This window comes from Schistocerca piceifrons, chromosome 3 (genome assembly GCF_021461385.2).
Source record: "Schistocerca piceifrons isolate TAMUIC-IGC-003096 chromosome 3, iqSchPice1.1, whole genome shotgun sequence".
Classification (NCBI taxonomy): Eukaryota; Metazoa; Arthropoda; class Insecta; order Orthoptera; family Acrididae; genus Schistocerca; species Schistocerca piceifrons.
In genome coordinates, this window is record NC_060140.1 from 189,798,316 (window position 1) to 189,870,404 (window position 72,089).

A 72,089-nucleotide genomic window follows, 5' to 3' on the forward strand; every position below is an offset into this window, starting at 1 on the left:
TACCACATTAATGCAAAAATGCTCAAAATGATGTCTCTCAACCTCGATGAATCTGGCAATACGTGCAACGACATTCCTCTCAACAGCAAGTAGTTCGCCTTCCGTAATGTTCGCACATGCAATGACAATGCGCTGACGCATGTTGTCAGGCATTGTCGGTGGATCACGATAGCAAATATCCAACTTTCCCCACAGAAAGAAATCCGGGGACGTCAGATCCGGTGAACGTGCGGGCCCTGGTATGGTCCTTCGACGACCAATCCACCTGTCATGAAATATGCTATTCAATACCGCTTCAACCGCACCCGAGCTATGTGTCGGACATCCATCATGTTGGAAGTACATCCCCGTTCTGACATGCAGTGAAACATCTTGTAGTAACATCGGTAGGAAATCAGCATACATTGCACCATTTAGATTGCCATCGATAAAATGGGGACCAATAATCCTTCCTCCCATAATGTCGCACCATACATTAACCCGCCAAGGTCGGTGATGTTCCACTTGTCGCTGCCATCGTGGACTTTCCGTTGCTCAACAGTGCATATTATGCCGGTTTTCGTTACTGCTGTTGGTGAATGACGCTTCGTCGCTAAATAGAACGCGTGCAAAAATTCCGTCATCGTCCCGTAATTTCTCTTGTGCCCAGTGGCAGAACTGTACGTGACGTTCAAAGTCGTCACCATGCAATTCCTGGTGCAGAGAAATATAGTACGGGTGCAATCGATGTTGATGCAGGGTTCTCAACACCGACGTTCTTGAGATTCGCGCAATTTGTCTGCTACTGATGTGCGGATCAGCCGCGACAGCAGCTAAAATACCTACTTGGGCATCATCGTTTGTTGCAGGTCGTGGATGACGTTTCACACGTAGCTGAACACTTCCAGTTTCCTTAAATAACGCAACTATCCGGCGAACGGTTCGGACACTTGGATGATGTCGTCCAGGATACGGAGCAGCATACATAGCACACGCCCGTTGGCCATTTTGATCACAATAGCCATACATCAACAAGACATCGACCTTTTCTGCAATTGGTAAACGGTCCATTTTAACACGGGTAATATATCACGAAGAAAATACCGTTCGCACTGGCGAAATGTTACGTGATACCACGTACTTACACGTTTGTGACTATTACAGCGCCATGTATCACAAAGCGAAAAAAGTGGTCCAACTAAAACATTCGTATTTCTTTACGTACTAGACGAAAATGTAATAAAAATGGGGGTTCCTATTTAAAAAACGCAGTTTATATCCGTTTGACCTATGGCTGCGCCATCTAGCGGGCCAACCATAGCGCCATCTGGTTTCCCCCTTCAAGCTAGGAGAGTTTCGTTATTTGTAGTTTTTTCGTTTGATGCTTATTTTGTGAGATATTTGGCCTGGTCGCTATCAATGGACCATCCTGTATACGATTAAATTTTAAGGTGATTCGTGGTTATTAAATTCAGTATAAGGAGCTATCAGCTCTGGTAGCAAAAATGTCTTTAACACTGCTGGCCATCTAATCGAACTGGGTTTGGATAACAGATGCGAGTACATCATCGCGTATTGCTTCAGCTCTGTGCCAGATTTAATCAGTCGTATTGGTTTGCTACTGGTGGCGTGCTACTATATAATCAGTCTACGACTATGTTCAGTTGGTGGTAGGTGTCGCGACTAGCTCAGCCCTGTGCCAGCGAGGTGAGCATATCGCAGCTGTTATGCGCAAGGCCACTGAGGCTGACGGAGAGCTGAGACGGCATGGTCGTGCTGGGGCTTTTGATCAGAAGCAAATTGTCGCATATCGCTCCTGTGACGCGAAGCAAATCTGTCGTGTTTCGCGCCGCAACATGGGCCAACGAGGCGGCCAGAAGACAGCTGACGCAGTGAAGGGGCCTATGGTCCTACAACTGAGCGAGTCTGCCTATCGGCAGAAGGCTGACGATGACAGTACACCTGTCCCTCCTTTGTATAATGACTTTTCTGGAGACTAGAAATTTACTCTGCTGGAATCAGCATGGGTTTCGAAAAAAAAAAAAGTGGAATGAAAATTAGGAGGAAATAAGGAAATAAAAGTTATGCTGAATGGAGAAATACTAGAACAAGTAAAAATTTTAAGTATCTTGGAAGCAGGATAGACACCGACTGGAAGTGCACAACAGAAATTACAACAAGGATAGCAATGGCAAAAGAGGCGTTTTATAAGTAAAGGAGAATTTTCAGCAGCGGTCTGGACAGAGAACTCAGGATGAGACTCATAAAATGTCTTGTATGGAGTGTTCTTCTATATGGCGCTGAAACATGGACTATGAGGAAGAAAGACAGAGAAAGGCTGGAGGCTTTTGAGATCTGGACATGGCGGAGGATGGAAAGAATAAGTTGGATTGACACAGTAAAAGATGAAGAGGTACTGAGAAGAGTGGGAGAGAAAAGACAGTTACTAAATGTAATAAAGAGAAGAAAAAGAAATTGGATTGGGCATATATTAAGGAAGAATGATGGACTGATAAAAACAGTTTTAGAAGTTTATGTAGAAGGGGAAAGGAAGCTAGGAAGGAAGAGATTCCAGATACTGGGTGACATGATGGACGGTACGACATACAGCAGCCTTAAGAAGGAAGCAATGGATCGCAGTAAATGCAGAGGCAAAAAACCTGCTAATATAGCAAATAACTGATGATGATTCGAAAAAGACAATCGTGTGAAACCCAGCTCTCGCTATTCGTCCACGAGACTCAGAGGGCCGTAGACACGGGTTCCCAGGTAGATGTCGTGTTTCTTGACTTCCGCAAGGCGTTCGATACAGTTCCCCACAGTCGCTTAATGAACAAAGTAAGAGCATATGGACTATCAGACCAATTGTATGATTGGATTGAAGAGTTCCTAGATAACAGAACGCAGCATGTCATTCTCAATGGCGAGAAGTCTTCCAAAGTAAGAGTCATTTCACGTGTACCCCAGGGGAGTGTCGTAGGACCGTTGCTATTCACAGTATACATAAAAGACCTTGTGGATAACATCGGAAGTTCACTGGGCCTTTTTGCGGATAATGCTGTGGTATATCGAGAGGTTGTAACAATGGAAAACTGTACTGAAATGCAGGAGAATCTGCAACGAATTGACGCATGGTGCAGGGAATGGCAATTGAATCTCAATGTAGACAAGTGTAATGTGCTGCGAATACATAGAAAGAAAGATCCCTTGTCATTTAGCTCCAATATAGCAGGTCAGCAACCGGAAGCAGTTAATTCCATAAATTATCTGGGGGTAGGCATTAGGAGTGATTTAAAATGGAATGACCATATAAAATTAATCGTAGGTGAAGCAGATGCCAGACTGAGATTCATTGCAAGAATCCTAAGGAAATACAGTCCGAAAACAAAGGAACTAGGTTACAGTACACTTGTTCGCCCACTGCTTGAATACTGCTCACCGGTGTGGGATCCGTATCAGATAGGGTTGATAGAAGAGATAGAGAAGATCCAACGGAGATCAAAGCGCTTCGTTACAGGATCATTTAGTAATCGCGAAAGCGTTACGGAGATGACAGATAAACTCCAGTGGAAGACTCTGCAAGAGAGACGCTCAGTAGCTCGGTACGGGCTTTTGTTGAAGTTTCTAGAACATACCTTCACAGAGGAGTCAAGCAGTATATTGCTTCCTCCTACTTATATCTCACGAAGAGACGATGAGGATAAAATCAGAGAGATTAGAGCCCACACAGAGGTATAACGACAATCTTTCTTTCCACGAACAATACGAGACTTGAATAGAAGGGAGAACCGATACAGGTACTCAAGGTATTTATGTAGATGTGCAGGCAGTGCAGAGGAACAGGATGGATTGAGATGGTCAGTTGCTACAATGGCGGAGACAGCTTCGAGTCTGTTTATTGACGCCACCATCGGGCTGCGAGCAACGACTATGGCTGACTACAGGACACTCTAGAGCGCTGTGGTTGCACACATCGTCGATATGCCCGCGAAGAAGAAGACACCACCACAATAGCATGACAAGACAATAAAGATGCTCCTCAGTAGTGTGCCTTGGATCTGCGACGAGTCGGCGGTCAAAGAAGGTCTGTTGCGTCCTGGTTTCGGCTGTGCGGTAGTCAAGCTGCATTACCCATTACCCGACGAAGAGTAAGAAGCCGCCACCGTTTGCCGTAGTCTTACAACCACATGTGGCAAACAGGCGGCGGCTGGCCAGCCTTCACTGCCCGCTGCCGAGCCACGTACAGCAGGACAACGTTCAGACACCCCCTACGTAAACGTTCCTTATATAAATAACGTAGATGGCGTTACTCCTGTCTCCTTTGTACAATTACACTGAAATGTTAATCATTTCTATACCAAAGCACATAGTACACTTCATGATGCTTTTTTGACATTTGTTGAACGCCGTTCTCGTCGTCTTATAATTTTAGTGACACTCTTTTCTATGATCGAAGGCAACGACTTTATCTACAGCGCTTCCCTTTCCTTTCGTTTCTGCCCCCTCCACCTTGAATTTAAATAAAATCGTTCTTCACGAGTCTTCAACTCGCATTTCATATGTAAATCTGATTACAATGACGAAGAAGTGGATGGTGGGAGAGGGAATTGGCACAATGTCCGTGTACAATCCTCAGTTGCAGAGGAAAGGATGTGTGTCCTACAATACACAACTCTAATTCATCAAATTGAAGTGTAAATTTTGCATTTGCAGATACTACTATGACACTGAAATTTGTCACTTTCTTTTTCTATTTTACTTTAAGAAGAGACTATTGAGTCAGATAAATACAAAGTGCCAAATATTGTCATTCAAGGGAATACCTGTGAATACTTCGGGAGAAACATATTTCGAAGAAATATATTGTTTCTTGAAAGTAAGCCTACTTATGTCAACAATGGAGAAACTGAACTATTCACGATGCTCGTCAAGAGATTCTCTTCCCCATACACCAGTTTTTAGTGGTAGATGTTTTCTTTCTATTTTTCTATTCCAGAGGGATAGGCCCTGGTGGTGGGTGTTAGGTTTCACCCTTTTGCTGCTCTTCATCCATAACAAAACAAACCCGACACTACAGGTCGGCCTGCCGGTGTGGCCGAGCGGTTCTAGGCGCTTCAGTCTAGAACCGCGCGACCGCTACGGTCGCAGGTTCGAATCCTGCCTCGGGCATGGGTGTGTGCGATGTCCTTGGGTTGGTTAGGTTTAAATAGTTCAAAGTTCTAGGGGACTGATGGCCTCAGATGTTGAGTCCCATAGTGCTCAGAGCCATTTGAACCATTTGAACTTCAGGCCGGAGGAAGGCAATGGCAAAGCGTCTCCATAAGGGCCTTGCCATGAGCGGCAGTGCAGGATTCCTGCACCCACTCCCCTGCGCTCATTCCATAAGTCTGAGAGTACTCTGACATTTCATACATATGAGGTGATTACCTGCACAGTTTTTTTACAATTTAGGAAACAATTGAAATTGCCTAGGTACGCACTGAGGGTTCCGTACAAATTAATAATGTATACAGACAGTTCATCCCTTTGGGGAATCTAGAATCTCGACCATTTTTGTCTGTTGTCGACACTGATACCGGCAGAATACCGGTCGCAACCATTCCTAAATTCTCGAGATTTAATTTACAGTTTGATGTCAGATAAAAAATGTCAAAGGCAATTTTTTTTCGTGCAATATAACTACAAATTTACAATTTCAGGTTTTTTTCCCTTTACTCCTACTCTGAAACCTTGCTTCTTGCCAAATTTCGTACTGCCAGGTCAGCGTTAAGTATCCTATAGGTTTCGTTGAGTGAGTTTCCGAGTGCCAAAATATAACATAAATCGCCGTAACTTTGGACTGCACTGACTTACAAGCTTAAGTTTTTTATAACGGCAACGGACCATAGGCCTTAGTATGTGTTACAAAATTTCAACATGATACATCTACCCTTTCATTAGAGAAAATGGGCTTAACAGGCTGACGAAAAGACAGTCAGGCAACAAATGATAAAGAAAGATGTTTTTTTAGTGTAATATGGTAACAAATTCTCAGCTTTCGCATTTTTTCCTGTACCTGTACTGTATAACCTTGTTATCTGCTAAATTTCATAATTCTAGACCCTACAGGTTTTGGTGAGAGAGTTTTCGAGTATCAAAATAGGTGACATAAACGGCCGTATCTTTTGATTGCAATGACTTAGAAGCTTCAGTTTTTTAACAACGCCAAGGGGCCGCGTCTTAGTATGTAAGAGAAATTTCATCTTGATGTGTCTACCAGCGCCTGAGGAAAAGGGTTTTTAACAGTCGGACAGACAAACAGACGAACAAACAGACTAACAACAAAGGGGTCGTATAAGGGTTCCTTTTTACCGATTAGGGTACGGAAACCCAAACACGCGGAGTCGTTCTTTTCCTATTTGTGAAATATATTTCTTGAATTTATTAAAGCCAGTCCACCGCTCTTGCCCGCATTACCAACCTAACTGTAAAAAAACTCGAGGCTATGAAACTATATTATTTCCTGCTTCTGCCCTGAAACTGCGAAGTCTCAATGCCTTCAGACTACTCCCTCTAGCGGCACAGAAGAGAAAAAGCTAATACCTGGAGAGCTGTTTATCTGAGCGCTGGCCCGACACAAAAATCTGGCGTGGTACCTGTCCGGTGTCGCCGGTATAGCGGTGGCGGGGGCAACTCGTGTACTGTGTGCTGCCCGCGGCTGTATTTGCGCAGCGAAACGAAGCGGGCACGCGGTTTAACGGTCAGCCAGGCGTTAACTTTGCGTTGCGCCTCGCGGCGGGCGCACAGCACTCTGCCTCAGCGGGGAATCCCCGATTGTGGCGTAAAAAAATCTCCGTACAGCAACACGCCGATAACCAGCTCCCGACAGAGCCCGCATGTTTTGAATCTCCATTTTACTCGACAACCCGTTATTGCTTCTTCAACAAGATATTTCTCTGCTTCAGACGGCCACACGTACCCCCCAAAAAGATTTTTATTTTTATTTTTTAAATCGGTATACGTGAGAATGGGACTTACGAACCTAGGGTTCCGTACAAACTTAACTGTGCCTTTAGAGAGCTTATCAACCCGGGAATCGAGAATTTCGGGGTGAGATATCAAAATATGTGACGTAAGTGGCAGTATCTTTTGATTGCACTGACATGGATTCTTAAAATTTTTTCTGCTGCCAAGTAACCATAGACCTTATCGCGTCACATAAATTTCAATTCGACACGTCCAGCCGTTCCCGAGAGAAAACTAGTGTTAACAGACGGACAGACACAAAGCCGTACAACAAATGATAAAAAAGAATTTTTTCGTGTGATATAATTACAAATTAACAATTTTCGGGTTTTTCCGCCTTACTTGTACTGTGAAACCTTGCTTCTAGCCAAATTTCATGATTCTAGGTCAACGGGAGGTACTAAACAGGTTTTGATGAACGTGTCTTCGAGCAACAAAATAAGTGACATTCATGGTCGTACCTTCCGCTTGCAGTGATCTGGAAGCTTAAACTTAAACACTGCCAAGGTACAATACACCTTAGTATGTGACACAAATATTAATTTGGCACGTCAACCCATTCCTGAGAAAAACGCATCTTAACCGACGGACATACAGACAGTCGAATTAAAAAACGGTAATGTGTTTTTCACGTGATATAATTCCAAATTAGTGTATTTCGGATTTTCTTCTTTACTTGCACAAACATAAATCAGAAAATGGATGGTGCTTGACTGGCAAAGCATTGATTGGGTGGAAGCTATATAGATTCTCCCCTGAATTAATCCCTTTTACAATGCAATCTGACTTTGTTTACATGAATCCACTGTGAGACCCAATTCAGTTCAAATGGAATCGACCCAGTACACCACAAGCTATGGTTCAAGGAGAACAGGGAGCTGTGAATATCATTTAACTGTCCTACGAGTACGCAGCAATACTTTACCCTACCATCTTGATTCAGGCGCCAGTAGGAAACGGCACGCTGTGGGCGAGGAGGGCATGATGCAGCAGCTGTAATGTTCTGATGCTTCCACGAAAACTTGCAAACTACGTGAGCTGGCGTTCTTATCATTGGAACGCGGGAAAATTCCCTATCAGAGCCCGGATTTTAGTGTTAGGTGCACCCGTTCGCTGGTCAGGCAAAACCAATTTGACTCAGAGGCACTACAGTGCGCGCCGGAATTGTGAAACGACAGACAGCCGACTCAGGACGAATAAGTTCATCCTCGCAACACGTGATACATCCGAGATTACATGCAGTTCCACTGTCAGTACAGTTAGAAACTGCCACTGGCTCTGTCCACCAGAAGCTGCACACCACTAGTCTCACTCACTAGGGAAGGACCTGGACTTCTCCACAAGGAAAAGAATCCAACCCCTTTATATCAAGCTTCGTTATGGGACAACTAAAGAAAACAGCCCTCGGTCACTATTTTTGATGAATTAACCGGGTTTCAACACTGCTAGGAGTGTCTCCCTCAGAATTTAAATCAAAGAATGGTCTATAACATGGTCATATTCTTTGATTTAAATTCTGAGGAAGACACTCCTAGCAGTGTTGAAACCCGGTTAATTCCTTAAAAATAGTGACCGAGGGCTGTTTTCTTTCAATTGCAACTGTTCACGGTCTCTGAACGAGCAGCTATGTACAATATTTTGCTCGTTATGGGAGCTGAATTAGCAAAATCGAAACCGCCCCCACATTGTACGAACCAGTCGAAGTATCCTAGGCCGGTCGCTATGGCCAAGCGCTTCTAGGCGTTTCAGTCTGGAACCGCGCTGCTGCAACGGTCGCAGGCTCGAATCCTGCCTCGGGCGTGGATGTGTGTGATGTCCTTAGGTTAGTTAGGTTTAAGTAGTTCTAAGTCTAGGGGACTGACGGCCTCAGATGTTAAGTCCCACAGTGCTTAGAGCCATTTGAACCATTTTGAACTATCCTATACTCCTTGAATCTCCACTCTTGACCGTTCTGTTGGCCTGGTAGCCAATCCAGGCACAGCACCAGTGTTCTCACGCTGGTGGAGCAATCGTCTGCTTTCCGTATCTTAAGAGGAGCCAATCAGCAAGTCAAAATCCCTCTTACCTGAATAACGCAGATTTTAGACTAGGGGGTGTCTTCTCATGGTAAACATGGTCATGTTTCGGCAAATACGTCTGCCTAGACGGGATCACTGTCCATCTTTTACGGAGAGATATAATCTTTCCAGGCCGACCATTTTCAATTTCTGAAAGAAGGCTGTTGAGCTGCCCAGACCGTCATGCCCATTAAATGTATGCTTTTGCCGCTCGCGAAAAGAACCTGGTGTCTGGGAAGATACAGTCTTGCCTCCACTAAACACGTGCACCAGTCGCTCTGTCTATATCGTCCCAGCTTCTAACACGAGAATACTCAAAGTTTTATGACTGTCTCACCGTTCGCACAAAAGCTCGGACTACAGCAGTCTCTCATACATGGATTCCTTCACCCACTTTCTGCCAACTGGCCACCTTCGTGATGCACTGTCACCTGGCCCAGGTAAAATGTTTTGCGAACCCCTGCCCTCCTGCTCTGTCCTTAAGTGGTGTGAGGTGGACTGCCACGGCCAGAGGTCCCTCTGCAGGTACAATGCACAGAGCGCTGCTTCCAAGAATCACTCACACAACCACATCGCTGAACTCAGCGCTTATGAGGCGCAATCCGACTCTCTCTGTTCTCCGTCGCCTCCACTACGGCTCCTGAGGTGAAAGATCTCTACTGACAACACATGCAGTCATAAGAACATTCTGCCCACAATTTCCTAATGTAAAAAAGCCATACATCACGCATAACAAATGTAGTACTGGAGAACACCAAGATCATGACCTAAAGCCGGCCGAAGTGGCCGTGCGGTTAAAGGCGCTGCAGTCTGGAACCTCAAGACTGCTACAGTCGCAGGTTCGAATCCTGCCTCGGGCATGGATGTTTGTGATGTCCTTAGGTTAGTTAGGATTAACTAGTTCTAAGCTCTAGGGGACTAACGACCTCAGAAGTTGAGTCCCATAGTCCTCAGAGCCATTTGAACCATAGCATGACCTAAAAATATGAATATTAATGTGACTCACAGTCAACATCGTTCCTGTGAAACACAACTAGCTCTTTATTCACATGAAGTGTTGAGTGCAATTGACAAGGGATTTCAAATCGATTCCGTATTTCTGGATTTCCGGAAAGCTTTCGACACTGTACCAAACAAGCGGCTCGTAGTGAAATTGCGTACTTATGGAATATCGTCTCAGTTATGTGACTGGATTTGTGAATTCCTGTCAGAGTTCGTAGTAATTGACGGAAAGTCATCGAGGAAAAACAAAAGTGATTTCAGGCGTTCCCCAAGATAGAGTAATACGCCCTTTGTTGTTCCTTATCTATATAAACGATTTGGGAGACAATCTGAGCAGCCGTCTTGCGTTGTTTGCAGATGACGCTGTCGTTTATCGACTAATAATCAGAAGTTCGAAAGAAATTGCAAAACGATTTAGAAAATACATGTGTATGGTGCGAAAATTGGCAGTCGACCCTAAATAACACAAAGTGTGAGGGCATCGACATGAGTGCTAAAAGAAATTCATTAAACTTCGGTTATACGATAAATCAGTGTAATCTAAAAGCCGCAAAGTCAACTAAATACCTAGGCATTGCAATTACGAACAACTGAAACTGGAAGGAACACACAGAAAATGTTGTGGGGAAGGCTAACCAAATACTGCGTTTTATTGGCAGGACACTTAGAAACTGTAACAGACCTACCGTCCTCTTTTAGAATACTACTGTGCGGTGTGGGATCCGTACCTGATAGGACTAATAATAATAATGTCGTGTGACTAGGGCCTCCCGTCGGGCAGACCGTTCGCCTGGTGTAAGTCTTTTGATTTGACGCCACTTCGGCGACTTGTGCGTCGATGGGGATGAAATGATGATGATTAGGACAACACAACACCCAGTCCCTGAGGGGAGAATATCTTCCGGGAATCGAACGAGGGCCCTTAGGATTGACATACTGTCACGCTGACCACTCAGCTACCGGTGGCGGACACCAGATAGGACTCACGGAGTACATCCAAAAAGTTCAAAGAAGGACAGCAAGTTTTGTATTATGGCGAAATATGAGATAGAGTGCCACATAAATAGTACAGGATTTGGCCTGGACATCATTAAAAGAAAGGCGTTTTTCGTTGCGATGGAATCTTCTCACGATATTCCAACTTTCTCCTCCTAATCCGAAAATATTTTGTTGACACCGACCTACATAGGGAGAAACGTTCACCAGGATAAAATAAAGGAAATCAGAGCTCGTACGGAAAGATATAGGTGTCCGTTCTTTCCGCGCGCCATACGAGATTGGAATAATACAGAATTGTGAAGGTGGTTTAATGAATCCTCTTCCAGGCACTTAAATGTGATTTGCAGAGTATCCATGTAAATGTAGATGTAGATGACTAACAGTGTTGTCAAAGTGAGAGAGTGGCATGCCACTCTTAAACTTCTCCGTCATAATTATATTTAATGTGTTAAAAATAGATTGTGTATACTTTTAATCTATTTCAACCTTAACAAGTAATGTCAAGCGGTTCATAAAATAATGAAACTATGTAATTTTTAAGGGCCAAAAATAGGTGGTTCAACAAGAATTGTATAGGATTTTGCAACAACATTAGTGAAGAAATAGCGTGTTTATTTTCATATGGAAGGTGCACTTCTAGATAAGCTTTTGGCTTGTTTCGTCTTCAGTTCCTTGTTCAATAAACCACTGTTTCAGGAGATTTAACGTTGAGCCGTGGTAAAAATTGCTGTTTTGAAGAGCGCGCCGCAGTCGTTGTGTGAAGCAGTCGCCCTCCGTTTCTGGCGGTGGCGCCGCTGTGGCAATCGCAGCTTTGATGTGTCCCTCTGGTGCGAAAGGGGAAAGGTTGCCTGTTCACGTGCATTTAAGGGGTGCTATGAGCTCGCCAGTCGATCAGTCTGAGTCAGTCTCTCGTCCACAGCTTGCGAGTCTGTCAATCGTCCGCATTTGTTAGGCAGTTAGTGTCTGTCTGTCGTCCGGAGTGCTAGTATGTCTGTCGTTCGGATCAACCTTTAAAGACGGTAGAATGAGAGTCTTTCCACTCCGCCAGTAAGAGAAGTCAGCGAGTGGTCGTCCGGTCGGGGCTTAGTTGCTGCATCTGAGTCTGCGCGTTAGGCCGCCAGTCTGCTCGAGTCTGCTCGAGCAATGGTCATTGGCGGTTGGATCGATCGGTTGGTCGGTCGCTCGGTCGCGCACTGAGACACAAGATGACTTGTCCGTCTTGAGCGTCGGCAGATGTGAGGTTGCCACGTGAGTCCAGTGGGCCGCGCCCTATAGAAAGGGTAGTGGCTTCGCGGTCGACACGTGAGCAACAGGAGTCAACCCACGACATCAGTCTGCTCGGTGCGAGCTGCGACGTTGTGGTGTAACTGGTTCTCCGAGCGCTTCTGGGCCCCTTCAGTTACCATCTTGTAGAGCTTAGCTCGGTCCTTTCCTGGTGCAGGGATCTCGTTTTGCTAGTGGGCGTGTTTCCTCTGCATAGTTGGGTCCGAGCCAGTATTTCCTCCGTCGTGTGTCTGGAAGTAAGTGGGAGACGCACCAGCAGGGCAGTCGCGACGGAGCAGCAGTCGCGCACGGAGCAGCGGGCAGTCGGTCTGTTGGTGCAGACCAGGAAAGACGGGAGATCGGCGCGCCTTCCTGCGTCCGTTGAAGCGGCTGGCAACAGACGGTTCGGGAGAGCGATTTGGGCGTGCTGCGCCAGGTCTTCTCCAGAAAGCGCAGTTTGTTAGAAGTGATTGGTGATACGATGTGTGATTTACTCTTGTTAAATTCTACTTGTTTTCTCGGTCAGTCTCTCGTCCCCAGCTTGCTCGTCTCTCTCTCGTCCGTATTTGTTAGGCAGTTAGTGTCTGTCTGTCGTTCGGAGCTGCCTCCGTCATGTTTGTCAGATTTGGTGTGTTAACGGATTTATTGCTTGGAGTGTAACGGCCTAATTCCTGAAATATGTTTTGATCTTGCCTATCATCTTGAGAAGCGGTATGTGTACTGTAGAGCATGTTAACTTGTTTGGCCAACCTTGTATAATTTTATATAAGATTGCATTTCATGAGCTTTTATTTAAATGGTCATTTTAGTATATAAAGTTGCCATCCTTTCATCGTAAGACTTTTCTTAGAAGGGAAAATCAAGTTACACCTTCGGTGGCAAAGTTAATATTTTAATTTTAGTGTTTTATATCATTTCCATCGCGCCTAAGGGGTGCATAGGTTGTGTGCTTGTGTGAATTGTTAAAACTTTTAGTTTAAAGTAACCAGGTGTGTTGCAGATTTGCACCAGTGTAGTCTTACAGAGGTTGTTGTGAGTGGTCGTAACTACGGCCGTGTCAAAAGGGAGTGGCAAGGTTCTCAGCCCGAAAGCTCATACAGTCAAAAATTTTCTTTCTGTCTCTGAATAAATTGTAACTTGATGTTTAGAGGGTGCTTTCAGATTATAAATTTTAAATATGTTACTTTTAAAAATGCTTTAGGCACCATTAAAGTGAATAAATTACCATTTGTTAAAAAATAATTTGCTTATAATTTCATCAGTTACTCCCTGGCAACTACTTTCACGCTCACATAGTGTGATTAAATATGTTATTGTTCTTGATGAATCGCTAGTAAATAAAATAAATTGTTAAGAATATTGAACTTCCTGGCAGATTAAAACTGTGTGCCCGACCGAGACTCGAACTCGGGTCCCGAGTTCGAGTCTCGGTCGGGCACACAGTTTTAATCTGCCAGGAAGTTTCATATCAGCGCACACTCCGCTGCAGAGTGAAAATCTCATTCTGTTAAGAATATTCTTTGAAAATTAAATCCACGGTTCAAACGTGAAAAGAAAATCACTTGTGATGGTTCAGTACCACCGTTTCCTTATTAAAAAGACACTGGATTACAAGATTACTCTGAAACTACAAAAAAAAAAAGAAACACGAGTCATTTTGGCCTAACTTGTTAACCATCTCTCTTTCCGTAAAACGCCATCAGTGGCTAATTTTGGCTACAAAAGTTAAATTGATCACATAAAAAAGTCTGCCAGCTCTCTCGCAAAAGGAAGGGAATCCTGCAACGCAGTGTATCTTTAATAATGAACAGCTGGGACTGAAACTTACCAAACGATTTTCTTTCTATAACTCAGTTATATCTGACGTATGAAAAATTACAGAAAATAATGTGTGATCTATCCATTTCTATTCCTGTACAGAGTGAGGGATATCTTCTTACTATAAATAGTTTTTGATTGGTTCAATTGGTTCAAATGGCTCTGGGCACTATGGGATTTAACTTCTGAGGTCATCAGTCCCCTAGAACTTAGAACTACTTAAACCTAACTAACCTAAGGACATCACACACATCCATGCCCGAGGCACAATTCGAACATGCGACCGTAACGGTCGCGCGGTTCCAGACTGAAGCGCCTAGAACCGCTCGGCCACCACGGCCGGCACTTTTTAATTCATCAATGATATTGACTTTCACGAATGGTTCGCAGTGCTCTGTAATTCATCAGTGTATTCACAGCTTCAGAGTTATGAAAGAGTTTTATTGGGTTGGTTCTGCTCCGCAGCTAAAATTCAGTAATATTCTATTAGCAATAACAAATTTTAGTGTTCTCGTATCTGTGGATACGAGGATACAAAAACGTGGTAGTCATTACTTTATGCACCTCGTGAGACTACTCGTTAAGGTTAAATTAGGTTATAAACATAAACAATCTACCTTTAAGGCAATAAAAGATAGTTATTGTGAAGAAGATCACCAATTCACTCAGAACGGGGGTGGAACAGAAATATGGTACACTGTTTGCCGCAAATTATTTTCATATTTCCCAGATGAAATACAGGGAAAAAATAACATTGTTAAATTTCCATTCCAGTCCTTCACTATTAAAAATGCGTTGAGTTACGGGATTCCACTAAATCTGCAGCAGAATTTGCAATTCATTTTTGTCTGAACTGTTAGCCATTTATCGTTCCAAGAAGCTTCCTCAGTTATTAGTAACATCTGCATTTCTCTTATTGATAAGTTTTATTTTGATTTTTTGCCAAAACACAGTATAAACGGCACAAACTCATCTTGCAACAGCTACTGCGATATATCTTGAAACAGAGGCTCTTTTATACAAGTAATAGGCGAACAAAGAGGTAAGTACCTTGCAGGAAACCTCATTCTCTATATTTGCTGCAGTATAAGACAAGAAATTTGACGTTTATTTTTATACTAGCAAATTCTCTTTTCACCAACTGTCGAAGACTAAAAAAATACACTAACAGGTTGAAAAAATAAAATGAAAACCGTAGCTTCTGCGATATCGCCGTGGATAAGGGTGTTCTGTACGTTAACCGTATAACAAAAGAATCTCCTCTTTTGTGTAGTACCACTTGCGAAAATTTCATATCAATATGTCGAATGGTTTAGGAGATATGTTGTATGTCATGAATATTTCATTCTTGCACACGTGAGGTTAGATGTGTATGTACTAGATAAATTCCATTTAATCGAGATTGGAGACATTGAAACTTCCCCTTTGGAAAATTATGAATTACTGTGCTGGTAAACCTCTTACATTATTTGTTTTTCAAACAGCTGAGCAAAACTGAACATACTCCAACATTTCTCTCTTTACTTATTCTGATCATCACTAAACTGACACACAATATTTGTAGCGCAACGCAATATGAGTTTCAATAATCCCCACAAAAGAATGGCCTTGACTAATAATAACCTATACCTTTCATGAATTACGTACCTCACAAAACTCTTCGTTACTCGAACTACTGCTAAAACAGCAAGCGCCAATACTGCCAGCTAAATAAAAGATTCTAACTACTGAAGGCACTAACTACTGATAGGCATAGTTTGCAAATGAAAGATTTTGATAGAGATCAAACAATGCATTTACGTTAATAGTGATCAAAAGTCATCATACATATACCTATCAATTCACGACATCCGTCTTACCTCCAACTGCAAAACGCTACATGCTGTTCACATCCAATTGCCCAACACTACAATAACGAATATTCCAACAATGCCAACTAGCCACAGACTGCACACAGCACAGTCAGTGATTTTCATACAGAGCGCTACGTGGCGTTACCAACATAAAAACCTAAACAGCCTATTTACAACAGATAGAGAACTCCTCCCAAGTCTAAAGAAACAATCAATATATTCTCTAAATTTCATTCGAAGCAACATATGGTGTAGTATGCATCAAACAAAAAATCATACGATCACATACTTTTTATTGTAAATTGTTTCGAACTTCGCGCAGCGTTTTACTTCAATGAGAAGATTACAATAAGTATGATTATTATCGAAATTTTGGCACTTCACCATGAAGAAGACAAACGAAGTTATAAGTAATACGATAATCATTCTTTTTTACCAATTAGTTTCTCTAAATGGTTTGAGAAAGATTTGATGGAGTGCCCCGCGACAGATTCTGTCAGCATAGCGCGTCGTAACCCCTTCCGTCCATTGCGGGCAAAGGATGTTCCATTCATCGGGCTCGCTGGCAGACGCGTCACCTGGCTGCCATTGTGTGCTGCCTCATTAGATAACAATGGGATATTTTCCACGCTGGGTCAAGCCACCTCGCGCTGGACCCCCCTCTGCTCAGGTAGATCGCTTTTTTTCTTTGCGCAACCTAAGAAAGTACCTATCAGTTAGATATTTATGTTTCAAGTGAATGTTATGCGTAAACATGGGTAAATACGAGTAAGAGGACGTGACACAATGACAGAAAGGGGCAATAATATTTGGCCATACAGTGTGTGAAGATGCTGCATTTGTTGGTGTTTCGGGACGGATTGTTCAACGTGTCTACAAGCAGTGGTGTAACATATATGGCCGAGAAACACGACGACAGATTTGTGGTGGCAAAAGGATACTGACTGAGAAGAACTGGAGACCCGTTTCACTGCTTGTGAATCAAAACCGCTTCCAAACCAGACAGGAACTGCTGGAGGCAGTGAATGAAGGCGCACAACAACCCATTAGTTAGGAACATTGCGACAGGAACTGCGCAAGAGGCTTAATTTTTAAGATGACAACCCCAAATTTAATCGGGCTGCAAGAATATGTGACTGATTTTCTGAAGACTCCTCCACTCTATTCCACCTCGATTGGCCTGCAAAATCATCTGACTTGAACCCCTAAGAAATCTGATAGACATATCGGAACAGCGGGGAAAACAACGACATCAGCATTCCCGTAATTTGCTGGAAATGCGTGATCAGATCCTTAGCGACTTTATGATGATGATGATGATGGTGATGATGTTTGGATTGTGGGTTGCTCAACTGGCGGTTATCAGCGCCCGTACAAATTCCAACCTTTTCTCAGTCCAGTCTTGCCACTTGCACGAATGATGATGAAATGATGACGACAACAACAACACCCAGTCATCTCGAGGCAGGTGAAAATCCCTGACCACGCCAGGAATAGAACCCGAGACCCCGTGGGCTTAGCGACGTAATGTCAATGAAATGTGCCTGCACAACCATCTGGACTCACTTCTTGATCAAATCCATGAGCTACCAAGTCCAGGAGTAGAATTACACAGTGTTAATAAATGCTTGTAATGATTTCTCTAGTAGTGACTGTAATATTTTGTCCAGTGGCTTTACATCATTAATGGGGTCTGAATAAACCCAAGATTTAAAGTTGTAACATGCTTCCTTTGTGCTTCTGATGTGTAACTTTTGTGTGAAATCATCTTCTGTAACGATTGTGAAAATTGCTGAATGTGGTTCAAATGGCTCTAAGCACTATGGGACTTAACATATGAGGTCATTAGTCCCCTAGAACTTAGGACTACTTAAACCTAAATAACCTGAAGACATCACACACATAAATGCCTAGGCAGGATTCGAACCTGCGACCTTAGCGGTCGCGCGGATCCAGACTCAAGCGCCTAGTACCGCTGGGCCACACCGGCCGGCAGCTGAATGTGGAATGTGCATTTGCAACACTCTGAATGTAGAATGGAACTGAACTTACCATATCCAATGCTCTAAATATAATATGGAAAATACCCAGGTAACTCTGAGGACGAGTAGAAACTTAGTAGCTGTAGCCTGTTCATACTGACCCTTATTAATGGGCCCTATTCTTTTGCTGTAAAAAGAGAACTTCATATACTGAAACTAATGCTGCATACTTAGTATATGTTTGGTTATTCTGTGAAACTTTATTACGTTAAACTGAAAACTGTGATTTTTAAGCTTTTTCCTTATTTTACGCTAAAGCGCCGAAGAAACTGGTATAGGCAGGCGTATTCAAATACAGAGATATGTAAACAGGCAGAATACGGCGTTGTGGTCGGCAACTCCTATCTAAGACGACAAGTGTCTGTCGCATTTGTTAGATCGGTTACTGCTGCTACAACCGCTGGTTATCAAGATTTAAATGAATTTTAACGTGTTGTAATAGTCGGCGCACGAGCGGACAGAGCATCTCCGAGGTAACGATGAAGTGGGGATTTTCCCGTACGATCATTTCACGAGTGTACCGTGAATATCAGGAATCTGGTAAAACATCAAGTCTCCGACATTGCTACGACCAGACAAAGATCCTGCAGGAACGGAACCTACGACAACTGAAGAGAGTCCTGCTGGATTCAAGGTGTCACTTCCCTCCAGCACTTCTTCAGACACCAGTCGATTCCATGACGTCGTGTTGCTGCGCTCGCAGGGGCCCTGCGCGATATTGGGTAGGTGTACCAGTTTCTTTGGCTCTTCGGTCCAATAACTATCTGATTTGAACATGAGAAACAACTATCTTGGTGAACACGTCACTCAGCATCTTGCCCTTCAACAATCAAGACTTTGTGAAGTTAGCTGTAGTGTATTAAATACACGTGCAAATGGCTCTGAGCACTATGGGACTTAACATCTGTGGTCATCAGTCCCCTAGAACTTAGAACTACTTAAGCCTAACTAACCTAAGGACATCACACATATCCATGCCCGAGGCAGGATTCGAACCTGCGACCGTAGCGGTCACGCGGTTCCAGACTGAAGCGCCTAGAACCTCTCGGCCACACCGGCAGGCTAAATATACGTGCAGTTGATGATACAACTTCGTAATTATACAGAAATGTGTAAATCGTCATTGCTGCAGAACATAGCAAAGATTGTTCGACATGACCATAAAACAGTAGCATTACCTGCGCAATTGGAGATTTTTCTCTGCTCTGCAAACAGTACTTGTAATAAAAATATCACTGTGCTGCACATACAACGCATCTGGGCAATGCGCTTCTAAGTAAATCTTTATTAAATATATCACGATTTGTGCAATTTGTGCTCAGTAAGTTTTCAGTCATTAAAAGAAAATACGGAAGTTTGGGATCAAGTAAATGCTTCAATTTAATTTCTGTATTTTAATTGAAAAAACATGGGCGGCTAAAAAGTTAAAATTTGGAACTAAGAACATGTCTTCGTTAATCATTGTTGACTCTAAAAATCACCTGAATACAGGCATCGGAACGTAAAAATGTTTCGTGTGCTTCTTAAATAACGTTAAGAAGAAAACATAAAAATCTCTTGACACAATCCATTTAACTTCTGAGATAAAAAAATACGTGGCAATTGTGAGATGCCCACAATTAGCCAACGTACTGAACCACCCCGACCAATCCGCTGCCTTTAGAAGCCTGTGTGAGGTTTCTCGGACATGTCGGAGAAAATGGGCTGATGTACCAGCATGCACTACCTAAATCTCCAGCCGTTGTTAGAATGGTACGTCCTCTAGCAGGGCAGGCAAGTCGTTTGATAGGAAAGTGACGACACCTTGCACCAGTCAACCCGTTTGGTAATATGTAACGTCCTATTAGCCGTCGCCAGTGATTTCTGTCCATACACTAATTTAAAATCGACACTGATATCGTACTTCTACTGCGTGCGGATTTACGCCACACATGTTGGCTATGAACAATGATAATCGTACCTCACGTGAAACGAGCGTCATCTATGAGCAGTATGTTTGCAGCGGAAAATGGATCTTCACCACATGTTTAACACAGCCATTGGCAGAATAGCACTATGCCAGGCTGATCTTATGGTCGAAGGACTTGGCCACGCTGTACATGATACGGGTATAGCAACTGTTCATGCAGGATCGCCCAGACTACAGGATGACTAATTCCGATAGATGCTGAAATGCTACTTGGACTAGTTCGGCGACCGTCTTCCGCTCGTTACGATACTCGCTCTTTCACACCCGAAGTGCGAATGGTGCGAGATCTTCCGCGATCCGCCATTGTTGGAGCTATGGAGACAACATTTGCTGGTCGCTGGAAAAGACGGCTGAATAATGATGCAGATGGTACCCAGCATTCTGGCTACTTTTCAGCACACAGCACGTGGGCTCAGCTTTTGCTTGCACTTGCCAGACGAGAACAGATTATGTCTGCTATTGCCCGTGTGGAATAATAGGCTTCCATTACGCTGACAAGAGCAAAGATAAAACTCAAACGCAAAATCTTTTCCCAAACTTATCAAAACACAAACTGATTCCATTAGATATGATCTGTGCGATGCACTCACCCTGAACTGAGTATGGTTTACAGTAACAACAGTAACAGATGTTTACTCTTGTGATCAGACGAAACCACTTTCGTCCGGCCATAACTGTGGATTCTTTGATTGCTGTGAGAGAAGGCTCATCAAACTAGAACACGTTATTACATAACTGAATACTAGGTTTACTTAACTTCGATCACTTGTTTGCCACAGGAGTACTGCGTAACTATGGAGTCGTCGCTCGACACACAAATTAACAAACTGTTCTCATGAGGTATAATGTTCGAGATTTACAACAGTACATGTTCATCTGAACTTTAAGTACTCGTTGGTCCTACGCTATGATGTTACTCCTTCAGAGGGGGTCACGAAATGCTCTGAGCTCTTGGGCAATATAGTGACCTCAGTGTGAGGGCTCTCCTATTCTGAGAAGCAGGTTCAAATGGCTCTGAGCACTATGGGACTTAACATTGATGGTCATCAGTCCCCTAGAACTTAGAACTACTTAAACCTAACTAACCTAAGGACAGCACACAAAACCCAGCCATCACGAGGCAGAGAAAATCCCTGACCCCGCTTGGAATCGAACCCGGGAACCCGGGCGTGGGAAGCGAGAACGCTACCGCACGACCACGAGATGCGGGCTCTGAGAAGCAGGACTGGTTTTCTGGTGTACACCCCTTTCGTCATTGCGGATTTGCAACGAGTCCTCGCTAATGTCTGTGTTGTTGATTCGCGTTGACGACTTCGGTGTCGCACCACTATCTCTGGACGATGCCACACTTACTGCACGCTGTATCCATTGAAAGAAACAGAGGAATGTGTCCTTGTTTGTGTACTGCGTTATGTAGCTCGTTCGTAGTAGCAAGATGTTTGCAGTACTGGAGAAGTGTTAGTAGTCTTACGATATGGATTTTAGAGCCCATGTTTGGTGGACATTTTGTTGGACGTTTCTTTTCGTATTTTGGTCTATACGGCCACGTCTCAAAACGTGGACGTCATTTTATATTCATGGCGAAAAGTTTTCTATACACTAGTCACAATGACGCCTGCTGCCGAACTTCCCTCTGGACTTCTGTTCAGCTATCAGGGCATAAAATATCATAATTTTATTTCCACTCAGGTGGGAAAGTCCTCATTAACTGATTCATAGCCTATGAGGGCCATTTCAAAACTTCTCCACTCTGTAAGTCAGAACAGAAGAAAATTATTTATTTTACAAAATATATCTACAGGCCTTCAATGTAATCTCCATTTTTGCTTATGACACCTTCCCAACGTTTCGGCGACTTCTGTATTCCAGTAGGGCACCTTCACTGCTGGGCTCTGTGATTACCTAGGCCAAATCACTGGAAGCTTCATCAGTTGAACCAAAACGTTTTCTGTGCAATTGTTCCTTCAACTTGTGAAGCAAATCAAAGTCTGGTGGGCTCATATCAAGAAAACGGAACGATTTGTGGAGAAAAAAGTCATGGATCCTTCACCAAGACAATGCCCCAGCTCACAGTGCGTTGTCAGTGAAGACGTTTTTGGCAAAACACAACATTCCCATCTTAGATCATCCACCCTATTCACCTGATTTGGCCCCCTGTGACTTTTTTCTTTTCCCTAAAGTCAAGTCAGCTTTGAAAGGAACTAGATTTGAGACTGTTGAAGCAGTAAAAGGAAAAGCGACGGAAGTAATGTATGGACTTACCGAAAATGATCTGCAGCATTGCTATGAACAGTGGAAAACTCGTATGGAGCGGTGTAGAGACCGAGGAGGAGAGTACATTGAAGGAGATAACATGAAATTGTAAATAATTGTAATAAATGTTTTTTCCAGCATCAGTCCGGTTTTTTTCTAGCCGCACCTCGTATTTATAGCTATGAATCCCTTCATATCCTACGGAAAGATCATCTTCAGTTTCATCTTTGATTGTTGGCCCGGAATTTTTTCGGGCGTGGAGAGTCGGGACTTTTCCACTGTGACGACCGAGACTTCAGTTCTCGCTCAAAATCTCGTATTCAACTTTTAACAAGCGCAACAGTCCTTTTCAGGAACTGTTATCCTGCTCGATAATGTTGAAACAATTCCTCTGCGATTCTTTTGCCACCTGCGTTCTGCGCTTCACTCGTATCATGCGGAACCCTACTGGCAGCAACTTTTTTCATCTTTAACTTTCCAGTTATGATTCTGTAAACTGAAGTCATAGACATTCTGGCCTCATATGCTATTTCCTCACATGTTTTTCCTCGATCCTCTCACGAAATGTCGTTAGCAATAATCTGGGAGATGTAATCTGTTGCAGCTGATAGCCTATCTATTTCTGGGTTGTCCTCAGTGCTTACTCGATCTTCACGCAAACGAGCAGACCACTCTGATACTATGTTACGATCCACTACACTATTCCCACACACCTCTCTCAAAGCGTAGTGAAGTTTCCGTTGGATTCTTCTCAAGTAGAGATTCGATCGTTTTCAGCTTCCTTTTTGAAAGTGGACTACTCTATACACCGCCACGCGAACCAGCAAACAGGGTCTAATAACCCTTTAGGAATAAATGGAGATATTGAAAAAATTCCATTCCACCCATACTTCACTTTCATTTGTATTAATAACATCATTATTAATTATATTATGCCTAATTAATCCTTACCTTCTAGGAGACCCAGATAATTTTGTACCTGCCAATCCATTAGTAACACCAGTTCATATTCAACCAGTATGATATTTCCTGTTTGCATACGCAATTCTACGATCAATTCCTAATAAATTACGAGGTGTTATTGCACTATCCTTGCGTGATGCGTGACGTGTAGCTCACAACTGTAGCTCACACTGTAACGGTCGCCTATGCCTAGTTTGTAGGACTTTTGAAATGACTCTCGTATTCTCATACCTATATCAATTGCAGAACTATCGATATCAACTTCACTTTCTCTGATCGAAATATAGTGATTTTTGCTGCCTGTGCCGTAGTATCCACCGATACATCAGACTGCAAAATGAGAATACTACTCTCTGGTTAACTAAAATGTGTACAACTTAGGATTTATCTGTTATGAAACAGGGGTCTCATGCAGAATGTCGTAAATCCACACTCAAGAAAGGAAATAACATCACATCGGTTAAGGAATGTTGCACCGCCGCGGTACCGTCATAAAAGAGCCCGAGAAGAAAAGAAGTTTTCGTTCTGTGTGTCTCGGTCACGTGTGTCGACCGCTGGTTACCTGAAACAGTAAATAACTGTAACATCAAAGAGAAACTTGATGCACTACTTCTTTGCGAAGAATATAATGGAACTCGAAGATAACAGTTGAGTCGTACGCAAAAGGATATTGTGACAGACAGTGTCCAACAAGAATAACAGTTCAGCGAATGTGCAAATACACAGAGGTGACAAAAGATATGGGTTAGCGGTATGCACATGTACAAATGGCGGCAGTATCGCATACACAAGGTATAAAAGAGCAGTGCATTCGCGGAGCTGTCATTTGCACTCAGTCTTTGAACTCGCAATGGTAGTTGGAGCTAGACGCATATAACATTCCCTTTCGGAAATTGTTAGGGAATTGAACATTCTGAGATCCACAGGGTCAGGCGTTGTTAGTGCGTGAAATAACGCAGAAATCAATGTGGGACGTACAACGAACACATCCGTTTGGACTTCATGTTTCCAAACAACGATGCACCACATCACTGGGCCACAATTATTCACGATTGGTTTGAAGAAAATCCGGGACAGTTCGAGCGAACGATTTGAGAGAACTTAACAGATTCCAGGGTAAAATTGCGTGTAAAATTAGATGCAGTCTCTAGTTCTAGCGTCCAGAGGAATCTCATTGTTCTCAACTTCAGATCTCTTGTCGAGAAAGGGCATAGTTTCTAAAACTCGTAAAGAGGCAAGACAAGACACATCAGGCATTACTATCAGTACTGTCTAATATAGTCGTAAGCAGCTGTGTGTTTGTGTGTGTCTGGATAGTAGCTGACACTAAATCACTTTTATACATCAGCTCCAGGAACTTAGAATGTGAGAGCATTTGCATTTCCTGTTCATTGTGGACTGTTAATAAGAACAGGCACTATAGAGCAATTAAGAAAAAAGAACACGACGACACTTAGCTCCATTATCAAGAGATCTGTTTAAGTAAAATAATGAAGGTCAGACTACCCTTTATGATGAAATAATTGCAATCAAGACATTTCAGGTATGATGTGGTTTCTGGATGGGATCTCCATTAATATAACTGAGGAGGGTGAGGTTAGCACACTAGGCTTCAGTAGGATGTTGGTTGGGATTCCCTTTTGGTTGAGCAACTTTGGAATGAATCATGATAACTGGAAAATCTAGAACAGGGACATCTAACTGGCACTGGGATCAGGTGAATGACACGTCATTAATGCTTATGATAAGCAGCATGTTTAGAGTCTAAGGTAACAGCTACCTCTTCGCTGCCACAAAATCACGAAATCTGGGTGCTAGTATTTCTTGGAAGGGGGCTACTCTACCTGCTGCGCCACCAGCTCCTCCGGGTCCGCCAAAGCCGCCGGCACCCGCCCCAGCGCCAGTGGACGCCTCTCCCTCGTAACGGATCTCGGGCTGGTAGCCTCCCTGGTCCGCCTGGTAGTCGACGATCTGCTTGCGGCCATCAGGCAGCAGCACGTTGTAGGATCCCTGGGCCACGTCACCATCGCGAGACTCGCTGTGTCCAAACTCCGTGCCAGTCTCCGCGTCGCTCACCTCGTAGCTGAACTCGTACTTGGCAGGCTCCTGGGAAAGCACACAGAGCCCATAATCCACCATCTGTCTCGCCACATGCTTAAAAAATTTACCACTTCCTCGTTACGCTGCTCCAAGACTAAGACACATTTTAACCACTGCTGCAGACAAGATAAAGGTGTCGAGCTGAGCAACCGTACTGGAGACATGGACTGTCACAGTAAAATACTGCTAGTGTGATGGTGAGACGAAGAAGCATATCCGAAATGCATCACACTTTACCTCCTTCATATGACCACAAACCCATTCATTCCTTCCAGAGAAGTGTGTAGAGATAACAGTTACGACCAATGCAAGTCAAATCTACACCGTTATAAGCTGACCTGTAAGCTACAATTGCGAGAAAGCATATCGCCCGGCATGAATTCCATCGAACATTCACGGGACATAATTGAGAGGTCAGTTCGTGCACTTAATCGTGCACCAACAATACTTCCTCAATTATGGACGGCTACAGAGGCAGCATGGCTTAATATTTCTGCAGGCGACTTCCAACGACTTGCTGAAGCCATCCCACGTCGAGTTGCTGCACTATTCAGGGCAAAAGGAGGTCCGACACGATATTAGACGGAATGCCATGACTTTCGTCATCTCAGCGTATTGTTATTGGAAGGACACTAGAGAGGTATACAGAGGGTAAGAAGCAAACCTGCTATCAACACAGTGAACTAAATTGATATATTGGCAGCTAATGCTTGTAATTCAGCTCCAGAGAAATTTGGCGTGTCTGCGTAATAAATCAGCCCAGCACTGTTCGCATTTTGCACATAACCAGCATCAATCCCTACCTTTTGACATCTCACCAGAAGATTAAGCAGCGGGATTCTAGGAGACGCATGGAATTCTGCCACTCGAATCTGAGGCGACAGTGAACTCTCTTTATCGATGGAGCTACCATTACAAAGGCCGCAGAGCTGAAGGTTGGAAATGTGCATTACTGAGCAGCTGAGATTCCGCACTGGCTGAAGTAGGTTGAAAATAAGGGGCATAATGAACGTTTTGCGTGGTATTTATGGATCCTACGTTATTGGCTCTCACTTCATTGAACTAACTTTAACGGATAAAAGATATCCACAGTTTCTTACCTAGGCACTACCGACTCTTCTAGGGGAAGTACCACTTGAAATAGGTGCCTGGTTCACTGCTCGTCTACATCCAGGAAACAGCTCACGCAGATCTTTCCTGATCGCGTGACAGAGCGTTTAGCCGGCCGGAGTGGCCGTGCGGTTCTAGGCGCTACAGTCTGGAGCCGAGCGACCGCTACGGTTGCAGGTTCGAATCCTGCCTCGGGCATGGCTGTGTGTGATGTCCTTTAATTAGTTCTAAGTTCTAGGCGACTGGTGACCTCAGAAGTTAAGTCGCATAGTGCTCAGAGCCATTTGAACCATTTTGACAGAGCGTGAAGGTGTTATCGGTTGTCTGTATGTTGACGTTGTTTGACGTCAGTAGTCTCTCTTCTTTCAGGGAAAAACTCAAAAATGAAGTCTGCCCACAAGTTCCGACGACCGCAGAGGATTTTTGATGCAAAAAGTGCAGTAGTGTCGAAGGAATCTCTTTAGTTTGTCTAAAAGACTTTGCACAGTCGCTGCTTACGTGTATTGCAGTAGTGGTGCTCGATTTGAACATTTGATGACATAAATTGAATTTTAAGGAAGTGTTTACACATTCTCTCGTGATTTCTATTTTTGTTGCTGTTGTTGGTGTAATTTTTCAACGTAGGAGCGTATCTTGACATTAAACTAACGACACACGGGTATTAGTTAGCAACATTAATGCCTCAGTTCCACGTGCTACAAATACATTCTATTTTTAACGTGAACAACTGTTGCAAACGAGAACAGAACTATTATCAGAGTTAACTGGGGACTCATTCTTAGATGTCACTTCCTTTACCTTTCAGCTGGTGTGTCAGTCCTACCCATGTAGCCAAGTGTAATTAGTATCAATTTTAAATTACAAAGAAATTGGTGAAGGAATGCGTATTCAAATAAAGGTGTATGTAAACCTTCGGAACACGGCGCGCTGCTGTCGGCAACGTCTACATAAGACAACAAGTGTCTGGTGCAGTTGTTAGACCGGTTGCTGCTGTTACAATCGCAGGTTATCAAGATTGAAGTGAGTATGAACGTGGTGTTATAGTCGGCGCACTAGCGGACAGAGCTTCTCCGAGGTAACGATGAAGTGGGGATTTTCTCGTATGACCTTTTCACGAGTGTACCGTGAATATCAGGAATCCGTTTAAGCATTAAATCTCCGACATCGTTACGGCCAGAAAAAGATCCTGCAAGAACGGAACCAACGACGACTGAAGAGAATCGTTCATCGTGACAGAAATGCAACTCTTCCGCAAATCGTTGCAGATTTCAATGCTGGGCCATCAACAAGTGTCATCGTGAGAACCATTCAACGAGACATCTTCGATATGGGCTACCAGAGCCGAAGGCCCACTCGTGTACACTTGATGACTGCAGATACAAAGCTTTACGCCTCGCCTAGTCCCGCCAACACCAACATTGGACTGTTGATGACTGGAAACATGCTGCCTGGTCGGACGAGTCTCGTTTCAAATTGTATCGAGTGGATGGAAGTGTACAGTTATGGAGAAAACCTCATGTATCCATGGACCCTTCATGTCAACATGTGAATGTTCAAGCTCTGACAGGTGACACGCATGTAAGCGTCTTGTCTGATCACTTGCAACCATTCACATCCATTGTGCATTCCAATGGACTTGGGCAATTCTATCAGGACAATGCGACACTCTAAATGTCCAGAATTCCTACAGAATGGCTCCAGGAACACTCTTCTGACTTTAAACATTTCCGCTGGCAATCAAACTCCCCATACCTGAACAATATTGAGCATATCTGGGATGCCTTGCAACTTGCTGTACGGAAGAGATCTCCACACCCGCGTACTCTTACAGATTTATGGACAATCTTGTAGGATTCATGGCGTCAGTTCCGTCCAGCACTACTTCAGACATTAGTCGAGTCCATGCCACGTCGTGTTGCGGCACTTCTCCGTGCTCGCGGGGGCCCTACGTGATATTATGCAGATGTACCAGTTTCTTTGGCACTTCGGTGTATATTTTTATCCACTATTCTGCTTTTGTTAGTAGACCTAGTCAGCCGCATTAAGCTGGAGGGTTGTATGAGCTTGAGATAAGAGTACTGTATAACAATTCGAATACTGTATAAAAACTTGAATTTCCACATGAGACAGCAACCAGTTTCGTGTTCAAAATAGAAAAATCCTAAGTATTGTGATGTATACAAATATGATAATCAAATTTTGAAGAGTGCAAGGCCGTTGAATTCGTCTCTTTTAGAGTTACGATAAGGCCACCAAAAATTACTACAGTTTCAGCTGAAAAAGCGATTACATCTCTGTAAATAGTAAAGCTATTGAAAAGAGACTGTTCGTGATGTTGTTAAGACGTTTGATATTCATTTGATGAAAACAGAATTAAAATATTTTAATCGATTCGGGAATTATCTGAACTGACTGGGCAGGTACGGAGATTTGTTGTATGGTACAGATATGTTAGAAACGAGCCACAATAAACCTGTTGCGGCATAGATTAAATGAAGGTTACCAAGTATCTGCAGTGGAAAAAGCACCCTCTTCAACTGGTCAAAAAGTGTAAATGCTAGTAAAGCTCACCAAATATGCACTCCCTGATCAAAAATATCCGGACACGTATTAGTGGATATTAATATGAGATGTTGTCCACCCCCCCCCCCCCCCCCCTTGCCTCTGTGATGGCTTGAATTCTGCTAGGGGCACTTTCAGTGAGGTTCTGACTGGCTGTAGAGATTTGGCAGCCAACACTTCCTCAAGAACCAGTTGATCTGGAACGAAGTCGGCGTTCTAATTTACAGCATAAATGTTTCGTTGGGCTCAGGTTGGAACTCTGGGAAAGACAGTCCATTTCAGGCATTTTATTGTCCACAAATCACTGCCTGATGTTTGCTACTGTATGACACGGTGCATTGTCATTCTGATTCAGTCATCGTCTCCGAACTGCTCCTCATAGACACTGTTCTAGCTGGACTGCTGGTAGCGCTCTGGAAATGGGTAGTGATTCCTTCCTGATTTCATACGGTTACAACCACTCTGCGCTGTGGTCGATGGCCCTGTCCATCATTAGGTGGTGTATGCCTGACTTTGATGCATCTGTGGTTGTCCCTTCGCATTTCCACTTCACAGTCGCATCACCAACAGTCGACTGCAACAGCTTTAGAAGAATTGAAATGTTCCTGATGGGTTTACAAGATCCAGTGACTAATCCATGTTCAATGTCAGTGAGCTCTCCTAATCGATCCAGTTTGCTCTTCCTGCTTCACTACTCACAGCCTCCTTTTACGCTGGCGTAGGGAGCCTGTATAGGGAAAGAGTGGCCAACCGGACGATACGGCGGCCATTTTTCTGCCAAACTGCGGGCGGGACTTTTGAATGGCCAGTAGTGGAGTAGTGGAGTACACACTCACCGAATCAAAAGCACAAGGCAATATGGCGAAATCATTCGTTAAATGCCTTTCCTTACGGCTATAATATACTCATAGTAGCCTACTACGCACAGCACAGGAAAATTTGATACAGTGGCTGCAAAAATTATTTGTTTCTTGCATTTATCTCCTTCAAAGTTCGTTTACTAGTCATATTGCAATGGAAGTAACGTAAATAAAAAAATATAGTGTATAGCATTTGTTTTGTGTCGGAAGTGTATAACGCTAAAGATTTAACGTACCTGTATTACGCCAGATGAATGAAAGTCGTAAGCAGTTGTTTACTTGTGGCATGCAAAAAATGTGAGACGTATTAGTACTTCTTGTCACGTCTTCAAACTTTTTGCATGTCACAAATAAACAACTGCTTACAACTTTCTTTCATATATTGAATACCTCTCGTAGATAACAAACGAAAAAGTTTACAAGAATCAGGTAATGTTAAATGTAGGCTACTGTAATAACGACTAAATATAACAATAAAACTACCGTATCCCTTCTAACTCACAGTAAGTGGGCCTATTAAAAGCTGTCTTCAAGAGTACCTACAATTATTTACTACGAATAATGTTTCAGCAACCACGACAACTGCGGAAAACGTGCTTACAACTTTCCTGCGTCAACAGTCAGGCAATAATACTGAAACCAAAATAATGCCTAGTGTACTGATTCGGAACGAAATAAAATTTGACGCTATAAAGTTGAATGAGCATGGCACAACAATTACAGGAAGTTTCCGTTTCCAGCAAGGACTGTCAGATATTAGCTTCAGAAAAGCTTGTGATGCTACCAGATTGCGCGAACTGTTAAAGAAATAAGAGCTTAAAAATGCAGTAAATTGTAATAGGCCTACCTGTTTTTCGTGACTAAAAATATTTAAAAAAACTGACACCTTGAAGTCAGAGTTCTCTGAGCAAAGTGAAGAACCAAACATTTTTATAGGCGTAACTAAATAAATATTTCGGATAATATATACCATTAAGAAAGTTGTACCTGGACTTTATTACAAGAGTTACTCATTCCTTTCATTCATAACAAGTCTCTCAATAACTCAAACACCTTTTAATCGTTTCCAAAAGTCATCTGAACTTTAATTCAACTCAAAAGCACGGCGAACATAGGAAGCGCGAGAGACGTTTGGCAGAAAAATGGCGCCGAAGCTAATCAACCAATCACGGGCAACTTCACCTATGGCCACTCTCTCTGTATACAGGCTCTCTACGCTGGCGGAATCTCTAGTGACATCTAGTGGCAAATTTCGTGTTACACAGGTTTGTCCGTATACTTTTCCACCACGAACGTGGAAGTGGCAAGGAGTTGCGTATTACGAAAAATAAACATTTTAGAAAGATACACCTGGCGTACATTCGGTACCTTGCATCGCCTTGTCCGCAGCTCGTGGTCGTGCGGTAGCGTTCTCGTTTCCCGCGCCCGGGTTCCCGGGTTCGATTCCCGGCGGGGTCAGGGATTTTCTCTGCCACGTGATGACTGGGTGTTGTGTGCTGTCCTTAGGTTAGTTAGGTTTAAGTAGTTCTAAGTTCTAGGGGACTGATGACCATAGATGTTAAGTCTCATAGTGCTCAGAGCCATTTGAACCTTTTTTTTTTTTTGTGGTGTCACCGCCAGACACCACACTTGCTATGTGGTAGCCTTTAAATCGGCCGCGGTCCGCTAGTATACGTCGGACCCGCGTGTCGCCACTATCAGTGATTGCAGACCGAGCGCCGCCACACGCCAGGTCTAGTCTGGAGACTTCCTAGCACTCGCCCCAGTTGTACGGCCGACTTTGCTAGCGATGGTTTACTGACAAATACGCTCTCATTTGCCGAGACGATCGTTAGCATAGCCTTCAGCTACGTCATTTGCTACGACCTAGCAAGGCGCCATTACCAGTTTGTATTGAGATTATTATTGATGTATCAACAAAAGCGATGTACACCAATTATGGATTAAAGTTAAGTATTACATCAACTACGTACTTTATTTGCTACTATTAATTCCCTTAACTGTACCAGACCTCGCGCCAGCCTGCGTGAGCTTAAGCGCGTGCCTTTCGGCTTCACCTCATAGTGACTTGGCTGTCTTGCCAAGTCACAACATTTTTTGCATCACCTTAAATATTCATTTGTGACCATTGTTTTCTCATATGTAAATGCTCAGTTTATTCCACTCTGTCACCTGTATGATGTTGACCTCAAATGTGTCCCATCCCTAACATACTGCATCGCAAGCTATCCAGTACGTAATGGGTCCTTGGCGCACCTGCCATAATCGAACCACGTGACGCCGCGTCACGTCACGTGATTAGCCACGTGCCAGCCTAATCAGGCAGCCCACTCGTCGCACATCGATTCCCGCCATAATTGCTCTCCAGCCGCGCGGAAGCGCCTGCCCATCCGCCCATCCGCTGACTTCGCCCGCGCCCCGTATGAGTCTGCGAAGCACGCCGGATACGCCGCAACAGCGCTGACTCATAAATCCACATTCCTGTCGAATGTTCAGAATACACATCCATGCACAAGGCAGGATTCGAACCTGCGACCGTAGCAGTCGCTCAGCTCCAGGCTGTAGCGCCTAGAACCGCACGGCCACTCCGGCCGGCCAATAATGGTGGTAATAATCGTAGTTTTCGCTTTGTGTCTGTTATGTTTTGCAACGCCACGATTGTAGACGTTGGTCGTCTAATGTTGTTCTTTATTTATTGATTGATTATTTAAGCTGACCAGGTAAATCCACTCTTACACCTGACCAGAAATAACACATACAAATAAAATATTACATAACAATCACAATAATAATAATATTAATTATTAATAAAAATAATAATTGACAATAATAATAATTGTAACACTAATTGAGGTAGTATAATAATAGAGGAATTAAGATTCTAGCAGTAGTGGACACCAAAAGATCCTGAGGAAGATCCCAGCAGAGGGGTCGAAACGTCGAACATTTTAGAAGAAACATGACGTGGCCTAATAACCCAGAAGATTTTATCTTTAGTGACAACGGCCACGAAAGCCTGCTGACGTACATAAGATTGATATTAGTTTGTTATTACACAACAAACTCGACATAAATAACTTGCATTATTAACAGACAGTAATAGTTTGCAGTATTGATAATAATATAATAATAATAACAATTGCAATAAAATAATGGAGGCATTAAGAATGACATTGATTAGTTTAGCACTTTTGAAACGTTGTTTGGTATTAGACGAAGTGGAAGGGATGGTGAAAGAGGAGGGGACTGAAATGAATGTGACAATGGCTGCTAGGAAAGAAGAGAATTTCAATAGGGAGCTCTGTAGACAAGGGGGAGGGGGGTGATGGGGGACAGAGGGTTAGCGAGAGTGAGCAGGAAGAGGAGATACCTATTAGATGGCGAGCCATTAGCTGTCTTTTGAAGTTTGAGAGGATCTTAATTTGTCTAATATTCGGAGGAAGATTGCCCCAAAGTCAGGTTCCTGATACAGAAATTTATTTAGAGAACACGGCAGTAATGGTATGAAAGGATTTTACTTCTTCGAGAACGAGCATTTCTGCTATGTTGTTCACATAGTAGTGTAAAGATTTAAGATAAATAGGAAGGAGTGCAGTGATTGAGAGGACGATACAGCAAGCACAGGGAACGATAATCTCTACGCTTATCAGTACATAGCCATTACAATTGTTCATAGGCAGAGGTAATGCGGTCGAAATAGCATAAATCACAAATGGATCACACACATTCGTCCATTGCCAGTTCCAGCCAGTGTGAATTCTCAGACGAACGTCTTTCGAGAATACGTAAAAGTACCTGTGGCTGCATTCACATATCATCAGTTTTTCGTGAAATCTTCTCGGGTGATCAGCCGAGTAAAGGCGTCGTCTTCTCGCAACGTTTCGAAGGGTTTCGTACCCATCATCTTCACTTCGCTTGAAGATGATGGGTACGAAACCCTTCGAAACGTTGCGAGAAGACGACGCCTTTACTCGGCTGATCACCCGAGAAGATTTCACGAATGGAATACGCCGAGAAAGTCTCAAATCACATTTATCATCAGTTTTGTTGTGATGAATGTTGGTGAGCAAGTAACCTGTTGTATATGCAATAATTCAAAAACATTAGTTGCCCTCATGTGTCTACCTGATCAGTTAAGTCCAGCTCATAATGTGCATCCCCCTCACGCCACCCATCTGCCACCCAACTCATGACGCGGCAGCATGCAGAGTGTCATTGCTGAGTGGTGTATCTGCAGGTACACATTGTGCAACTGAAGTAGCTGAATATTATACTACGTATACATTATGCAAAGAATTTAGTAATTTTTAACATGGTTTATGTTCAGAATGTAAAGAGAGATGTCCGATTCCCTGCATCACCCTCTTAGGGGCCGATTCTTTTTACGTATTCTGTGTTATTCCTCGAGTTTTAAGGTATCTCCATACCAAATGTCATTGAAATCGGTTTAGCGGTTTATCTGTGTAAACGTAACAGACTATTTACTTTTACATTTAATATTAGTAGATTGGAAGTATGATTTAAACATGATGAGAAATGTATAAGCATTGTATTCATTATGTTGAATCGTATTACATGGAAGATTTTAAGCAGCAAAAGCACTTTCGCTGACATGATCAAGTTCAACAGTCAAAGAGTACATAACTTTTTCAAAGACATAGACTTTTCCCTAATTGTGTGATATCCTTCAGATCAATAAATATATTATATTACACACCTTGTAAAGTAGCCTACGCTCTCCCTCGAGGTTCAAGCTATCTCCATACCATATTTCAGCGAAATCGGTTCAGCATTTATAGTTTTACTGAGGATACCGCCGACTGATGGCAAGACCAAACCGATTAAGCAGATACTATTAATGCTGTACTCGACCATTATAGATTTGTTTTTCCTACTCATCTGAATTAACTTACTCTACGGGTCGACGTTGGAGGCAACGTCTAGCTGCATCAGTTGCAACGTAAGCTTCCAGTAATGTTGGTGGTAAAACTCTACCTACGTTGGAAGATTACCGTTGCTTTGTGATGTCCTACAGCTCCTGCAAGCTACCGCCTGTAGTAAATGGTTTCGTAAATTCGTGTGGTCCACGAAATTACTGGCCCCTGCGAGTTATTTCCGGGCATTAATAATTGCTAGCGGTAGGTTTTACCCAACCGGTAAAAATTTGAACGCAACGGATAACGCAATATTTTTTGAACCTCTGTAGAAGTCACCTGTACAGGGCTTAATAGGCTGTGTATAGTTTTGTTATTTGCTTTCTTGACCCAGAACTTGACTGTGGTACTGACTTTCACCTATTCTTTATGATGGAGGGAGTAGATAGTCAGTCGAAGGTAGAGATTAATTGATATTTCTTCAGTACCGATGCTATTTCAATAACTAGTCGTGTATCTCTTGCAATATACATCATCAAAACTGGTCTCTCTATTTAACATGGTTCAGTTTCGCCACGTAATTATGGAATGGGACAGGGGAGCCCAGACCTGGCTTCAATGTAATTTTATACAAACACACAATTATACCTAAACCCATGCTTATTACATTCAATTGCTACAGGTGACGCAGAAAAGTTCAGCAAAGACACTACAATCAAAACTAGGTCAGGGTGAAAGAGTATTTCGTAAGTCTTTATCAAATCAATGGGCATTAAAATCTGATACTTTTTCTAGTGGCACGAGTTTAAACCATGCATTTTACTTAACTCACAACATCGCCAACAAATCAAATAGTTATGGGGGAGCACAAGAAACATCATCACTTCAATGCTTTTCAACACACGTGGCCAAGTTTTGGTAGCCAACAGAAATCCAAAAAATACGGACACACAAGATTATTTCTTCCCTATTTTACACTCGCCCACTATCGTATGATTATTCATCGCGTACAATACATTTTCAGACTGAAACTACAATTTATCAATGTGGCGGTTGCTCCAACCGACCACGTGGCTCGAAAGCAGGTTCACTAAGAAAACATATGTAAAATAAATAAAAAAAAACAAAATATTATTGTAAAAGAGTATTACTGTAAATGAAAATAAAATGAATAAATAAATAAACACCACTTGGTCCATTCTCTTACACGAAATTCGCTTCTGCAGAGTCAAGACACGCTGGCTATAGTTCTCCTTATGGAACGGGACAAGAAGTTCCGTTTCACAGTAACCTCCCCATCGTGCAAGTAGTGCTTCCTGCTCAATGCATCCTTCATTGGGCCAAACGGATGTAAGCTCATTATTGTCTCTGCTGGGCGGCGAGGAACTCAGCTGCTATACACCTTTGAGTACCCCAGCTGTTGGACGAGTATGTCAGCACTACCAACAGATACGTCCAGCTGAGCAACGAGGAGTTTAATTATAGTCAGTCGGCCAACTGGAATGGAAGTACTCTCACGTCCCAACGTTGCAGGAGTCACAGCTGTATGCAGCGAATCGGCTCGCGACAGTCGGAAACGCCTGCGCGAACTTGTTCCAATGATGACAGACGCCCGCTCACCGAGTCACCGTGCATTTTGCCTCCAAGTATGCACAGCTTCTTCCTGCACGCAATGGGCATTTCAACCCAGATTATGGACGTGTTTTCGGTGGCTCAACAGACCAGTCCAGGCATAAAACACGCGACAGCACAAATCGCACTGAATGGTTGGAGGGGGTTGGAGTTGTAATTGACGACGCGTTCTTGCTTGTCGCTTGGTCTTCCAAGTCTGCGGCGCTCTCCTTCAAGTTTACATCGGTAGATGGTGCGTTCCTCCGAAGTAAATGGTCGATAGCACATTCTTCTCATGTTTTTTAGCTGGCCCTTACAAGTAAATCGCTTACTTAAGAATGGCTTGACGAGATCTACTGCCAGAGTAGAGTTCTCCACAAGGAATTTGGTGGGGAAGCCTGGTATCCCTCATGCAGTGAACATGACGTCACATGACATGACATGACGTGGCATGACATGACATGATGAGCGATGATGGTTACCTCAACCATGTTCAGATGAGCTTCCTCGAAAACTGCAGAGTTTGTCACATAGTTCTCCCACTTAATGTTCGAAATGTATCTCACGTTTTTTGTTGGTGGAGAAGCTCATGTTCTTTGACGTCACGGCGATACTGTGTCCAAGTTGCACAGCCACACAGGAGCGTGTAAATGACGACAGCTCTATACACCATGAGTTTTGGGTGCAGCTTTTAGTCTTTGTTCATGAAGACTCTGAATTTACCGTCCGAATACTGCACGGGCCGCCCCAACCCTTTAACGAACATTCTGTTCTCAGGTACAACGTTTAGTGAAGATGCTTCCAAGATACGAAAAGTGATCAGCCTGCTCCAGTGTTGTGTCTACGGTGGAGATACTGAACTCAGGGAGAGTTAATCCTGGGTAGGTTGTGCAAGTACCTTCGTTTTTCCTGCCTTGGTGGTGTTATGCCAAGGTAGCCCCTGCGGGCTGGCAACACATCTAACACGACACAGGACCGAGGTTGCTTATGCCCAAGGCGTAAGCAATGGTAAACATCGGCTGTTTTGTAAACAGACATTCCACATACTACTTCCTGCAGAGGGAGTTCGAGATGGCCTGCAGGAAGTATTACTACACGAACATCTGACTGGCTGACAAATACTATTGAAATGCTAGAACCAGCACCGGACGTAAGTTCACGCAGGAAGTATTACTACACCAACATCTGACTGGCTGACGAATACTATTTAAATGCTAGAACCAGCACCGGACGTAAGTTCACGCCGAACACCGACCTCAAGGAAGTCTCTGCGGAAGACTGCGTCTTCGCCATCGGAATAGGACTTGAAATTAAGTGTATGTGTGTTACAACAGACTGTTGTGTGAAACTTAGAAGTTATCTTTTGTTGCCTCTAGTAGGAAATTCTTACTGGCTTTGTGATTGTGACTTTTCCTTGTTATTCAGTCATTTCCATGTAAACTCACGTAAATAAAAGTTGTGCTGTGAAAACGTTCGAATTGTCAGTTACAAAAGGTGGTGAGAACAAAGCAATCAAGCAGACATTACTAGTGCTGTACTTGTTTTTCCTACCCATCTGCATTAACTTACTCCACTGGTCGACGTTGGAGCCGACGTCTAGTTGCATCAGTAGCCTCCTCATCGTCCACGTACTCTTCCTGCAGAATGCAGCCTTCATTGAGCCAAACAGGTGTAAGCTCAATATGGTCTGTTAGGCGCCTAGGAACTCAGTTGGCACACACCATTGAGTATCCCATTTGGTGGAAGAGTATGTCAGCACGACCAACGGGTACATCCAGTTGAGCATTGTAGTGTTTGATTGTGATCAGTCGATCACCTGGATCGTCCCAACATTGCAGGAGTCACAGCTGTGCGCGGCCAACGGGCAAGTGGGAGTCGGACACGTTTGCGCGACCTTGTTGCAACAATGACAGATGCCTTCCTCACCGACTCACCGTACTTTTCCTCGCTGCCACGTCTCCATAGACATTCTGCAAGCGTCTCTGAATATCTGCGATGTTCTGGTTTCCCGCCGAAAAGAAACTCAATGACAGCTCTCTGCTCAGAACGCACCTCCATTACGGGCGGCATTTTGAATGCTACGTATAGCGCTGCTACCTATCGGAACTTCATGAAGTTACAGTGGCTGAAGCGGGAACATTCCACGGTGTCCCACAACAAATTCCGCATTTTTCAACCGAAACTGCCCGACAAAAAAGCTCCTCGTATTATGTTTATATAAAAATTCAGTTGACTTTCTGCCTTTCTATTAAGTGATTGTTCACTACCCCCTGGCCCTTATTCTAAAGCATTAACTGGCTGAAAGGCTTGATCTTCGATGCTGTCACGATGAAGGAGAGAGAAAATCCTCAGGTAAGCTATCATTTATTTGATGATACGGGAGAAATAGCAGTTAATTCTCCATTTAATCTGGTTAAACTGTGAATTAATATTTTTGGTGACTATTGAACCTGATGCCCTAAGTGCTACTTCTTTCCATGTCTAAAAATTCGAAGGTTACCCAGAAAGTATTGCACCGCAAATTTTTTCTTCAACAATTCTTTATTGAACATAATGAGAATTACAGATACGAAAGAATGGTGTTTTATCTACATACCCTATTTTTACACGTAATTTCTATCCCGTTCTATGGCTCTCATCCAGCGCGAAACAAGTGTGTGTATGCCCTGTCGGTACCAATCGTTGTCCTGGTGGCAGAGCAAGTGCTTCACCGTGTGAATCACCTCCGCATCGTCCTCAAAATGTCTTCCATGAATGGCATCCTTAAATCTGTCCTCACGAATGACAACATCAGCTCGCTGCAACATGGCAGGTGTGACAACCGTGGATGGTCTCCCCGACCGCTGCATATCGTGGAGCTCCGCCGAAACGCCTTCTGATGACCTCACCCTCCGTGCACAGCGACTAACTATACTTCTGCCGACAGCAGTTACTCCATAGACTTTCCAGAAGCGTCTGTGAATATTCGCCACAGTTTCTTTCTCTGGAGTGCGAAATTGGCAAAAATGGTACAAATGGCTCTGAGCACTATGGGACTCAACTGCTGAGGTCATTAGTCCCCTAGAACTTAGAACTAGTTAAACCTAACTAACCTAAGGACATCACAAACATCCATGCCCGAAGCAGGATTCGAACCTGCAACCGTAGCGGTCTTGCGGTTCCAGACTGCAGCGCCTTTAACCGCACGGCCACTTCGGCCGGCGAGTGCGAAATTCAATGACGGCACTTTGAAACGTACATCACCTACAGACGCCATTTTGAAACCGTCCTGCAGCTACGCTATCTGCCGGAAGTGACGGAAACCTGGCGCACTCAGTCAGTATGCTTCAAATAATACATACGTAAAGTTTCGCTTTCGTGCCATTCTTTCCTGCTGAGAAAAAAAAAATGCGGTGTATTACATTCTGGGCAATACTCCTAAATGATAGCTTGCTGAAGAATTTCTTTCTCCCTGACAGTGGCAGCATCGGAGATCGAATAATAGTAGGTCTTTCAGCCAGTTAATGATTTAGAATAATGGCCAACAGGAAGCCAATAAACACTCAACACAAAGGCAAAAGTCAACTGATGTAACATATACATGGTGGTCGGAAACAGTGTAAAAAGCTTATAAGGGTGTTGCAGCGTCGGTTGTGTTGAGAAATAATTATTAATGAAACAATGAGTATGTTCCTCCGTTTCTTAGTTAATTACATTGAAGCTAGCCAGTCAGACCGTTGCGCATTCAAATTCAAGCGAACCGCCAGGTACAATTAGTTTCTCTCGTTCTAATAGCATAGATGATAGCGCATGGGACTGCTCAGCCTTCGGCTAGGGTTCGATCTTTACTATCATCCCACGCCTAATTTTTATATCGCTCTTTTGTTCGGTTATAAAGGCAAACAAAGAACTCGTTCAAAAAATAGCTCTGAGCACTATGGGACTTAACAGCTATGGTCATCAGTCAAGAACTCGTTCGGCAACGCAGACTTTCGCAGGTAGCTTGAATTGCACAACTCTCTGATTGGCTAACTTCAGTGCTAATTGATTTGGAAATGGCGCAATATATTGAACTTTATAACAGATCTTCCGTCATATCCCTAGCCTTTCATGATAATAAGAATTCATGAGAGAAACTGATCAAAGATGAATACAATGCTCGTCCAGTTACTAGGTAGTCCTAAGTAGTAAACACGTGGAGAACTGAGAGGAAGATACGTTTGATCATAAGAGAAACGAGATTCGAATGCAGAGGGTAGCATGTGTGTTCGTGTAATTTCGGCAGTCGTGTTGGCATTGTGTGTCCTCTCACAATACGACTGGATGTTTACCAATGTGACTCCGAACATACCCGAACCTAAAGTAACAGAGGACAGCACATTCTAAGTAAAGTTGGCGACAAATTATACACTAACTCTTATAAGCACTCTAAAAACCAAACTACACTGCTGAGGTCCTGCCCCAGTGTGGGACTGGAGAGCATGCCTTTGTTAGTTTCATTGCTTCATGGAATATATTCTCTGTTAAAAATGTAGTTATTGAAGCCAGATGGACAGGGGAGGCCCCACTGTCCCCACATGTAGCTTTTTTAGGTGATGCTGTTGGTGCGACTCCCTGGCTCTTAAGTCACTCATTCACAGCCCGACTGTTTAGTCAACCTCCCGCCCGTCCCCCTCGTTGGCCAGGTCAGCGACATGTCTGGCAGTGTGTGGACACTCTGTAACTCCGTGGCACACCATACCTTCCTGTACTGACAGCGTGTAGCTTGGCAGGTAGTGGTCGGGGAAAGCAGGTAGAGATCCACCAGCAAAACAATCCACCAGGATCATGGATCTGACTGCTACAAAATCGCTCACACAAAGGTCAGAGCAGACCCCCCTCGACAGGAGTGGTCGCAACTGGTCGGCCAGTGTATGGTGGCCTAGAGGTTGGCTTTTCTCAAGTGACGCCAATCTGCAGACATCTCCACAAAAAAAGGCCTTCCTCCATCAGCCATCATTGTTACAGGCTGAGTGGACTGCAAAAGGAATAAAGAGTAAAGTAGAACTGTCTTCGAATAGTTTTGGTAAACGAAACAAGTTTCTGTTATACCGGAGCCAAGGGAGCCCCCGAGGGCCGGCAACCCATATTACACCACAGAGGACGAGGTTGTCTATGCCCAAGGCATGCCAAAAGCACCATGGTAAATACTGACTATTTACATACAAGATAATGGAAACAGACTTTCAGAGCACTACTTCCTGCAGGGAGAGCTCGAGCCACGGCCTGTAGGAAGTATCACTATGCCAAAAACTGATTGGCTGGAGACAGATATTTAGAGGCTAGAACCGGCCCCTAAGTTCAGTTCACGCCGGATGCCGACCTCGTGTACTGCGACCGCTGAAGATTACGTCTTCGTCTCTGTTACTAGTGTATGTGTGTGTGTTGCCACGAACCTTTCTGGAAACTTAGAAGTGAACTTTTGTTTGCCTCAATTACTGGTATCGTTATTGTTACCTTCCGTTTGTTGTTCAGTCATCAACCTTGTGAACGTACATCAATAAAAGTTGTGTTTGTGAAAAATTGCGAATTGTCAGTCACAACAGTTTATTTATTTATTTATTTATTTTTTTTACTGAGCTTTTGATTTGTCTGTAACGGAACATTTGCAATCAGGTTGGTTACAGTTAAACTGACGGTGTCCAGGGTGATGCAGTGCCAGCTGTACACATCGCAGGACGTTCAGCCATAGTAGGTGCGTTCATTAATCGGTGCGCTCGTGGAGTAAGCTGAAAATTATAATAGTTCCACTTTCTGTCACGAGGTGAAAATAAGGTACTGTAAGGAGTCAGAATCTGGTGTGGGTGCAGGAAAAGAGGAGAAACTATCAACGACATGATAACGGTGGTTCTGGCACTTTTTTAGGATATTGTGACAAATTACATGTGTTCCCAACTCACGAACATGTTGCATCCATAAGACGGCATGGTCGACAGTTACAGAAATCGGGTGTAATGTCGTCATACCCCGTCCTTCACGTCAGGAAAGGTGAGAGACATCCCTGAGACAAGATCTTTCAGATATCCCCACAGGATATGTTGAAGGTAAAACAACCTGAAAATGCGTAGAGATGATATACTCGTTACTGGAGGTTTCTCGAAGCATATTTTTCTCTGGCAGTCCACATATGGTGCCGCTCTATCTTGCATAAAAATAATGGCGCGGACGCTGTTGCCTTCTTGCAAATCTGGAATGACGTATTGTACAAGAAGATCCTTATAACGTGCACATGCCACTGTACCCCTAACAATCCTGCGAGTGATCATCTCCTCGAAGAAAAACGGACCGAGGATGACGGAGGTTGTGAAACCACAGCACACAGTGACATGAGTGCAGTGGATGTTCCTGGACGACCTGTGACCGAGCAGAACCACATATGCGACTTTTCTACACATTCACAGCGCCTTGCAGAGTGAAATGTGCCTCGTTCGTCCAAAGAATATTCTCTCTTTACATGTCATCCACTTCCATGTGTACTATAAAACGAAGGGCCAAGTCATCGCGTAGTAGTCTATGTCGGGGCTTCATTTGCTGCATATTCTGAATATTGTTAGGATACCAGTGTAAAATGTGTCGCAAAATCTTTTGAACCGTTAACCAGGGGAGAGAGCATTCCTATGACACAGCTTCAGCATTGGCTGCAGAATCTGTGGTATGTGCTGCACGGTCAGCTATGGCTGCAGCAACTTCGCCAACAGTTGCCATAGGAATGGGCCGCCTCCCTCTTCCAGCTGCACCACCTAATTTAATGTTCCGTCAAATTTCTTTATGATATTAGCAGCTGCTTCTGTCGGCGATATTTTGCAGTGCAGCGCTGCTATTGCTGCCGTTCTCATGAAACAACTTCAACAGCACTGTCCTCGATGGTGAGTGTTCCTCGGAGGTGAGGGTATCGTCTGGAGCGCCCCAGGGAAGTGTGGTAGATCCGCTGTTGTTTTCTATCTACACAAATTATGTTTTGGATAGGGTGGATAGCAATGTGCGGCTGTTTGCTGATGACGCTGTGGTGTACGGGAAGGTGTCGTCGTTGAATGACTGTAGGAGGATACAACATGACTTGGACAGGATTTGTGATTGGTGTAAAGAATGGCAGCTAACTCTAAATATAGATAAATGTAAATTAGTGCAGACGAATAGGAAAAAGAATCCCGTAATGTTTGAATATTCCATTAGTAGTTTAACGCTTGACACAGTCACGTCGATTAAATATTTGGGCGTAACATTGCAGAGCGATATGAAGTGGGACAAGCATGTAATGGCAGTTGTGGGGAAGGTGGATAGTCGTCTTCGGTTCACTGGTAGAATTTTGGGAAGATGTGCTTCATCTGTAAAGGAGAGCGCTTATAAAACACTAATACGACCTATTCTTGAGTACTGCTCTAGCGTTTGGGATCCCTATCAGGTCGGATTGAGGGAGGACATAGATGCAATTCAGAGGCGGGCTGCTAGATTTGTTACTGGTTGGTTTGATCATCACGCGAGTGTTCCGGAAATGCTTCAGGAACTCGGATGGGAGTCTCTAGAGGAGAGGAGGCGTTCTTTTCGTGAATCAATACTGAGGAAATTTAGAGAACCAGCATTTGAGGCTGACTACAGTACAGTTTTACTGCCACCAACTTATATTTCGCGGAAAGACCACAAAGATAAGACAAGAGAGATTAGGGCTCGTACAGAGACATATAGGCAGTCATTTTTCCCTCGTTCTGTCTGGGAGTGGAACAGGGAGAGAAGATGCTAGTTGTGGTACGAGGTACCCTCCGCCACGCACCGTATGGTGGATTGCGGAGTATGTATATAGATATAGATGTAGCACTGCATCGTCTTTTTTCTCAATGGCCACTGCATTTCATATGGAAAATTCCGGCCTTCATAACCCTTTATACTAACAGTCACTTCAATAAAGAAATGGCCGGCCGGGGTGGCCGACCGGTTATAGGCGCTACAGCCTGGAACCGCGCCACCGCTACGGTCGCAGATTCGAATCCTGCCTCGGGCATGGATGTGCGTCATGTCCTTTAGGTTAGTTAGGTTTAAGTAGTTCTAAGTTCTAGGGGACTGATGACCTCCCAAGTTAAGTCCCATAGTACTCAGAGCCATTTGAACCATTTTTTGAAAAAAGAAATCAACACCTGTCACCAAGCAACAGACTGCATACTGACGTCCAGACAGGAAACATTTTAAATTCTGTCTGATTACAGCCCCTTATTTTCACCTGGTGGCAGAAAGTGGAAAATTTATTTTTTAGCATACTCCGCGGGCGCACCGATTAATGAACGTACCTACGATGTTTCACTGTTGTGCAACGTATATAGCTCCCACTGCAGCACTCGGAACACCGTCATTTTAGTTATAACCACCTGGTACTTCATCCGATTGACGAAAGAAGGAAATACAAGTAAGTTTAGAAGAAGAAAGGAATACAGCAGTATAAGTCACGAATGAAATTAGCAGTAAGTGCAAGGCAGGTAAAAAGAAATGGTGCAGTATAAATGAGAATAAATCGAAAGGAAACGATAGAGCCGGCCACTGTGACCGAGCGGTTCTAGGTGCTTCAGTCCGCCTGCCTTGGGCATGGATGTGCGTGATGTCCTTACGTTAGTTGGGTTTAAGTAGTTCTAAGTCTAGGGGGCTGATAACCCCAGATGTTAAGTCCCATAGTGCTCAGAGCCAGTTGAGCCATTTGACCAGACGACACTACTTTCGTCCGCCCATAACTGTCGGTCCTTTTATTGCTGTGGGAGAAGGCTCATCAAACTAGAACACTTAATTACGTAAATCAATCATAGATTTACTTAACTTTGACACACTTCTTTGCCACAGGAGTAGCGAATAATTTACGACTGTTATTGAGTTTGAAAGCATCGCTCGATACACAGATTAACAACATGTTCTCATGAGGCGCAATGTTCGACATTTACTATAGTACAAGTTCATCTGAATTTTAACTACTCATTGGTCCTACACTGTGATGCTTACTCCTTCAGATGGTGTCACGAACTGCACTGAGCTCTTGCACAGTCGGCAGTATAGTAACCTCAGTGTGAGACCGCTGCTATGCTGAGAGGGAAGCATTGTTTTCTGGAGTACATCCCATTCGTTGTCGCGGATTTGCAACCAGCCCTCGCTAATGTCTATCTTATCGATTCGCGTTGACGGCTTTGGTGTGGCAATGCGATCTTCGGACGCTGCCACATTTACTGTACGCTGTGTCCGTGGACAGTAACAGAGGACTGATGACCTCAGATGTGAACTCCGATAGTGGTCAGAGCCATTTGAACCATTTTGAAACGATAGTTATGTAAGATAATACCCACTGCTTGGCTGCAGTGGCCATAGTTCTGATCTCGAGAGTACAATGCCTTGGCTCTGAGCACTATGGGACTTAACATCTATGGTCATCAGTCCCCTAGAACTTAGAGCTACTTAAACCTAACTAACCTAAAGGACAGCACGCAACACCCAGTAATCACGAGGCAGAGAAAATCCCTGACCCCACCGGGAATCGAACTCGGGAACCCGGGCGCGGGAAGCGACAACGCTACCGCACGACCACAAGCTGCGGACCACAATGTCTTCCCATGAGTTTTGGTCCCTCGGCATATTTTGGTGGCGAGACGTTCCGTCGGCGGATCAGGAAACACTGGTTTCGAAATGTGATAACGAGGAGCGGTTTTTCAGAACAGTATAATGTGTCTCCTCAGTATTAAAACAGGATAAAAATAAAATAAATAAATAAATAAAAAGACCGGGAAGCGGCAGCAGGTATCCGCTGGTCTAACGCTGAGAGAAATAATGGGAGAAAAGTGGTGACAGGTCACACCTCGCGGTTTGGCCGGCAGGCTGCGCCGTCGCCATGAATAAAGCATTGGGTCGCCTGTCCCGGTGCCGGCAACTCGCGAGTTTATGACCGGCCGGCTCTGGCCATGAATATTCAGCCGACCGCCGGCGGAAGACCGATGGAGGGGGAGACAAATCTGTTCCGCCCGCTGCTAATCCGCGCAGACCGCTGAGCCAGGCCATTGTGTTGTGGTCGATGTCCTAACCGTTAGTCCCTAACAGAAACATACGGCTTAGGGGCGCACCGAAGCGGCGCAGACGTACGTCCTAACACGGCACGGAAGGCATAACTGCTTACTTGATCCGCAGTCACCCTTTCTTCATCGACGATATTGAAGAGCGGAAATAGAAAACGGTGTAAACTCCATTTTTCCTCGGAACTCGTTTTTAGTGCTGTTGCGTTCTCGATACTACACCGAATTTAAAAAATAGTAAAAAAAAGGTGAACCAGAAATCGAATTAAACGAAAACTTCGGACAAAAGTAACTATAATTTTAATTAATATTGTGTTTATACTGGTTGCTGTTGTGAAGGAAAGTTAGTTGTTAGTATTTTATTAATGATCTCATTCATAAGCAGCCATTTCACAGTCATCACAGTAGCTCAAGAAAGTTATAATTAAGCTTTACTTGTTTAATCAGAATCGGACAATGACTCTCCTTGTCCGCAGTCTCGATGATTCGAAGCGATCTGCAATCCTGTGTAAATAAAATGTATTGGTTTTCTTGCGTTGAGTAGTCAGTCGGGAAACCTCAGATCAAGCGGAAAGTTTGCTTTGATAGAGTTTCATTATCCGATGAAATAATGGGGCTCTTGGATCTAATAATTGCAGGTTCGTTTCCAATTCATCGGAAGTTCCCTTATGATTACCAACGAAACGACACCTCCGTGCAAATTTCCAAATAGAGAATACATATATAATGAAATCCCTTACACACCTTTGATGTAAATGCTCAGTATATATTTTTCTGAGTAGCATACAATATATTTTCAATTTCTTTCTTCCAGTAATCTCGATAGCAAAATTACAATTATTCAATGCGGCTATTCGGCACGGAGAAGATCCTAGAAGTCCCCTCAACACATCAGAGAGAATATTACAAAGAGTAAATTATGCGCTCATAGGACAGTAATAGTACTGTACTACTTTGCGCATCAATTCTGCGAGTATATAGATGGTTAAGTAGGAAGCGTAATTCACTCATAGAATTGTGCAGGGATAATTAATAGAATATAAGGAGATTTTACACAACAATAGCAACTATGACCATTTCAAGTCTGATGCAACACTATAAAACAAATAAGATCAAACTTTTTTTAGTCCATAAATGAACTGTAATGCCATCTACACAATCATACGAGGTTGGCACAATATACATACGCCCTTGTGTACAATAATATTTATTTCACAGTAAACTGACAATGTAACCACATATGCCAGAAACACCGAATGACAATAAATCAAAAAAGTAATTTACAAACAGCACTATGAGAGCCCAAAGAAATAACCGAATACAAACGCTATGTATGACCTTAAAAAATTGGAGTAAAATCTAAGAAAAAATATAATGAACTATGTTATAAAAACTTTGTGCACCAGAAAGGAAATTAAATGTGAAACCAGCTACCATCAGCTTCATATAATTACATCTCTTGTCAATATAATTTTTGCGAATAGAAAGCGGGAAACAAAAACCATAATCCAAGACACAGATTTTATTTCCCTTTGTACCCACGAACATCATAACACGAGGGGACAACCTCTACATCTGCATCTACGTGATTACTCTGCTATTCACAATAAAGTGCCTCTCTACCGTTCCACTCTCGAACGGCACGCGGGAAAAACGAGCACCTAAATTTTTCTGTGCGAGCCCTGATTTCTCTTATTTTACAGTGATGATAATTTCTCCCTATGTAGGTGGGTGCCAATAGAACGTTACCCAATCTGAGGAGAAAACTGGTGATTGAAATTTCATGAGAAGATCCCGTCGCAACCAGAAACGCCTTTGTTTTAATGATTGCCACTTCAATTCACGAGTCATATCTGTGACAATATCTCCCCTATTTCGCGATAATATAAAACGAGGTGCCTTTCTTTGTACTTTTTCGGAGTCACCCGTCAGTCTCACCTGATGCGGATCCCACGGCGGACAAGCGTGGTGTAAGCAGTCTCCTTAGTAGACCTGTTGCACCTTCTAAGTATTCTGCCAATGAATCGCAGGCTTTGGTTTGCTCTACCCACAATATTATCTATATCATCGTTCCAATTTAGGGTATTTCTAATTGTAATCCCTAAGTTAGTTGAATTTACAGCCTCCAGATTTGTGTGACTTATCGCGTAATCGAAATTTAGCTAATTTCTTTTAGTACTCATATGAAGAACCATGAACCATGAACCATGGACCTTGCCGTTGGTGGGGTGGCTTGCGTGCCTCAGCGATACAGATGGCCGTACCGTAGGTGCAACCACAACGGTGGGGTATCTGTTAAGAGGCCAGACAAACATGTGGTTCCTGAAGAGTGGCAGCAGCCTTTTTAGTAGTTGCAGGGGCAACAGTCTGGATCATTGACTGATCTGGCCTTGTAACATTAACCAAAACGGCCTTCCTGTGCTGGTACTGCGAACGGCTGAAAGCAAGAGGAAACTACAGCCGTAATTTTTCCCGAGGACATGCAGCTTTACTGTATAATTAAATGATGATGGCGTCCTCTTGGGTAAAATATTCCGGAGGTAAAATAGTCCCCCATTCGGATCTCCGGGCGGGGACTACTCAAGAGGACCTCGTTATCAGGAGAAAGAAAACTGGCATTCTACGGATCGGAGCGTGGAATGTCAGATCCCTTAATCGGGCAGGTAGGTTAGAAAATTTAAAAACGGAAATGGATAGGTTAAAGTTAGATATAGTGGGAATTAGTGAAGTTCGGTGGCAGGAGGAACAAGACTTTTGGTCAGGTGATTACAGGGTTATAAATACAAAATCAAATAGGGGTAATGCAGGAGTAGGTTTAATAATGAATAAAAAAATAGGAGTGCGGGTTAGCTACTACAAACAGCATAGTGAACGCATTATTGTGGCCAAGATAGACACAAAGCCCATGCCTACTAAAGTAGTACAAGTTTATATGCCAACTAGCTCTGCAGATGATGAAGAAATAGATGAAATGAATGACGAGATAAAAGAAATTATTCAGGTAGTGAAGGGAGACGAAAATTGAATAGTCATGGGTGACTGAAATTCGTCAGTAGGAAAAGGGAGAGAAGGAAACATAGTAGGTGAATATGGATTGGGGGGAAGAAATGAAAGAGGAAGCCGCCTTGTAGAATTTTGCACAGAGCGTAACTTAATCATAGCTAATACTTGGTTCAAGAATCATAAAAGAAGGTTGTATACCTTGAAGAATCCTGGAGATACTAAAAGGTATCAGATAGATTATATAATGGTAAGACAGAGATTTAGGAACCAGGTTTTAAATTGTAAGACATTTCCAGGCGCAGATGTGGATTCTGACCACAATCTATTGGTTATGAACTGCAGAGTGAAACTGAAGAAACTGCAAAAAGGTGGGAATTTAAGGAGATGGGACCTGGATAAACTGAAAGAACCAGAGGTTGTAGAGAGTTTCAGGGAGAGCATAAGGGAACAATTGACAGGAATGGGGGAAAGAAATACAGTAGAAGAAGAATGGGTAGCTCTGAGGGATGAAGTAGTGAAGGCAGCAAACGATCAAGTAGGTAAAAAGACGAGGGCTAATAGAAATCCTTGGGTAACAGAAGAAATATTGAATTTAATTGATGAAAGGAGAAAATATAAAAATGCAGTAAATGAAGCAGGCAAAAAGGAATACAAACGTCTCAAAAATGATATCGACAGGAAGTGCAAAATGGCTAAGCAGGCATGGCTAGAGGACAAATGTAAGGATGTAGAGGCTTGTCTCACTAGGGGTAAGATAGATATTGCCTACAGGAAAATTAAAGAGACCTTTGGAGAGAAGAGAGCCACTTGTATGAATATCAAGAGCTCAGATGGCAACCCAGTTCTAAGCAAAGAAGGGAAGGCAGAAAGGTGGAAGGAGTATATAGAGGGTTTATACAAGGGCGATGTACTTGAGGACAATATTATGGAAATGGAAGAGGATGTAGATGAAGACGAAATGGGAGATAAGATACTGCGTGAAGAGTTTGACAGAGCACTGAAAGACCTGAGTCGAAACAAGGCCTCGGAAAAGACAACATTCCATTAGCACTACTGATGGTCTCGGGAGAGCCAGTCATGACAAAACTCTACCATCTGGTGAGCACGATGTATGAAACAGGCGAAATACCCTCAAACTTCAAGAAGAATATAATAATTCCAATCCCAAAGTAAGCAGGTGTTGACAGATGTGAAAATTACCGAACTATCAGTTTAATAAGTCACAGCTGCAAAATACTAACGCGAATTCTTTACAGACGAATGGAAAAACTGATTGGAAGCCGACCTCGGGGAAGATCAGTTTGCTTTCCGTAGAAATGTTGGAACACGTGAGGCAATACTGACCTTACAACTTAACTTAGAAAATAGATTAAGGGAAGGCAAACCTACGTTTCTAGCATTTGTAGACTTGGAGAAAGCTTTTGACAATGTTGACTGGAATACTCTCTTTCAAATTCTGAAGGTGGCAGGGGCAAAATACAGGGAGCGAAAAGCTATTTACAATTTGTACAGAAACCAGATGGCAGTTATAAGAGTCGAGGGGCACGAAAGCGAAGCAGTGGTTGGTAAGGGAGTGAGTCAGGGTTGTAGCCTCTCCCCAATGTTATTCAATCTGTATATTGAGCAAGCAGTAAAGGAAACAAAAGAAAAATTCGGAGTAGGTATTAAAATCCATGGAGAAGAAGTAAAAACTTTGAGGTTCGCCGATGACATTGTAATTCTCTCAGCAAAGGACTTGGAAGAGCAGTTGAACGGAATGGACAGTGTCTTGAAAGGAGGATATAAGATGAATATCAACAAAAGCAAAACGAGGATAATGGAATGTTGTCGAATTAAGTCGGGTGATGCTGAGGGGATTAGATTAGGTTAATGAGACACTTAAAGTAGTAAAGGAATTTTGCTATTTAGGGAGTAAAATAACTGATGATGGTCGAAGTAGAGAGGATATAAAATGTAGACTGGCAATGGCAAGGAAAGCGTTTCTCAAGAAGAGAAATTTGTTAACATCGAGTATAGATTTAAGTGTCAGGAAGTCGTTTCTGAAAGTATTTGTATGGCGTGTAGCCATGTATGGAAGTGAAACATGGACGATAACTAGTTTGGACAAGAGGACAATAGAAGCTTTCGTAATGTGGTGCTACAGAAGAATGCTGTAGATAAGCTGGATAGATCACGTAACTAATGAGGAGGTATTGAATAGGATTGGGGAGAAGAGAAGTTTGTGGCACAACTTGACTAGAAGAAGGGATCGGTTGTTAGGACATGTTTTGAGGCATCAAGGGATCACAAATTTAGCATTGGAGGGCTCCGTGGATTGTAAAAATCGTAAAGGGAGACCAAGAGATGAATACACTAAGCAGATTCAGAAGGATATAGGTTGCAGTAGGTACTGGGAGATGAAGAAGCTTGCACAGGATAGAGTAACATGGAGAGCTGCATCAAACCAGTCTCAGGACTGAAGACCACAACAACAACAATGAATAACTTCACACTTTTCCTTATTCAGGGTCAATTGCCACTTTTCGCACCATACAGATATCTTATCCAAATCATTTAGCAAGTCGTTTTGGTCATCTGATGTAGCACTATTTAGAAGACCATGTGAATGAGACATAATCAATTAAAACTCCTACAACAGATAATATCTACGGAAAATGGTTGTGTGACTTCAAAAATTTCAGTGTCAAACTTAATAATTATCATGCGATACTTCCCATGACTGAGTACTTTACCTAATATGATCCCACAGAATTACCAAACTAATAATCATGTCTTGTGTTGGCTTTTATTTGTTATCTGGAGTCCGTATGGCCTCTAGCACAGCAAGTGACCAGCAAGAGATGAAACTACATGTGACAAGACACATATTACAATACTCCCCAAAAGAAAAACTCTATGAAGAAACATCCGGGTAAGATACTCTGTGCGCCACCATGACTGCTGTGCAGCTTCCAACCTCGAGAGACTATGGAATGATATTTTGAACTAACTGTTGAATTTCAAGTAGTGGCTAATTAGACTCAATCTCAGTAGCTTGTACAGTGTAGACAATGAAGTTTGAAGGCTCTTTGAATAAAAATTTCTCTTTCCGCCTATGTCTTCTCGCTTTTATTTCGTTGTCTGGTTATCCTCTGCTGCCTGAATTACATTCTCCTTATCTAGCTTCTATGCACCTCTGTCGTCAGATTACACGAATTCATTTCACTTCATTTACGGAGAATGTCGGATTGGACCAAAGGATTTTAGTCGAATATATTATACTGCTTTATTTATTATACTACTGGCAATTTCATGTCAAGCATAACCTTACAGGGCATCTTATATGTTATTGAGAAGTTGAACAATCCTAACGTTTCCTGTAAGAGGATGTAGTTGAAGATGAAATGGGAGATACGATACTGCGTGAAGAGTTAGACAGAGCACTGAAAGACCTGAGTCCAAACAAGGCCCCGGGAGTAGACAACATTCCATTGGAACTACTGACGGTCCTGAGAGAGCCAGTGCTGACAAAATACCATCTGGTGAGCAAAATGTATGAGACATGCGAAATACCCTCAGACTTCAAGAAGAATATAATAATTCCAATCCCAAAGAAAGCAGGTGTTGACAGATGTGAAAATTACCGAACTATCAGTTTAATAAGTCACAGCTGCAAAATACTAACGCGAATTCTTTACAGACGTATGGAAAAACTGATAGAAGCCGACCTCGGGGAAGATCAGTTTGGATTCCGCAGAAATGTTGGAACACGTGAGGCAATACTGACCCTACGACTTATCTTAGAAAATAGATTAAGGAAAGTCAAATCTACATTTCTAGGATTTGTAGACTTAGAGAAAGCTTTTGACAATGTTGACTGGAATACTCTCTTCCAAATTCTAAACGTGGCAGGGGTAAAATACAGGGAGCGAAAAGCTATTTACAATTTGTACAGAAAGCAGATGGCAGTTATAAGAGTTAAGGGACATGAAAGGGAAGCAGTGGTTTGGAAGGGAGTGAGACAGGGTTGTAGCCTATCCCCAATGTTATTCAATCTGTATATTGATCAAGCAGTAAAGGAAATAAAAGAAAAGCTCGGAGTAGGTATTAAAGTCCATGGAGAAGAAATAAAAACGTTGAGGTTCGCTGATGACATTGTAATTCTGCCAGAGACAGCAAAGGACTTGGAAGAGCGGTTGAACGGAATCGAGCGTGTCTTGAAAGGAGGATATAAGATGAACATCAACAAAAGCAAAACGAGGATAACGGAATATAGTCGAATTAAGTCGGGTGATACTGAGGGAATTAGATTAGGAAATGAGACGCTTAAGGTAGTAAAGGAGTTTTGTTATTTGGGGAGCAAAATAACTGATGATGGTCGAAGTAGAGAGGATAGAAAATGTAGACTAGCAATGGCAAGGAAAGCGTTTCTGAAGAAGAAAAATTTGTTAACATCGAGTATTGATTTAAGTGTCAGGAAGTCGTTTCTGAAAGTATTTGTATGGAGTGTAGCCATGTGTGGAAGTGAAACATGGATGATAAATAGTTTGGACAAGAAGAGAATAGAAGCTTTCGAAATGTGGTGCTACAGAAGAATGCTGAAGATTAGATGGGTAGATCACATAACTAATGAGGAGGTATTGAATAGAATTGGGGGGAAGAGGAGTTTGTGGCACAACTTGACAAGAAGAAGGAACCGGTTGGTAGGACATGTTTTGAGGCATCAAGGGATCAGAAACTTAGCATTGGAGGGCAGCGTGGAGGCTAAAAATCGTAGAGGGAGACCAAGAGATGAATACACTAAGCAGATTCAGAAGGATGTAGGATGCAGTAAGTACTGGGAGATGAAGAAGCCTGCAGAGGATAGAGTAGCATGGAGAGCTGCATCAAACCAGTCTCATGACTGAAGACAACAACAACAACAACAACGTTTCCTTGGCGTACCCCAGTTCTTGTCTTTTTTGTTTTAATTATAGAAATGTAAATTTTGGTTGGTGAGATTGACAGTTGAAACTGCATTTATTAGCAGCATTAAAATCATATACATGCACTGAACGGGATTGAAATTCTAAATCACAGAAATATGGGTTACTGTTCACTTACAAAATGAATGCACAAGACAGCTTCCTTCCCTAATAATCTCTGTAAGAAAGCAATGGTTAACAAAACACTATGAGTTATTTCACGTCAGTCTCATTACCAACTAAAAATTCTAACCTGTTTCCTGTCTATGTTGAAAAAAGTATTCCATTTTTGGAGCGTGACATAACTTTTAACGCATGTCACTGTCCTTATTAACAATCAGTCATATATAAAAAAATATTTCTTATTCTTAAGAAAGCTGAATAAATACACCCACACAGCGTATCTGCGAAGTCTCAAGATATTCTTATTTGAAATGCTGAACTCGTATTCGCGTCTGTGGTGATTCAAGTCTCCATCTGGTCAGCCACTTTTAGGTTTCCCATGATGCCCTAAATAACTTTAAGCAAACGCTGAGATGGTTCTGTAATATATCAATGAATGAGCTTACACCTGGTATTAAGATTAGTGATGCGAAGCATCTTTTGAGTTTTTGCCTGCTGTGGTAGTATAATTGAACGTTCATATGGAGTGTGTGTATGCGAGAGGCTAAATGTCCGGGTGAATGCCCGAGAGACTAGAGTGCACTAGAGTACCTTTGTAGCTGGCTGAAAATAGCGGCCGCCAGGTAGAACTGCTAGTATTTTGTACGACTGTATTAATTTATATCACTTCCAGAGATGACACTCCACAGTTATACGCGAAGTAATGATCATGGTTTTTAAAGAACATTTGTAATATGTCATTGGTAACTTTGTAATTCAATTTGTAAAGTGTTCGCTTATTAAAGGAAAGAAAATGGTTTAAAATGTTTTTCATTTATGTAACTTGTTAAGATAAGGCATTCCATGCACGCTTCACTGATGAATATTGATACCGTTAGTAACAATGTCGGAAGATTGGAGAATATGGCATATAACTGTCCAGAAAATCAGTTCGGTAAACTGGTGAGACAAGTGGGTTTACAACTTAACGTGAATCTGGCTTCAGCAGCCAGAAACTGCGGTCGTGTGTGCGTCAATTGCGTTTGCGAAAGTGTGTGTGTGTGTGTGTGTGTGTGTGTGTTTTGTCTGTTTTCGACGAAGGCCTTGTTGGCCGAAAGCTCACTTTCTGACAGTCTTTTTGCGGCTAGCATCTCCGCTATATGGTTAGTAGCAACTATCATTTTCATAATACTGAAAGATTAGCAAGTGACACAATGGGAGCTTGAAGTTACTATTTTCGTCAGAAACAATTTGGCACTATTTGGAAAAAAGAAATTTCGACGAAGCAAAACAATCAAGGTAACAGAACCCCATGCAATAACGGCTAATAGGTCGCCAAGAGTTTTTGAGGAACAGTTGTATGTGAAGTTGGTTTATTCATAAATGGAGGAATCACAACTGGTGTATTAGTTTGAAAAATGGTATCGTTTCTTATAACGATTTCTCTATCCAACACTTTCTTGTTTCTAGCGTTTTGTTCAAATAATTCAAATGGCTCTGAGCACGATGGGACTTAACATCTGAGGTCATCGGTGCCCTAGAACTTAGACCTACTTAAACCTAACTAACCTAAGGACATCACAAACATCCAAGCCCGAGGCAGGATTCGAACCTGCGACCGTATCGGTCGCGCGGTTCCAGACTGAAGCACCTAGAACCACTCGGCCACACCGGCCGGCTTTCTAGTGTTTGTTAAAATTAAAAATAATAAATGTTTGTGCTGTGAATCACACTTCACTACGTTACTACCAACTGAAAAATGTGCAGTTCACGTGCATTCATTAAAGTTTTCTAATTTAATCACAATTAAAGGGAAGAAAGTAAGAGCTGTGATAAAAAAATGAAAGAAAAAAAGAAAGAGCGAAGCATGTCAATTGCAAGTACATATACTGTCTCACTTTATTTGAATTACTGTGTAAAGTGTGTTGGAAGGAATACCTGTGACGCATGTGAGGAGGTTAAAGGACTGGAATGTATCTATCGTTAAGATGTAACAGTTCGTAGTGCTAGATAACTGTTCTTCACAAAACCGATCCTCAACTAAGCCCTATAATTATCTTTTACGAATTTCAAATTTCAAGATAGTGCTACTAATTAACAACCTCCAGTAACACACTTTACAGATTACCACAGGTTATTTTCCACTGGGTGTATATTATGTGGAGTTTGGTATTCAAACGACCAGCTTATGATAATGGATATGTTTTCTGTTAAATTCCTGTTCATTTCATGCGTTAAGGCACTCATGGGTATGGACGACTAGACATATACGCTGACTATGATGTTCGAATTAGTGACTGTTTTATTAACTATCTGAACAACTGAGATTTGAATGACATTTGATCCAGAGAAGTTTACTATATGGATAATTGCATGTTTACTCTCTGTTTGACAATAATTTCTCTAATAAACAGAAAACATGAACTTCTATTTTAGTCGCCTGATACGTTACTATCAACATATAAATTATATTAGAGTTCATACTGTTCAGTGAATACCTAAGCAAAGCTCCCAAATCCTCTAATTTTGTATCCAATAGGCTAAAAAATGTTTCTGAAATTGGTGCATCTGTTTAACGTGTTTAAATTTTGGTTAACAAATGGTAAACTAAAAATACCTTTTCTTGCATTCTGAGCTGGAACTGCCTCAAAATATATATTTAAATATATATCTGAACAATGAATTACAGAATTTAAGTTACTGGGATGCATTTAAAATATTTCCCACTTGGATTTGCTAGTCAGTCAATGTTTTCGCAACAGCTGATATCGGATGATATTTTTAGAACAATTAGTAGCTTGTCTTGAGGCTGTGCCTTGTGACCCCATTATCTCCATGTAGTAGACTGTAGAGGGTTGGGGGCGTGACTGCTGCGATGTGAACTCTGTGGGCCTCCCGAAGTCTCTTATCTTTCAGCCCAAGGGAGCGCTACAACCCTCCACCTGATCTTCAGGTTCCGCTACTTACAAGGAAAGGGACTCAACAAAATGCCGGAATATCCATATCTCTGTAATCTCTCTTATGCGTTCCTGCGTCACTGATTGGCGCTTAATATTAATGTAGGAAAAGCATACTAAGTACATTGGTGTGCAAAACTGAAGAACGAAAGCGACTTTAACATGATGCGTCATCGCCGAGTAACATAGCTCGATGAAACTTGTAGCATACATATGAAGAACTGCTACACCGAGGTGAGTGAAAGAAAATCGCAGTGAGACGAACAGAAGTGACACTTCTATTCAAAGGCAATAATTAAAGTCGCTGCGATTTATGATGGTCCCCTGGACATTACAAAAGGCAGGACATGGATCTTTAAAGGGAGTGTGTCCACCAAGGACTGAAATGCGTGCTCCCGTTGTCCATGAGGTCGGTAAGGAGCTTTTGTGGTTGGGCGTTTCACCAATCCGGCAGCGAGGGTGGAAACTGCTGTATGATCGTTGGTGCACGTGGTTGCCTCCACAATACATTCCACATGTGCTCGATCAGACTTAAGTCGTGGGAATTGTCAGACCACCCCATTCGCTGAATATCCCCTGGTTTGAAGCGCTCCGCTGCCTAAGCTATTCGACGTGGTTCCGCATTGTCACCCATAAAAATGAAGTCAGAGCAGAATACTCACCTGACAAGACATGGGGAAATAAGTATGGTGACGCAATAACGTTGACCGGTAAACGTACCGTGTTCAAAAGATGAGAAGGTGAGTACGCCCATGCAAAATTATTCCACCCCACACCATTAATACCTGGACCACGAAAACAGGTGAGCAGTTAGTGACTGATTTATTTATCTATTTTACAAATCAGCTTCAACAACAGCTACTACAACATACCTTACTGGACACGCCGGGTAGCATTGGTATTCCTCTGAAAGGAACGGCCTATATTTTTGACAATAAAAACTCATAGAGCCTCCATGATTATTGTTACTTCACTATTGCTATATAAGAACTTCTCTTACACTTTTTATGTTGTTTCTCATACACAAGTCACGAAAGGTTGCAGATACTATTCGATTTAATATATATTTAGTGTTAACGATCTTAACATACAGATAATAATAATACTGCATGTGACTCAACAACCTGGTGCCAGTGTTTTAATTAGACGGTACTCTGACGACTTTCGTGCCACTAACATACGCCAGCGATCCTGCTGGCGAGACATGACTTACAGTTGAACGTGTTGTTCCCGCCGAATCTTCACGTCACTGTGAGGTGAAAAGTTAAAAGGGGACTGAAATATTCCGTTGGCCAACCAAGACTCGATCCTGCGACCTTTCGGATTCCAGGAACGCTCTATGCCACAAGAGCAGCGGGATCGATCTATCGTACAAAAAGACAGACGATTAGCTTCACTGTATTACTCCGACTAATTTCTTAACGGCGCAATTTAATGATTCAAGTAACATTTGATGACGAAATTTAATATGTCTAAACAGACATGTTGATTAATTTAGTTACAATGGCTGTGGAAAATTCACTAACAACATTCTGAATAATTTGTTTATATTTTTGAATTTTGGATGATTTGTAATTTCCACATTTTGGAACACCGCTCGAGTATGACAACCACCACGAAGAGGAGAGCTGTTCAATTAACCAGCCGGCAATCGTGATAAAAGCTTTCGTTATTTCCCTAAACTGATTAATGCCAAAATGGTTTCCTTAAAAATGTCACAGACATTTCAATTTCCTAATCTTCTTGTACGTGAGACAGTGCTTCTTCCCTCTTTACCTCCTCGTTAATGTGGTGTTAATTCTAATTTTTCCCTTATGTTTATATAGGAGATCCATCAACGTCCGCTCGCGATTCTGAGCGAACGGGTACTACATGTGACTCCTTTTTAAATTTTTGTGACAAAACTAATTGTATCTCATGAGTTTAAGAATAGGTACGTTGCTCACTGTGAGCTAAAAGCCTACCAAAATTACGAGATGAAACCCAACTCCAAGGACTAAATTGCAGCGTTTGTTCAGAGATTTTTCTGAGTGTTTTGGTATAAAGGACCTGAAGTTACAGAGTAATTGCATTTCTCTGGACATATATTGACAAAAAAAAAACCTGCATAACTGCAAATGTCGACAATATGCGCTGTGTGTCTTCTATGTGTAAGCAATCGTTATCCGTTCAGCCATAGTACTTGATGTTGAGGACAGTAATTCCCTTCAAATTTTCATTAGCTCTGCTCGGTTCCGTATGGAGTTTGTTTTTTCGACAGTCTTAGTTGTACAACAGTCGCTGTACACCCTACAGTGATGTTGGTGATCGAAACTTTGCAGAATGCGACCAACAGTTCTTCATTTGTTACACAATGGACTATACTAGGACAGAAAAATGTGATAGAAGTGGACGTGTTCTATTTCAGCGTTCTTACGTTAATCTGTGTTTTGTGCTGCAAACGATTACGTTTTACAGGGTTTTTCGTTGTTGTGAAGTAATATTCCCAGAAACGAAGGTACCTGAGACAGTGTACACAGTAAATCCCAACTACGTTACTAGTCTTTTACGAGCCACTGTTGGCCATGTACTCGCATATTACTAAACAGCTAACCATGTTTACAATACAAGTCGAATATTGCTTATCTAACCGCCTCCAGCGGCAGTATTTCATACGCTTATTAACCGAATTTAAAAAAAAATTAAATGCTGTCGTAATCTACTTTAACTACTGCCTTCTTAATGTACACTACTGGCCATTAAAATTGCTACACCACGAAGATGACGTGTTACAGACGCCAAATTTAACCGACAGGAAGAAGATGCTGTGATATGCAAATGATTAGCTTTTCAGAGCATTCACACAAGGTTGGCGCCGGTGGCGACACCTACAACGTGCTGACATGAGGAAAGTTTCCAACCGATTTCTCATACACAAACAGCAGTTCACCGGCATTGCCTAGTGAAACGTTGTTGTGATGCCTCATGTAAGGAGGAGAAATGCGTACCATCACGTTTCCGACTTTGATAAAGGTCGGATTGTAGCCTATCGCGATTGTGGTTTATCTTATCGTGACATTGTTGCTCGCGTTGGTCGAGATACAATGACTGTTAGCAGAATATGGAATCGGTGGGTTCAGGAGGGTAATACGGAGCGCCGTGCTGGATCCCAACGGCGTCGTATCACTAGCAGTCGGGATGACAGGCATCTTATCCGCATGGCTGTAACGGATCGTGCAGCCACGTCTCGATTCCTGAGTCAACAGATGGGGACGTTTGAAAGACAACAACCATCTGCACGAACAGCTCGAAGACGTCTGCAGCAGCATGGACTATGAGCTCGGAGACCATGGATGCGGTTACCATTGACGATGCATCAGACAGGAGCGCCTGCGATGGTGTACTCAACGACGAACCTGGGTGCACGAATGGCAAAGCGTCATTTTTTCGGATGAATCCAGGTTCTGTTTACGGCATCATGATGGTCGCATCCGTGTTTGGGGACATCGCGGAGAACGCACATTGGAAGCGTCATCGCCATACTGCCGTACCACCCGGCGTGATGGAATGGGGTGCCATTGGTTACACGTCTCGGTCACCTCTTGTTCGCATTGACGGCACTTTGAACAGTGGACGATACATTTCAGATGTGATACAACCCGCGGCTCTTCCCTTCATTCGATCTCTGCGGAACCATACATTTCAGCAGGATAAAGCACGACCGCATGTTGCATTTCCTGTACAGGCCTTTCTGGATACAGAAAATGTTCGACTGCTGCTACGGGCCTTTCTGGATACAGAAAATGTTCGACTACTGCCCTGGACAGCACATTCTCCAGATGCCCCACCAATTGAAAACGTCTGGTCAATGGTGGCCGAGCAACTGGTTCGTCACAATACGCCAGTCACTACTCTTGGTGAACTGTGGTATCGTGTTGAAGCTGCATGGACAGCTGTACCTGTACACGCCATCCAAGCTCTGTTTGACTCAATGCCCAGGCGTATCAAGGCCGTTATTACAGCCGGAGGTGATTGTTCTGGGTACTGATTTCTCAGGATCTATGCACCCAAATTGAGTGAAAATGTAATCACATGTCAGTTCTAGTATAATATATTTGTCCAATGAATACCCGTTTATCATCTGCATTTCTTCTTGGTGTAGCAATTTTAACGGTCAGTAGTGTAACTTCTGTATGTCATTACAGTTGTCATGTTGGATAATGTTTTTGTCAAACTTAATTTTCTATGTATTATTTTATAGAGTTTGTTAAAATTTCGTTGTGATGAAGACATTCTTAGAGGTGTCGGAACCTAGGCCATTGTACCAAACAGTTATTTGCAATCTGTTCGCTGTGTAATTTCTATACTGATACTTATATACGGTTGCTGTGAGACACCCACGTTTAAAACTGCCATAATCTGCTCATTAGGAGCTATAATCTTATGTTAAAGGCTTAAGCCAACTAATCAAGTATTAAAGTTACAAACTGTGTGTATATCTTAAGGCAGCAAAACTCACGGCGCGGAAGTTACCCAGATTATATACATTCAGTATTTGAGAAGGAGAGCACTTAGAGGCTTCCAACAAACTATGCAGTTATTTAAAACCTTGACGAAACTTTTTTTTCTCACTGACACCCCGTCTTGCCCCCCCCCCCCCCTCCCCTCAAAAAGATGGAAAGGAAAATAGTTTATGGGTGACTCCATTTTCGTAGTTAATGCAGTAAAACTGCAGCACACGGCACTGCGTATTGATTTATATCTCCTTGCTACCAACTCTATACGTAACACATTTTACAGATAGTATGCACACTTACCACTCAAATTACGTCATTGTACGACTCCTAGTTCAGGAAATATGACGTTTTATACATGTAAAATCGATTCTTTAAAGAATCGGTTGTTGAGGTTTACTGATAGATCTCTAATACCACAGTGCTCAGAAAATATCCGTGAACAGACTCCAAAATTTTGTCCTTGGTACAAGGGTAAGCGGTTCTCGGTAAGCAATTGCGTTAGTTATAATCCTCTGACATTCCCGTGGTGGTCTTTTCTCGACGTATGCATAAAGATACAAGCATTGTTCAAAAAAATTAGGGAAAGACGTGTACCAACATCCGGTATGTTAAATCTATTTTTATACAGGCGGTACCTGTGGTGCTATTACATTGCTTGAGATCTTCGCTTTGAATATAGGCAACAATTAAAAATCGTTTACCATTTGCCTGTATTATGCATTACAGTGTAGGCTATCCCTCAGAAAGACGCGAGTAGCGGTGTTCCAGAGTTTTCTAGTGAGGTACACGGATGATAATTGTCATTTGTGGACGTTGTATTGAACCAAGCGCATACAATGCGACATTTTAATGCACTGCAAGTGCAAAGGCGGTCTGTTTGATTAAAAATGGATGGACTTGCGATGTTGCTGCAGGTGCCAATCCCTCTCCGTATGGAACCCGTAGGTTGTGGACACGCTACGGGGAACAGGTCAGTACATAAGGCGGGTTGAACGAAGTCGCCAACGCTTTACAACCCTACGTGAAGACCGTTGTCCGTCCATCTCTGCGTTGCTGCGTAGTGCGGATACCGCCAGAGCACTGGTGGTGGTAAGTTCCTATGGGACCAAACTGCTGATGTCATCGGTCCCTAGGTTTACACACTACTTACACTAATTTACGATAAGGACAACACACATACCGATGCCCGAGGTGTGACTCGAACCTCCGACAGGGAAAACCGTGCGAACCGTGGCGGCTACCCGGCGCGGCGCCAGAGCACTGCAAGACACTGAGGGGCCACTGGAGCTGCTGTGTCCTATCAGACCGTAATCAAAATGAGAAAGGACCTGTACAACCCTGACGTCCTGTTAGAACACCCCGCTTGACACAATATCTTGCTGCTCGCCTTCAGTTCTGCCGTTTCCATGTCAACTGGAAACTTTGTCACTAGGGAAAAATGTTATTCACAGACGAGTCCAGATATCCTCTGATGCAAGGTGGTGTCCGTGGTCATGTGCCGGGTGGTATCTGCCAAATGTTGTCCAGGAGATCGACAGATTTGCAAGGTTTTGTGATGTCGCGGGAGTCATTTTAATGCATTATCAGTCTTCTGTCAGTAGCATAGAGATAACACTGTAAGTAGGCTGTTTAGGTTTTTATGTTGGTAAAGTCACGTAGTGCTCTGTATGAAAATCGCTGACTGCGCTGTGTGCAGTCTGTGGCTGGCTGGACTCATTGTTGGAATATTCGCTAGTGTAGTGTTGGGCAGCTGGATGTGAACAGCGCGTAGCGTTGGGCAGTTGGGGGTGAGCCGCCAGCAGTGGTGGATGTGGGGAGAGAGATGCCAGAGATTTGAGAGGTTACTATGAGCGGACGATCTTGACGTGTGTCCGTCAGGAAAAGGAAATTTGTGACACAAGATGTCATGAACTGATTTTATATATATATATATATATATATATATATATATATATATATATATATATATATATATATAATGACTTTTGAACATTATTCAGGTAAATACTGTACATTGTTTGTTCTCTATCAAAAACTTTCATTTACTAACTATGCCTATCAGTAGTTAGTGCCTTCAGTAGTTAGAATCTTTTATTTAGCTGGCAGTATTGGCGCTGGCTGTATTCGAGTAGTTCGAGTAGCGAAGATTTTCGTGAGGTAAGTGATTCATGAAAGGTATAGGTTATTGTTAGTCAGGGCCATTCTTTTGTAGGGATTATTGAAAGTCAGATTGCGTGGCACTAAAAAGTATTGTGTGTCAGATTAGTGATGATCAGAATAAGTAAAGAAAGAACTGTCTGAGTACGTTCAGTTTTACTCAGCTGTTTCTGTATCAAATAACGTAAGAGTTTTTCCATCACTGTCCTTCTTTACATGCAAAGGGGAAATTCCAACACTACTAGTGACATGAGACTGATAGTGCATGAAAACAACAAGTGTAAACAAAATTAAAAGTGGGAAGAAAAATGTCGACACACAAAAAGCATGCTTATGCTTCGTAAATAGAGCGGTAGTGTGACCTCCATGTGACCAGATGAGGAGAAACACCGACACCAACTAAAAGCAGGAAGAACCCTAAATAATCACTTATTTACATAAAAAAGCGAGAAATGAACTGTTTTATAATCTACGGAAAATACATATAAAACAAAAGTGTATCATAACTTTATCATTAGAGATCTCATTGAAGATGCATTAAAGTGAAAAAAGGCGAAACGCATCTGAGAAAATAAAACACAGTGCGGCAAGAGAAGGGGTTTTTACTTATAAAACAAATATGTGTAAATACCTCGGGCTCTTTTTTTAATTTTTCCAAATATCAGCGGACATCGCACGAATAGTGCACTGGATAGTGTATGCACTCGCGATGGGGAGCTCGGTGTAGCTCAGAGAGTGAGTTGCGTGTTGCGTGTTTGCAGGCGCTGGCGTCGGCGTCTGCGGAGCGCGATGCGGGCGCGTGGTCGTGGTGGCGACTGTGCTGGGGACGCGGCGGCGGCGGCGGGGGCGGCGTGGCGGCGGACGCGACGGCGGCGGCGCTGCTGCCCGGGGGCGGCGGGGGCGGCGGCGACGCGGACAGCGGCGGCGGGGGCGGCACGGGCGCCAGCTCGTGCGTGGCGTCGCCCGCGCTGCACGGGCCCGCGCCCAGCCCGGCCGGCTCCTCGTCGTCGTGCGAGGACGCCTGCCGCCCGCTGCCGCGCAACTGCTACCGCCTCGTGCTGCTCGGCAGCTCGCGCGTCGGCAAGACCTCCATCGTCGCCAGGTCAGTGCCGGCGCGCACCCGCTCCTCTCCCACACACAGGCTGCGTCGTAACGAAGACACCGCACAGCTGCAACAACAAGATGGGCTATAAATGGCATATTCTTAGAAGACAATGCAATTTGTTTATCTGCGCGCAAGGCGAATTATATCACCAGCAATAACAACAGAGCATCGAGAAACGGGAATACGTAAGACTGACTGTTCAAAGTGAGTGCATGTGCATAGTGGTCAGAACTTGAATTTTAAATCCAATATTATACAGGCTGTTTGACTATTAAAGGTAGAAACGGAAGGAGCTAATGAAGGCCAAAGAAACAAGCAAATAATTACTATGTTAGGAATCATTTTCGTCTCTTTCAACTCAATTATTTCCTTAATGATTTAAATCGCAACTGAATAAATATAGCTTGAAATAAAATTGATATATAAATTATGTGTGCACCGGTGGGTTGCTCATTACTGATTAGTCCTGGGTCTGACATTTGCGGGGGCGGCCGTGACCGTGTTGAAGCCTTAAACAGCTGCCACAATTGCATATTTGCACATGGCAGTCCTTGGAAAGTCAATTTTGTTCAAGCCACCCATTCACTCGCCGACCAGTTGATCAACCCCCTTTCCCCCACTACCCCCGCCCCCACCCACAATGCCAAACTGGTCTGCACCGACACGTTCGCATTTGTGGTGTACGATTTTATGTTGCTGGAGTCAAGCGCCCGGATGCGTCAGCTCCACCGGCGCACAGCTACCTGCTAGCCCAAACCTCTACCTGCCACTCCACACTCTGCCTTTTTCATTTCTGTTTTGGCATGGAGAATATTTTCACGCGGCAGAACCAGATAAGGTATATCACATAGTCGCAGTGTGCCTGCACACAGTAAAACGGGTCGGTTACAACTAAATGACTTTAAAATCTCTATACTACCCTGTCAGAGCCTGAATAGCGCCATGGGAGCGCCATCACTGCTCGCTATTACAATCCTCTCCTCTTCCCCATTCTGGCTCACTCTTTCCACCAGTCAAGCCACTTTCTGACTGCCGAAACCCAGACTACACACTGCCAACCAATGCTCCTCACCTCTGCCTTTGGTGATGATTGGATGGGTATAACCTCCGTCCAGAGTTGGGGTCACTGTTCTGGGACCACCATGAGGAACAGACCTTGGGGACTCTACAAAGGTTGGCTGGTGCCACCAGCTGTGGAATTCCCTCTGCAGACAGAAGGAAAAGTACCTGAGCCCCTCTCGCTGTCACAGTTGTCATCGAGCTCAGCCACCAACCCCCATCCCCCAACACAAGAAAGAGTTGGTGATATTATCTGTTCAGCTTTCAACACCTGAAGGTCCAGCATTAGTGGCAAATATGTCAGAGATGGATGGACGTTGGCTGTTTGCAGGAAATAAATGCCCAGCACGTCAGTTGGTTTGACCGTTCGTATCTTGCCGCTGAAGCCTCTGTACACTGTTCAAACTATAACACTTTGCTCCTTTTCTGCACCTTATCTTTGAGTGGGAATACTGTGCGTTGTTAATTTAATACGAATTTTCCTTTGTTAATTGCTACTGCCAGCCAAGTCAATGCCAACAGTACAGACACATTTTTCGGTACTGGTTTAGCGTAATTCAGTTGTATCAATTCATATAAGTAATTGTGATACCATGTAACGTGACCTAATTATGCTACCCTGTAAGGTGACTCCATCTTCGGAAATCTTTTGACATCACTTCACATTTTTATTAACTGACAAATAATTAAAAAATTTTAATAGTTAACTGAATATATAAATTCACGCTAAACTCAGCCCCAATTTTTATGTACCAGTTTGATTTAAAAGGGCAACGGCCTTGCAGCATTGGGTACACCGGTTCCCGTCAGACCACTGAAGTTAAGCGCTGTCAGGAGTGGCCGGTACTTGGATGCGTGACCATCCGGGCCACCATGCGCTGTTGCCGTTTTTCGGGATGCACTCAGACTCGTCATGCCAACTGAGTAGCTACTCGACCGAACAGTAGCAGCTCCGGTCACAGAAAACCATCGTAACGACCGGAAGAGCGGTGTGCTGACCACACGCCCTACTATCCACATCCTCAGCTGAGGATGACATGGCGGTCGGATGGTCCCGATGGACCACTTGTGGCCTGAAGACAGGGTGCTGCTTGACGTAAAAAGCAGCGGTAAGGAAAGCGAATTGTTTGGAAGGAGAGTGTAGTCATCAGTAAATCGCATGAAACAACATGATGCAGTTGGTGAAAAGCTTGGTATGCTACGAAGGGATGCTGGAACGCTGGTAGCGTCAAAACAGAGTGGCCTAGGACTTAGAGAGTTGTGGCTGTATGAGTGATCTACGGTGGTGTAAAACTATTGGGAAGTTAACAATATTTGAAAAAACATTGAGGGTACAATAATGGTGTGACTCTTGAATGAGAGCATTATTATTGAATAAGTTTGTGTTTGAACATAGTGAAAAGTGTACGGCAATTAACGGTTGTATGGAAACAGTCTGTGCCGTAAAAGGAAGTGGAAATATTAAGTGACGACTCAAAGAAATAACTGTAGAACTCTTACTTCATTCAATAACTCACATGCGAATCAAAGTCAAAAGGAGATCTGTGCACTCAAATGGAGCTCCCCATAATCCTACAGAATAACACAGAGTACATTATACACATTTGTAGCAGAAGAATTTTTCTAATTAGAAAATACAGCAGAACTGTTCCGGTATTATCATTGAACAAGGTTAAAGTTTACAAGTCGCAAATTCTATTACTAATATTTCATTACATTCAAGTTACATCTTATCAACATATAAAAGAATACGCTGCGCTAGTAAAGAGGCAATAATTAATGCTTAAAAGTTCAAAAACAGAAAAATCCAGAAGACGGCTTGTCACAACACGCTGACCCTTGGAAGTGTGTCGAAAATCAAACGACAATTAATACGGAAAATAATTGAAAACTTACGGATCATTTTTCACGCAAACAAATTCTGATGAGCTATCGCTACTAGGTCACGATTACAAGCTATAAGAATACAAAACTATGTAAATCATTCATGAAATAATAACACTGTAAATACATTCTAACAAAAAGAAAAAAAAAGACGCAACACGAAGGAATTATCCGGTAGATGTGATGTACTCGTACAGACAAATAATGATTGCAATTTCATAAAAATTGGAAGATTTGTTCAACAGAAAGAGCTTCTCAAATTGAGCAAATCAGTAACGCGTTGGTCCACCTCTGGCACTTAAGCAAGGAGTTATTCGGCTTGGTATTGACAGAGTTGCTGTATGTTCTTCTGAAACATATCTTGCCAGATTCTCTTCAATTGGTGCGTTACAGCGTTAAAATCCCGAGCTGGTTGGAGGATGTTCCCCTTAACGCTCCAAAGACGAGAGAGATCCGGCGACCTTGCTGGCCAAGGTAGGGTTTGGATAGCGCAAAGACAAGCAGTAGAAACTCTCACAGTATGCGGATGGGCATTATCTTCCTGAAATGTAAGCCCAGGATGGCTTGCCATGAAGGGCAACGAAACGGAGCGTAGAATACTGTCTACGTACCGCTGCGCTGTAAAGGTGCCGCGAACCAGAGGGGTCCTCCTATGAAAAAAATGGCACCCCACACCATCACTACTGATTTTCAGGCCGTATAGAGGGCGACAGTGAGATTGGTATCCGACCGCTGACCAGGCCATCTACAGAAAGGTCTTCGCTGGTCAGCTGGGCTCAGTCGAAGCATGACTCATCACTAAAGAAATTCTACTTCTCAATGAGATTCCAGGTCGAAGACGTGTCTGGAGACGTCCCGGACAATGGTGAGATAACGAACCTGACTGTTGCTCGCCATACGGCTCGACAACCTGGAATGATGGTCTGAGGTGCCAATTCTTTTCATAGCAGGACGCCTTTAGTTGTCATCTGCGGCGCCCTTACAGCACATCGGTACGCCGACGATATCCTACTCCGCATTTTGTTGCCCTTCCTGGACTTACAATCTTAGCACGAGAGTTTCTACTACTTGTCTTCCTTCTTACGAAACCCTACCTTGGTCAGTCTCTCTCCCCCTGTTAAAAACATCTGGAGCGTCATGGGCAGGGCCCTCCAACCATCTCGGTAGTTTGACGATCTAAAGTGCCAATTGGACAGAATTTGGTACGATGTCATGCACGAGGAGATCCAACAACTCTGTCAATTGGTGCCAAAACTGCTTGCATAAGAGGTCGGCCAGCGTGTTAAACTTGCTCAATTTGTGAAGCTCTTTCTCGAACAACTCTTTCACTCTTTTTTCGAAATTGTAATAATTTGTTTGTCAGTACACGTAATATCATAACTATCGATTTTCGTCCCATTTGGAGAATTCCTTTGCAGTTCATCGTCTTGCAGTGTATTTCACGCAGCTGATTCCAAACGAAGCACGTTACTCGCAAAATGCCCAAAAATTCCGGTACTTTACAGAGTGAAGGAATATTCCAACTTTGAGGAGACTGCAGTTCCTCCAGGTAAGGCTGGCTGCACTAATTTTCGAACGTCATCGAGTTTATGTGGCATACTTTTGCTTGTTTCTACCTGCCACGTATTGCCCACACATACCATGAATCCTCCCGTGCGACTTCTTCTTCCGATGTCGGCATGTCTTTGCATTGCAAGTACACCCACATGAATGTAGAGATACAAGAGCTTAGACAGTGTAGGTCTGAATGACTGAAAGCATACATGAGAATACACCAGTGTTGTATTCTGTACTAATCTTTCAGCTCCACAATCATATTGACAGTGAGCTGGAACACCATCATATAGAAGACACATTACTATTCGTGCCACCAAATGCACGTCTTACAACAGCAGAGGCAGAGCCACCCTTAGTAAGTCAGCATATGCCCCGCCTGTAAGGCGTCGCGGATAGATGACCGATCCGTGCCTATGTATGAAAGTCGAACTACTACTATGGTTTGCTGTCGCCATACCATGAGAATTCTCTCTAGCCCACATGTGGGCGTTGTGAAGGTTGACGACACCACTCCTCGTATTGGTAGCCTCATCTGTGAATTAGATGGATGACCGTAGTGGTCTGTGCGGCGAACCAGCGTCAAAACTGTTGCTACAGACGCAAGTATTAGGCAATGAGGCATATAAATCATATGTATGTTCTTCGTCTGATACGTTCTAGTTCCCCCATAAGTGTTGATATACATTAATATGAAAATCAATTCAGCAGCACCAAAGTAACATAGTTAGCGGTAAACTTCTGGAAAGCGCCATACCACTAAAATCCCTAGAGAGAATAGTACTAAATGATAGTAATGGCAGAAATCAGTGATAAGTGCTATAGAAAGGGAAAGGAAGACTGATGTGTTGGGATGGTTGGGAGTGAGTGTTGCGTACGTCGTATTAAATCTTCGTATGTGAAAATGTTAGTGTACTACCGCTACTGTGGTTGCTACGCTTGTAAAGTCTTCGTTGGCAAATATCTCAAAGTTATTCAGGGCCACGCAAGTAGGAGCTTGACAGGTCTATATAGCTCTGCGTGAGGAAACTGATAAGAAAACGCAAACAAGGCCTGAAGAAGCGCTATGTTGTTGGCGATAAACCTTTATACTGGGTAAATTTCGAGAACTGCTGTACCTATAAGACCGTTTAGAAAAACAACTGCTTACATACTACCTTTTGTGGAGGGAACATAATTATACAAGGGCACTATATGGTTGAACCTTCTGTTTTAAGGAAAATAATTGCGAATCATCAATGATATCAAATTCCATCTTAGACCAGCACGGAAGGCATCGCTTTAGCCCACTCATAAGTAGAGCAAATTAGGAATGAAACTTTCTACTTACTCAGAAAACAACTATCTACAACTATAATAGTACCGTAAGTGAAGGCATCCCTGGTATCGTGCCAACGATGTTCTGCATACACGAATATATGCACGCATTCTGGCGCATAAATGCGGTAGCGAACTGCGGCGCCAGACAAAAATAAGCCTATGAATGTGCTCTAGTGCGTCACTAGTACTCAAATTGAAACACAGCTGCTCGTGCTTATGACGCAGAATCGTAATGGTTTTGTTTATAAATAGCTTTCTTGCTACCAGCCACGATTTTCTTTTGTTTATATTTCAAGCGACACGTTTCGGGAAATGATTATTATTTTCATGTGCGTTTTTCTCTGTGTGCTACGCTGTTTTTAAGTAACGTGAGGTTCAGCTTTGTTTTTCATTTTTGTTTTGTTTTTTTACTTTGTTTCCTTATGGTCTATTTGTACAGTCTCATACAAGTTAAATACCACATACAGTTTTCTGTGCGTAGTATACATCGAAAACAACTTACATAAACTTTCTGTTCTGTACAGAACCTCACACATCAAAAACATTACGCAAAAATGACATATCAGACAGAATAAACGCACTTGAATATGGGAATCATTTCTCGAAACGCATAGTAAAGAATGTAATTGAGATTATTTTACTTCTGACTTGCTGCAGCTTCAATCACCCCACATACAATTTACACTTAACTTCATTCAGTGACGAATGCAACTGTCTGTGGAATGCACATTGTATGCCAGGGAAATACACCACGTAAGAATATGGATTTTTCAGCATTGGTCCGTTCAAGGTGCCTCGGAACCGCTTCCGCTATTGAGCAGTAAATGTCATCGTTTCGCATTCTCCATATGTATAGTTTGTACAATGAATCTGGACTACTTTGTTACATTAAGCTCTTCTGATTTTCTTTCTGGTAGTGAGTTGCAACCAATTGCTTAATTATAATTACCCTACAATTCATTTTTATTACTTGTAGACTGAATCTGTCTTGCTGGTACCATAACCTCTGTCGGTCCTCAAATACATACTTAGGGTATCTTTTTATTTCTGTTATAAATTTAATGAAATACATTTTACTGGAGCTATAATAACCTGTGGAATGTCGTTCCGCCATGAAAAGAGGCTATGATGAGATCACTG

At 43.0% G+C, this 72,089-nt stretch overlaps 1 protein-coding gene across 1 annotated transcript; it reads right to left on the reverse strand.

Moving 5' to 3' along the window:
- Positions 1 to 24,979: 24,979 nt before the first annotated feature.
- On the reverse strand, positions 24,980 to 25,342 carry LOC124788506 (pro-resilin-like). The gene has a single exon (XM_047255775.1). It carries the CDS (start codon positions 25,340 to 25,342, stop codon positions 24,980 to 24,982), a length of 363 nt encoding a protein of 120 aa, XP_047111731.1.
- Between the last annotated feature and the right edge of the window lie 46,747 nt (positions 25,343 to 72,089).

Coding starts and splice junctions, on each gene's coding strand:
- LOC124788506 (XM_047255775.1), bottom strand. CDS start 25,342: ATGGTGGATTATGGGCTCTGTGTGCTTTCCCAGGAGCCTGCCAAGTAC.